General features: G+C 49.0%; 1 protein-coding gene across 1 annotated transcript; it reads right to left on the reverse strand.

Moving 5' to 3' along the window:
* Nucleotides 1-235: 235 nt before the first annotated feature.
* On the reverse strand, nucleotides 236-59,728 carry XDH (xanthine dehydrogenase). The gene is made up of 36 exons (XM_045870541.3): nucleotides 59,572-59,728; nucleotides 53,093-53,150; nucleotides 50,343-50,439; nucleotides 48,850-48,958; nucleotides 45,567-45,693; nucleotides 44,581-44,642; nucleotides 40,816-40,884; nucleotides 40,413-40,499; nucleotides 39,224-39,365; nucleotides 36,824-36,916; nucleotides 36,116-36,267; nucleotides 34,985-35,078; nucleotides 33,535-33,644; nucleotides 31,223-31,407; nucleotides 29,903-30,077; nucleotides 28,306-28,389; nucleotides 26,687-26,856; nucleotides 24,498-24,621; nucleotides 22,709-22,828; nucleotides 22,174-22,270; nucleotides 21,201-21,325; nucleotides 20,746-20,879; nucleotides 20,232-20,319; nucleotides 18,965-19,051; nucleotides 14,757-14,948; nucleotides 14,411-14,556; nucleotides 13,537-13,618; nucleotides 12,885-12,980; nucleotides 11,476-11,604; nucleotides 10,736-10,810; nucleotides 9,259-9,311; nucleotides 7,424-7,538; nucleotides 6,618-6,683; nucleotides 5,029-5,217; nucleotides 3,445-3,621; nucleotides 236-1,963 (listed from the first exon to the last, which is right to left on the reverse strand). Exons 1-36 carry the CDS (start codon nucleotides 59,611-59,613, stop codon nucleotides 1,913-1,915), a joined length of 4,002 nt encoding a protein of 1,333 aa, XP_045726497.2. The 5' UTR covers nucleotides 59,614-59,728; the 3' UTR covers nucleotides 236-1,912.
* Nucleotides 59,729-60,711: the final 983 nt, after the last annotated feature.

Raw genomic sequence — 60,711 nt, forward strand, 5'->3', positions numbered from 1 at the left:
TAAGTCCAGGTAGTGGAGAGGCCTTTGAAGACACTCGTCTACACGGAGAGCCTCGGTCAGTTTCCTGGTAACTAACACCAGATGCAGCGGGGCTGGGCCCGCTGAGGCTTTGGTTTCATGCCTGGTCTTCCACCGCCCTCTGCAGGTCGCAGTGGGATACTGCAGGCAGTGTTGGCCGCATTCCTTGTGCAATACCAGGAAGACCAAGCACCCTCCCCTTACAGACTTCAGACAGTTTTGTGTTTTTTTAAGATTTTATTTATTTTATTTTGACAGAGAGAGAGAGAAAGCACAAGCAGGGGGCAGAGGGAGAAGCAGGCTTCCCCGCGGAGCAAGGAGCCTGATGTGGGACTTGATCCCAGAACTCTGGGATCATGACCTGAGCCCAAGGCAGATGCTCAACTGACGGACTCCAGACAGTTCACAGATTAAGATGGCAGGGTGAGGCCAGGGGTCTGAGAGAACAGCCCCTCAGCATAACACAGTGATGTACAGCTCACAAAGCACCTGCTTGTTGGATTTTCACAACCATTCTGCCTTGCCTCTGTTCCTAAGCTCAGAAGAAAATTCAGTCATTGTTTAGTCCTTGCAGGCTCACTAATGACAGCACACATCTCAGTCTTAGGCTAGTGTCCTAATGTCCTAGAACATTCCAGAAAGTCAATGAAATGGACATGCATGGATCTCGATGTAAATATCAGTTCAATCTCTAATGTTCTTTACTCTTACTGTGCTGTAAAAGAGCTGGCTTATCCAGAATACTCTGAGGAAGGGAATTTTGTAAGAAAGTGTGTGGGGCACCTGGGTGGCTAAGTCGCGATGAATCACCTGTTGCAGCAACTAGACGGATATTTGCTCCTCTCCTGTTCTCTTTACCAACCTCAGGAACTTGGGAGAATCAAAGCAGGATTCATTAAGCCCAGAAAGCACATCACAGTAAGGAACCCAAGTCTCTGATAGCTGCAGATCCCTTATATAACTGGAGTTTTCAGGTCATATATTTATAGACTTTTGGAGCTGGAGAAGGCCTTAGAGATTATTCCAGTCTAATCCTTTCATTCTGCAGTAAAATGAAGCACAGAAAAAGAAATGACAGACCAAGGTCACACAGATACACAGCTGGGATGAGAACCCAGGCTCCTTGACTGTTATTCCTCTGGCTGATCTTGATTTTGGTAGCATGATTTCTAGATGGAAATTACTCTGGCTTCCATTGAAGATTTTTCAAACTGATTTTTTTTTTTTTAACATACAAAGGGGAAGAGAAAGAAACCTAGCATGATGTAGGTGCTCAATAACTGGGTTGGTTGGCTTTTGATGGTATAGAATAATTTACTTTCTGCCACTTAACAAGATCAGATTCAATTAACCTTGAATTTGTTTCATTGTTCATTTTCTTCAATGACCCAAAGGTGGTTAGGGGTTTGAATCTCACCCCACTGTCCCACTGCAAATTGGAGTATGGATCTGAGGTTATAATATGATGTTCATTGGTTTGAAGGGGAGGCTTTCTGAGGACGGCACGTGGATTTAGAATTTAAGCTTCCGGAGGTTTGTGGGCATCCTCCTTGACAGACACTGTCAGCACCTGAGGTTATACAGCCTGTGAGTTAGGATTATGGCACAAATACTTCTTAAACCTATTTTAAATGCATGATTAAAACAGACATAAAAAGATTCTAATTGCATATTAGTTACATTAGTTACAGTTCTGAATTGGCTTATCATTAAGTTTGCAAAGCAGATTTTTGATCAACATCTTCCAGTGCATTCAGTGTTCTTCCAAACACCATCCTGATGAATCAAGCATCATCATCCCATGACTTGTACAGGCTCATGTTCTGCAGGGAATGTCCCATGCTCCATGGAAGCTCCAATGTCGCATAAGAAGGCTCTGCTTGGGGCCTTCTCTTCAGACCCTCACAGACCAGGGCTTACAGTTTTCTGGTACACCAGTGACACACTAGGAAGGAATGGCAGAGAACTCATTGCCAGGGTCTTCCCATAGCACAGGACGTGTGACCCCCTCTGATGCACATGCCACCTCCGACCGCTGCCAACCCCCATTCCAAGACCAAACACCCCTCTGCAGTCCCAGCTGTTGGAAGTGCCCCCAGGGCAGGACCCCTTAATTTCCTAGTCATTCATTTATTTTTGCTAAGCACTTTCCATGTGGAAATCTTTGCTTTAGGTCTGGGGACCCAGAGGGGCTCATTAAATCAGTGAGTTCTGCATCGGACTGTTTGCAAGGAGCTAACTTGCAACCTGTGTAAGCTTACAGGGAACCACGCAGCACCTCACCTCCCAGGGAACGGAGTTTGGGGAACTGTCAGCATCGTGGCCATGGTGGGAAGGTTCTGGGCTGTGGGAAGGTTGCTGCAGAGCTGTGGGCATTCCTCACTGCCTGGAAGCTCCACACATAATCTGGTGGTTCTTACCCCATAGCTGAAGCTACTGGCAGAGGAGGGTGGCCTACCTGGGGTCCCGTCGGCCTCCCTCACCCTCAGTGCTGAGGCCTGGGATGGCAGGTCTGCCTGCTCTGGAGACTCTCCTGGACCCTCCCCATCCCTGGAACACTTTGGGTCCATGAGTACCCATTTCACATCTAAACCCAAACCCCAAAAGGCCTATCAAATCTGCTATCAAACGCCCGGGAGGAAATCCAACTTGGGTTGGCAGGAAGAGCCAGGTCCTGCTAAGTCAGCAGAGACAGCTGCGGCAAAGGCAGCCAGAGAGTCCTATGTGTGCAGCGCCCACTTCAGCTCAGCTCAGGGGCAACGGCGAGGAAACTGTCCTGCACGGTCTTCTTTTGCCAGGCATTGCCCACTACAAGTACCTTCTAGGGGCTTCCCAAAATGATTCCAGTGGCCACAGAACTCCTGCTACATTCTGCTACTTACACTGACATAGTAACCAATCGCCCTGTAACACGATCACCTGGCTTCCTGCAAGACCACCAAGTCTTCCCGGGCACCCACACGTGCCCGCCTCAGCCTGGCCCACAGCCAACCACAGAACAAATGTGCTGCCTCCAGTTCATTCATTAACTCCCCTTTTTGTCTCTGGCTCCATAGTACTCACACAGTGGCCTTCACAAAGAAGGGTCTCAAGAGTGCCAGGGATGGACACGAGAGATTAGGCTCTTGGGGACCTTTATCCATCACCCTCGTCTTCATGGGAAACAATGAAATCGTGGGTGATAGCTGTGTACCAAAGAGCCCTCTTCCCTTGGAGAAGGCCCAGCTGCAAGCGGCAGCTTTAAGGGGATTTCTTGCTGTTTTCCAGCAAGTTCGAGGGGGTGCCTCAATGGCAGAAGGAAGGCAACATGGACCCAAGACTGCCCAGTGGAGAGAGAGAGCCTGGCATCCCACTGTCCTCTCTGTAGTGCTCAGGCTTCTGCCCCAGCCTCCCCCAGACTGAGTGGGTGCTCCAGGGGCCTCATACCAGGGTGGTGAACCTGTCCACACAGGCGTTGCGGATCTTCTCCGGGGTGGCGGGGCTGTCGAGCCGGAAAAGCTTCTCCATCTTACAATCTGCGTTCTTAGTTCGAGCTGCACGGATGGCGTCTTTGATGGCAAAGAAGATAGAAGCTGCCAGGAAGAGGGGCGGCTCCCCGACGCCCTGGGCACACAGAGCGCAGGACAGGGAATCAGGCAACGGGACCCCAGCCTCCACACCCGGAGGGCTGGTGATGCCGGGAACCCCAGCTGGCACCAGCAGGCTGCACCCAGTAAGGCAGGGAGGATGGTCAAAATTCCTCAGGGGCAGAGAACAAGCAACCCTAGTAAATGATTCAACCTCATTGGCATATTTCTTTTAACTCTCACTATGTGATTTTCTCTGATGCCATCATGCAAACAAAATGCCATCATGCAAATAAAATGTACGATTAAAAGTTGTGTTAAATACTTATATTTTATGGACAAAAATGTCTGACAAGAATTTTGACCCTTTCCTCACAGTTAGGAGGCTAGGGGACTCATCTACCTGCGACTCTGCCCACATTTGCAGGCACCATCACCATATTTACAGGCAACAGCATCGTCCGGAATATAGGCATCATGACCAACAGGAATTAAACATCTCCTAGCAGAGGTTGTTTTGTCCCCGGAAGCTCAGAAACTTCCCACAGAGACACGGTCACTCTGCTTCCCCCACCCTCGAAGGACGGATAACTGCTTCCCACATCAGGCACCAAGCCTCAGAAACTGCCTGTATCAAAATCACTAGGGACACTTGTTAAAAACGCACATTCCACGGCCCTACTCCTTCTACTACTGAATCAAAATTTCTAGGGATGGGCCCCACAGAGCTGCATTTTTATCACGCGTCCACAGTGATCCTGATGCGTGCCACGGTGTGAAAGTCAACGGCAAGGATCAGAGTGTCCAGCCCCAAGCACAGTAAGTAAACCATGAGATGAGCAAATGGGTGTGTTTCACTGGTTACAAGTGATCATCTGTCTTCCTTCTTAGATCCAGGACTATATCAATCAGCTTATTTGATTTTCAACCATTTTTTCATCCTTACTGGGGACAGCAAGGAAATAGAGGATGGCTACAATCCTTCAGGCATGCAGATCAAGTTTAAGGTCAGATGCCAGCCACTGAAGGGGGCAACGGGTTTGCGCGGAGGTGTTGCCCGATCTGCAATGGACAGGCTATTCTTGTGGGATAACTGGGAAGGGTGTGTATCTGCGGGATCATCTTTAGGACCAAGCATCAAGATGCACACCTGAGACATGGGTGGAGGTCAGGCCTTGACCTACAGGACTGGATTAAGGAATCCCTCTGAGTGCACCCAAAGGAGCTAGCTTTGACCACACAGAGGTGGTGTCATTCCAGTTGTTTTCTCAGGCAGGGACTGCCCACCCCCCTGCCATCCTCACCAAAATTAGTGTCAAGCCCTCTTGTCCTTCCACACGAGCCGCCTGTAGACCCACAGGGTGGGTGGCTGGAGCCCCTCCTTCCCACCCAGAGCCTCCCACGGTGCAGACCAGAAGGCAGCACAGACCCGGGGCAACAGTACCTTGGACGCATAGATGGCCTTCTTGTTGGGGCAGTCACGGAGCAGGGACACCCTGAACTCAATGGGGATGCTGCCAAACGCGGGGATCTTATAGGTGCTGGGGCCACGGGTGTGCAGGATTCCCTCTGGGGAGTAGTGCAGCTCTTCCAGGGTGAAGAGGCCAAGGCCCTGCACAAAGGCCCCTTCCACCTGCAAGGCAGACAGAGACCACGGTCACTCTGCTTCCCCCCAAGGACAGATACTGCTTCCCACATCAGGCACCAAGCCTCACCTGGAGTGGGCCTGGAAAGAAGCTAAAAACAGCCCTCCACAGCCTAACTGGCTCCTGCCCATCTAGCTGGGCCTTTGTCAGGCATTGAGGTAGGCCGGGCAAAGGCATTAACACTGAAGGTTAGTTTTAGAATTGGGCAGCAATTCCAGAAGGGTCACACCGTGGAAGGCATAATTTTTCACTAAAATCTGCTGCATGAGAGCTGTTCCCTCCATGTCACTACTGGGGAAACGGCAACTTGGAGCTGAGAAGCAGGCTCCCAGGCTGACAGTTGCCCAACGTCCCTCAGAGGCCCACGCGCCTCCTGTGTGCCAAGTGGGACCATGCGCTTGCAGGCAGCCTCACAAGACAGGAGGAATTTCTGGGACTGTAGACTTAGGCTTTGTGAACTCCCAGCCCTGCCTGCCCTCTGGGAGAAGCAGTGCCCCTGCTGTGGGCTTACGGACCTCTCCGAGGGCACCTGCCACGCTCTGCGGGCCCACACGTCTGTTCCCCCAGCCTCCCTGCTCACCACGAAACTCGGGGGGCCCACCGCCAAACACGTGTGTTCTCCCGATCAGGTGCTCATCATCTCTGGGTCCGAGGCACCGGGCTCAGTGCCTGCCTCCAGGAGGGGCTCCCCCAATGGTTGTGGAGTGAATTAATGAACACCGCGACTAACGACTAAGTTTCTGTATACTCAGTAACTGTCCGTTTTTGAGAAATACAACTTATATTTTCTACCAGATCCTCAGTACTCCAGTTCTCGATGCCTCCCTCTGTCTCCTGTTCCACCTATCCTCCCCAACACTCTCATATTTTCCAAAAGTGATTTTCTTCGAGCCATCCCTTTGGTCCTCTTGATTGAACCCGTGTCTTTTGCCCCAGTGTTCTCTAGCATTCCATTGACGTTTACTTCCTAGAGGACAAAATGCATCCTGGGTGTAAGAGGTACGAGGAGGGAGAGGCTCCTCTGGCCTCAGACCCCACCGCCTGCACACCAATCCCAGACTCAATCTCCATTCCACAGTGTGCCCCTTCTCACACTGCATGTGTGTGCATGCATGTGTGCATGCGTGTGCACCCAGTGTTTGCACCATTCATCATCTTGTCCTCTGAGGTGTGAGTGCCCTTTCCAGAACCTACATTAATGTGTCTTCTACCTCAGAGGTGGGTGTGCTCTCATCAATCTAACTCCTGCTGAGGGAGACTCACATGGTACCCTGGTCAGACCTGCTTTACAATGATGTTGGACAAAATGCGGTTGGCTGGTGACCCTAGGAGAAGGGACACACCCGTGGCTGAGTCCATCACCACCCTGGTCCCCCATGTGCCTTACCTGTCCAATATCAATGGCAGGGTTCAGACTGGAGCCAACATCCATGACAATGTCAGTGCGGAGGTTCTGAAGTGGGGAGGAGAATGAAAAAGCAGGGTGAGAAGAAAGGAAGGTGTGGGATGATAATGGGGCTTGGTGACCCTTAAATTACTGTGTCAACCAAACAGCACTTTCAGAAGCGGAGTGCCCCGGGCATGCTCAGTTGGCATGGCATTGTTGATGCTCAAGTTTGAGTTGGGGCCAGCTGGGCAGGGCACGGCAGTGGCCACGGTCTCCTGGTGAGCATGAGTCACCGTGCACACACCTCCGCATGAGTGGGAAGGCCAGGTCCCAGGTCCCTGGGCTCTGAACCCGGGTCTGGGTTGATCGTGTCAGGAAGGGGACATGGGCTGATTCCAGCTTGAGCCCCATTTCTGTAGGACCTGTGAGCTAATAATGGTGTTTACCTTTTTAAATGACAAAAATAAGAGGAATATGGTGCAACACGTGAAAATTATATGAAATTCACAGACAGCGTGCACAAACCACTTCGTAGGGGAACATGGCCGTGCCTGTTCGTTTGCACTCGTCTGTGGCTATTCTCATGCTTCGGGGATGGGGCAGAGGATTGAGGCAGAGTCTTTGGGGCCTAGAAAGCTTCAAATATTTGCTCACCGGTCCTTTCTAGGAAGTTTGCCAGGCTGTGATGTCAAACTTATTATTTTCCAAGCCAGAAAGTGTGTCTCTATCAGTTCTTGGTGTTTGCAATTCACTTGTTTCTCCTCTCTTCCCCCTAACTTAGTGCAAAGGTTTTGCAAACTCCTTACTTTGTGATCCCCTGTTAAGCAGTCAATTTCCACTTCAGAGCAAGCCACCCCATAGGAGAAGTAGTGGAAGGGATTCCCTGAGTTTGTCTCAAAGCTGTAGCCGAGGTTGGGTGTCCTGGGGAAGAAAAGAGAAAACATTGCACATGTGTTAAGATGAGCATCCCCCCACACCATACGCACATACACACACACACACACACACACACACAAGCTTGACCCACAAAATCCTAAGACTCCAAAGGTTTTATTTTTTCATTCAGCTGTTCTTCATAAAAGTCCATGTGTTTTTAATACTTTGAACCTGTTAATGAAATCCAGGGTTGCAGAGCATTCTGCCTCCTGTCTGCTCAATTCTGCCCAAGGCCCTTATGTGAATCATTCTGTACAGCCAAGCGGCGGATAGCATCAGAGTGCTGCCCTCTATGTGGTAGAAATGGGATACATTTGCCCAAGCTCACGAAGGACATGAAGGCCACGCTCCAAAGGATCTGCTGAATTGGAATTCAAGGTCTCAGAACCAGAGATCCTGCCTGTACCGCCTCCTGGGCTGCCCACCTTTCTCCAGGTGAGAGCTGAGATCAGCATCTCATGCCTCTTTAACCACTTGCCTGCATTACTCCTTGGCTACAGGCCCCTTCTCAGTTGCAACAAATGATTTGAGGAAAGTGTTATTGATAAAAGCAGATGCTCTCTTATATTCTTTCTTCTTTAATCCTGAGTATCTTACACAATTCCAGGTTCACATGAGTCATACGTGTGTGTGTGTGCATCTTCTCACACCCGGAATTAATAGTCGCCCATACCCATGTTTTTCTATGCATGACACAGAAAACTGTGAGCTGATGGGATCAGAATCTCCATGAACACAAAACAAGCACAGAGCTGAGGGAAAAGACTTCTCCCAGGAGAACCTGCCACCTTCTCTGACCTCTGATTTCACCATCTTCACTTGGGTGTTCCTTTATATTACCCAGTTTTATCAACTCTGAAAATGAAGCAAGAACTTCTGAGAAAATCTGCACGTGTGCATGTTTGCACAGGTCAAGTATCACATAACCCAGGGAGCACTGGCAAAATGTAGCTTTGCCTAAAATACATATTGAACTATTTCTCTAAACCCATTGATGTGTGAAAGAAAAGGTCCTAGTTCAACTTCCCAGAGAAAGCTAGAACGTTATGGCTGGTAGGAAATATAATCGCATCTTTTTACAACCTCAGAATCAGATTGGCACTTTACAACCTCGGAATCAGATTGGCATGGTCTCTAGCTCTTCATGCTGCTACTGAATTTCAAAGTAGCTGAAGGTATGTGCTCTTTTCCAAATCTCACTTTCAGCTCCACTGAATTCTGCATTTTGTAACGAGGCCACGTGCTCTAAATCCTCCTGTGGTTCTTTCCAAGGAAAGCCTCCATGCAGAAATCCAATGCATGGTACAGAGGAACATACACGGGTAACTCCGTCCCTGGTTCTAGGAGAATGCCCAGGGAGGGGTGGCTGGGGATGGTCCCACTATGTCATCAATGAGGAAACAGGCTCAGAGAGATGCCTGATTTCTCCAAGTGCAACAATACACTTCCAGACCAGAACTAGAGCGCAAGTCTTTGGATACGGCAGCTCATGTTTTTGCCTCCTTGGCACATAGACTGGTGATGCCGGGTATCTTAGAGCACCTTCAGAGTGAAATTAGCAGCAGTCCATTGAAGAGATAGGAGTTTCAGGGGACCAAAACCTGAGAGCCTGACCAAAGGCTGAGAGCATTCGGTGCAAGAGGGGACTTCAGAGGTTAGGATGACAACACATGATGAGGAAAGCTGACATCAGCTCTGTACTTACTTATAAAACCCAGTTGCAGACAAGCTCACTGCATCAAGGTAGGCAGCTGAGACCTGAGGAGAGGAGATAGACAACAGGAAGGGCTGAGCATGGTTTCCAGAATCCCTGCCCCAGCACTAAGATTTCATGGGTTCACCCTCCTCATCTGGAAGCTGACCAACTCTGTGAACCATAGCTTGCCTCACACACTCACTGCATTGAGGAGACTGCACCGGAAGCCTGGGGGCTACAGCACCCTCTCAGCTGGTCTTCGGCCTTCGAGTAGCCTCCCCACCCCGCTGGGGAGCCCAGCCCAACCACAGTGAGCATCTTAAGGTACCACGCTGCCCACGTCACCCCCCTGCTCTAGAGCTTTGGATGACTCCCCATTGTCCTCTAGAGCACATGCTTGACATTCAGGACCCCAGTGTTCTCTCTGGTTTCAGGTCGCACACACATCATGGCTGCACCAGCCAAACTCAAGTGTCAGCTCTCTCCCAGCCCCTCTGTATCCCCACAGCTCTACACCTTCATTCACGCAGTTCCTCCACTGTATCTGCCCAAATCCTTTTCTCCCCTCAACGTCCAGCTCAAGCTTGCCTCTCCGTGTCTCTGTGCTGAAATCCAAACTACCAAAATCAACCGAGATTCATATGGTATTTACGTGTGTGGTATCTGTGGGTGTGGGAAGGGAAGTGGAGGTCAGTCACATGAGGCACAGTAAGGTGAGGGGATCTGAGAGAAATAGCTTATTTTCTTTGGGTCTGTTGAGGGAGACGTATACTATCTGACTGGGTCATGTGTGGGCTCATGCTATATGTTACCACTGTGCCCACTTTTCCCACCCCAACTCTGGGAGATGATAAAGACGGGCTGTCACTGAGGTGTCTGCTTGTTGGAAGAGATGCAGGCTCCCGCCAGAGAGAGACATCCTTGTGGCTTCCCTCTGAGGGTTCCCGACACAGAGCGTCCAAACCAGAAACCAGAGAACTGGGCTCCTTCTTCTTATGAGTGCTTGCCTGCCACTTCTAAAACCACAGGAATGACATAAACTCCTGGGTAAGGTCTTTTCCCCCCACTCCTTCACAGACGGAGCCTCAGTGGACCTAGACTACAGAGCTGCTGACAGCAGGAGGTTTGAAGAAAACCAGGCTCATCAAGACTGAGGATGAGCGGGGTGTGGAACCAGGGCCGAGTGAGGCACATTCAGCAGTCACCCCACCTTCTGAGGCTCAGGGCAGTCAATCCCCCAGTCCCCACAGGGTTGTCAAGATCCTGGATCAAAATTTTTCCTCAGGTGCCTTCCTTCAACTATGAAAACCACAGACCAGGGGGCCCAGCAAGGTGGAGCATTTCCTTGTCCTGTGAAACCATACACACCACTTCAGCTTCTCTGCCTGTGACTAGACCACGACCCTATTCCTGCAGCGGGAGGGACAGAGAGCCTGCCTTTAATGTCTCTCATTTTCAAAAGCAGCTTGGATCAGCTCAGACTTACCCATTCTTCCCAGGTGCCAGTAGGATTCTTTTTCTTGAAGGGTTCCAGCCTTTTCAGGATGGTCTGACAAGCTTCCTAAGAACACATCCACCACATACCAGACATATTAATCTTCTGCATTTCCTGGCCCAGGCAAGACCCCCAGGACCTCAGCGAGGCCACCTCCAAGTAATGCTGTGCCATTCAGATAGCCTTTCCACCTTCTCAGGAACGACTGAAACCCGGGATGGAAGCCACAAGACCCCGCCAAAGGAAACGGCATTGACCCTTGCTGGGAGAACACCCAGTTCTTAGGCTACAGAAGATGAAATATTTGAGGGTTCTCAAAGGAGATGACTTCTCCCATCAAACCATTTTCTTAATTACATCCCTCACGTGGAAAGAGAAGCAAGTGAGTCTGACCTGGCCAACGCCAAAATCCAATTCCAATCTCAGTCCATAGTCTTACAGCCAGTTCTAATGCTGGGGAGTATCTTTCCAGAACGCTCCCTGTGACCCTCCAAATCTCCTCCCCATCCTACACTCATCCTTCTTGGCTTTAATGGAAGCGATATGGCTCTTAGGTATCTCTTTCAGCTTGGTGTCAGGAGGAAGAGCATTCTCCTGGATAAGAGAGCCCAGGCATGGCCACAGCCCAAGAGCCTACGAGGACCATTCCAGCTCCCACCCCAGGGTTCTCTCTGGGCCCAAAGCCCTGGGCTGGCCCTCAGCTCTGGTGGCTGCCCAGGCCCCTTACTTACATAGATAGCCTGTCCATTGAGGTCAGAGCTGACAGAGGCGGCCGTGGGAGAGGTGTTCGGCACGGTGTTAGTGCTCGTCTCACTGATGTAAATCTTAGAGATGGGGATTTTCAGAGCTCTGCTGGCCACCTGGGAAAAAGAGACAATATCACCCTCTCAGGGAGGGGTTAGCACGGGGCTTGGATGCCTTCTTCCCAAGCCAGACTCAGGTTCGCTGTTGCAGGCAACAAAATAATTTTATAAACTATAATCCTATTGATACTGGGATGTTTTCATACCTGTCTCAGTTTGAAGCAGAACTTTATGGATTGATTTTTTTGGATAAAAAAATTCATAAACCCAATGGTGACTCACAGCACTTTTTAAAGCTAACCTTGGTTTTTAATTTTTTTAATTTTTTAAAAGATTTTATTTATCTATTTGACAGAGAGAGATACAGCGAGAGCAGGAACACAAGCAGCGGGAGTGGGAGAGGGAGAAGCAGGCTTCCCAAGGAGCAGGGAGCCCGATGCGGGGCTCGATCCCAGGACCCTGGCATCATGACCTGAGCTGAAGGCAGATGCTTAAAGACTGAGCCACCCAGGTGCCCCTAACCTTGGCTTTTTAAAAAAAAAAAAAAATTTGGCCAGTCCATGAGCCAAGCAGGTGTGCCAACTCTAACCCAGTTCCAATATCCGAGCTCCACTGTGTGGGGGAAACTGGCTACCTTTTTACCCACCAAACACCCACTTATACACTGTTAGGGAAGGGCATCCAAAAGATGTGACCCCCAGTTGACCCTTGAGCTAGACCTGGGGAATCGGAGGCTCCTCACCCCTTCCCCTGTCCTTGGAATATGGGTTCCGCTTGCCTTTCCTGCTCCCAAAGGCTACTCCAAGGACACGGCCTCCAAGGATGATGATGTGGGGTTGAGCACACCTGCACAGGACCTTAACTAAACCCAGTTAAGGCCTCTCTCTCTATGAACTTTTAAGACTCGGTGGGCAGGCGTGGGGATCATTCATCTTGCCACCACCCAAGGCAAGTCTCTTCTGTAAGTTCCTTTTGCTTATTAAAACTGTGACCTGCCAACCTGGGCCTCTTTCTTCTGTCTCTGAGTAAAGGGACCAGTGTCCGATCACACCCGGGAAGCTCCCCCAGGAGCTTGCAAACCAACACAATCACAGAGCCCTAGAATGTTGGCAACGGAAGTGACCTCAGGGGTCACCTGGTCAACCCCTTTGCACAGATGAGGAAACAGAGGCCAGGAGGGGAGAAGACTTGCCCATGACCTCATGTCGGCAGAGCCTGGGCCAGAGCTGGGGCCTGCTTCTCCTTCTGCTGTGTGTCGCGGCTCAGCATCTCACCACACCCTCCCTCCCCCGGAAGCCACAGGGCCAGAGAGGGCTCCCAGGCTCCAGGTTGCTCACCTGGATCATCTTGGTGTGCAGGCCTTGGCCCATCTCCATGCCCCCGTGGGCCAGCAGCACGGAGCCATCTGTATACACATGAATCAGGGCTCCTGCCTAAGGGAATACAAGGACACCAAACACAAAATTCGGTAAATCCTAACTCAACTTGAGGCTTGGGACCAACGGTGCTGGAGCCCAGGAGGAAGAAAACCAGGGGCAGCATTTTGGATAGAAATCTCAGATGAAAACTGAAGCGGTATAAATCTTGGGATTTAATGATGTAGCCATTCAACAGTTTGTGAACATTTTCCTATTTCTCTACGTGTATCTCCCATCCCCAGAAGGAAGGAGGTCAAATAAATGTCTTTGTGTTCACTCTACGGATGAAGCCATAGGATCAGAAAGGCAGAGTAGCTGTCCGTGGCCCTACAACCAGGAAGAGTAAGAACTAGAAGTTGACCCCAGATCTCTGAGTCCCATACTGCCCTCACTGACCTATGACATTCTGGACAAACAGGAATATGCAAGTTCAACTTCATTTAAACAGCAGAGAGCCCTTCCACTCAGCTCTGTTACCAGGGACAATGGCCCTTCCCTTGCAATACTGCAGACAGAGGGGAAATGGGGCCCCAGCCCAGTGGAGAGGGACAAAATTATAAAAAGTAATTACCTGGTTCAGAAAAGGAATACTGAAGCTTATTCCAAACTTGGTAGGAATGATGCACAATCCTCTCTTCTTCCAACAATTCTCCCTGGAGAAGAAGGGAGATTCTCATAGAACCTTCTCTATCATGTTTGTGTCAGCTCATAGTTTCAGACAACATCTTTGCAAAATTGGAACAAGGCAACCTTGAGCTGCCCACATAGTACTTCTCATAACTGAGTTATGCCCCACTTAGGTAAACCAAATGAGAAAAGTCGGATTTGGGTTCTGGGTCCTTCCGCACAGCTGAAGCAGGGCCCACCCCTGAGAACCTGGACTTCAGAGTATTGTCACTTCCCCCCAGAGTGGAGTTGAGATGGGGTCAGGGTGCCCTGGTGATCTCGGACTGTGACTGTCCCAGGATGAACTCTGCTCAGTGATGATACTGGTAACACCTCCTTGGCGCTTTCTACTTGGTTTTCTGGGTAAGTCAGTGAGGAAACAGAGCCAGTGTCATTATCCCCATTGCGCAGATGTTGAAACTGAGGCCCAAGCTGATGGCGTGACGGCAAGGTCATATTTATAGATTCATGTCAGAGGCAGACGTATAACTGTGGTGTTCTGAGTTCTGGGCCGGTGTGCCCCTAAGGTGGACAAATGCATAAAGACGAACCATACTGATGGGCTATGATGCTGAGGGCAGGCTGGAAGCCTATCTGCTCCCAGGCTCAACATCATTTCAGGATCTTAAAGAGATGGCTACAAAAGGGGCAGCACTCAGCACTCCCACAAGTTATCTGTTAAATTCTTAGCCTGGTATTCTGAGTTCAGCAAAGAGGCTGCAGAATAGGAGACCTGAGAGAGCACCAGAACACTGGACTCCTCCCCTCCCCGTGCTTACTCATTGAACTTGTCAATCTCACTCCTCCGGGCGTGATACTGAGAGCTTGCGAGGCACTCATCCCAGCACCTGGACAAGGTGAACGCCTCAAGCTTCTGGTTGAAGTGTGTCAGGTCCCCTTCCTTATACAGGTTTTTCCTCCGCACCTTTGCAAGGAGAGAGAGACACTGAGGGCTCGCTGGTGGCAAGGGATGAAGGGGTACAACCTCAAGTTAAGCTTCTGACCCCCTCCACAGCACCTGCCTCTCCTCTGCCCCCCTGGGAGATGCCCAAGACACAAAGCCACTGTCCCCTCAAAGTAGGTTAACCCCTCTGACCCGCGCCACCAAACTCCCGGCTGACTCACTTCCTCTGCAGGCAGCCCGCAGGTCAGAGCGACTTCACTCATCCAATACTCGGCAATGAGCATCCCCTGGGGCCCCCCAAAGCCCCGGAAGGCTGTGTTGGAGGGCAGGTTGGTCTTGCAGAGCCGCCCAGTGCCCAGGATGTTGGGGATTTTGTAACAATTGTCCATGTGGAATAGGGCTCGTTCCATTATCTGGAGCAGAAGAAACCAAAATGGGAGAGAAGAGTGCGCCAATGTCATTGGCTCCTCAAAAAAAGGACTTCAAGGGCTGCACCCTCTTTGTCTTCCCCAGCCCTGCTTGGCCCCTCAGGCCCAAGTTACTTCTTCCCTGGTATGCAACCCAGGACTCCTGACTGGGCTCCCAGCCTCTGTGTCTCTCCATCCTCTAACCTACTCCTCAAACGAAAATATAAGGTCATCTCAGCTCAACCACTTGCTTAAAAATGCCCCTTACTCTCTTTGGAATGAAGTCTGTATATCTTTCAGCATGGAATTCAAGACTCTTTATGACCTTCCCCCAGTGTATTCTTTATCCTCTGACTATACATATGTTCCTCTTACCTGGTATGCCTCTCCTCACCTTACCCACCTACTACCTAACATCCTCATTCAGCTCCTCCCTGGGGAAGCCCTTCCCAAACTCTCCAGTTAGGATTGATCACTTGCCTCTTCCAAAAAAAAATAGGTGATCTTATGAATTAATTTTAAAGTAGTTCGTATTCCCATTAGAGTTGTATGGCAAACAGTTTCAAGAGTCAAATATTTCTGTAAGTTTGTGTTATGCAAAACAGCAACCCCCACTTTCCTTCTTTCTACTCCACTTACAGTTCTCCTAGCTCATTCTTTAGCAGCTCTTTACATTAACTTCCACATCTCTAAATAATGCCTTACACTGAAACTTCTTGATGTTTTCAGCTGTAGATGCTTAGACTGTTTTCTTGTTACAGAAAAGGGGGATTTCATTCCCGCCTAATCCCCTTCCCCTGAAAATACATCACCTTCCTGTCCCCCGTCCTCCCCATATAGTTCTATTTGGATCTGATCAATAGTCAGTTTGATATCATCCGTAAACATTACTGACAGCTGAACCACATAGTTATACTATGATTACTTCTCTCTTTCTTGATAACATTTCTCCCCCCCTGGAGTTAACAATTATCTTTACTTTTTAATTTTCTTAGTTTTCTATGCAATTATTACTAATCAACTTAAAGTTTTCCCCAGTGCTAGAAATCTGCTCTCAAGATGTTTGAACACTTTAGACTTTCTAGCAGCCTTATCTTTTTAAAGAAATTGTTCCTGGAGCCTTCTGGTCGACTCCAATTTCAACGGGCAGCCCATTAGACCCACTGTTCAGCTGTTACCTTGGGATCTTCCTCTCACATTCATCCCAGATTGTCTTTGCCTCTCTCCATATTGAATCTCCCCTTCCTGGAACCCATATCTTCCCCTTTCCTAGTCATACACCCTTATTTTGTTGGAGTACATCTTTGAATATCTTCTCAAAAAAAAAAAAAAGTGTGTAGAGAGGAACATTTGAGACTTGCATGCCTGAAATGTCTTTCTGAAACTCTCATCCTTAATGATTCGGCCATATATAGGATTCTAGGTTGGAAATAGGTCTTCCAGTTTCCCTCAGCATTCTGAAGGCATTTTACTGGCACATCCTAGCTCTCCAGTATTGACAAATCCAATCAATGTCCTTCCAATTCTTGGAAACAGTTCTGCTTTTCTCCTTCCTGAAAATTGTAAAATCTTCTTTATCCCCAGGTTTCTCAAAGTTACCAATGATGTAACTTAGCATAGGTCTATTTTCCTTCATTGTGCTGGTTACTGGACAGGCTCTTTTAATCTCAAAATGTATGCGCATCAGTTTGGGGGGATTTCCTGAGTCACTTCCTGACAATTTCCTCCTCTTTCTTGTTTCCATTCTTTCTCTCTGAAACTTTGATTATTTGGATCTCCTGGACGAGTCCTTGAATTTTGTAGTGTCTTCTCTCCTATTTTTCCATATTTTTTGTCTTTACTTGGGGAGATTTGCTCAAGTTTCTTCCAACCCTTCTGCTTTCAGAGTTTTAATTCACCAGAGTTCATTTTTATTCTCTGACTGTTCCATTTTTATGGCATCCTATTCTTTCTTGAAGGTATAATAATTCATCTCTCTGATGAGACCAATGGCAGCTTTTATTTGTTTGTTTCATTTGGGGTTTGGTTTACTTCCCTGTGTATAGACTCTCTTTCCCACAGGTTGCTTTTTGTGTCTTTGGTTATTTCAGTCTTAGGCATCCTAGATGCTTTTAGTATGTCTCAATTAATTCCACTTTTGCTTTCCCTTAGCACTCTATCAACTTGTACTTCTATTTCATTTTGTCTTTTATTATCTGTCTCCCCCACCACACTGTGAACTTCCTGAGGGCAGAAACAATGCCGTATATTCTTTATGTTGCCACCCTAGGCACTCAATAAATGTTTGCTGGATTGAATTTAAAAGCTTCTAAGGTCTTTGGGGACAAGCACTGTATCTTTTTCAACCTGATTTTTCCTACAACACCAAGAGGCATGTGTCGCAAATGGTGAGAATGCTAAATGTGTTTCTTTTTTTTGAGACGTTTTCACACTAGATCTGAAGTGTGAAGTTTTCTAATTGAGCCAGTTAGCCCCTAGCAAAGAAGAGAGGCACAGGGGGTGTGGATTCATGGGAACTTCTGTTTTTCCTGAAATGTGACTTATTTTTACAAGAAGAATCTATGCATATATAACTAATATGGTTATAAAATTAAGATTTTTAAAAAATTATAAAAAGTAGTATCACAAAGGTAACCATTAACTTTCAAAATCAACAAAAATACATGTCTACATAAGACTCAAAGGAGGGGGGCGCCCGGGTGGCTCAGTAGTTAAGCAACTGCCTTCGGCTCAGGTCATGATCCTAGAGTCCCTGGATCGAGTCCCGCATCGGGCTCCCTGCTCGGCAGGGAGTCTGCTTCTCCCTCTGACTCTCCCCCCTCTCATGTGCTCTCTCTCATTCTCTCTCTCTCAAATAAATAAAATCTTTAAAAAAAAAAAAAAAGACTCAAAGGAGGGGCGCCTGGGTGGCTCAGTTGGTTGAGCATCTGCCTTCTGCTCGGGTCATGGTCCCAGGGTCCTGGGATCGAGCCCCACATCAGGCTCCCAGCTCAGCAGGGAGCCTGCTTCTCTCTCTCCCCCCTGCTTGTGCTTTCTCTCTCACACTCTCAAATGAATAAAATCTTTAAAAAATAAATAAATAAATAGCCTTTATCCATAAAGGCTAAACACTGGAAACTCAAATGCTCATCAAGTGGTGAATGGAAAACAAAATATGGTCTATCCATATGATGAAATATTATCAACAGAAAAGAATGAAGGACTAATGCATACTATAACATGGATGAACCTAAAAACTTTAATCTGAGATAAAAAGCCAGACACAAAAAATTACATAGTATATGAGTCTGTTTATATGAATCAACTACAAGAGGAAAATCTATAAAGACAGAAAGTAGACTGGTGGGTGTCTAGGCCTGGGGTTGGGTGGGGGTGAGAACAGGAGCAACTGCAAGAGATCACTTTGAAGTGATGAAAATGTTTGAAAACTAGATCATGATAATGGTTGCATGACTCTTTAAATTTACTAAAAACCATTAAATTATATACTTCAAATGGGTGAATTTTATGGTGTATAAACTATACTTCAATGAAACTGTTACTAAAAAAAGAAATTCAATTCATTACTTAAAATTCAAACATTACAAAAATGTGTTATATAGGAAATGACAGTGAGTGCCCCCCCCCTTGTCCCACCCAATCATTGTTTAGTGTATGTTCTTTTGGAATCTTCCATGCATATCATTATATATATATATATATATAATAGAGGCATATGTTAATTTTACATACACATACATGCAATATCACCAGACTATGCATCAAGTTTTGTAACTAACTTTGCTTGTTTGGCAAAGTATCTTGAAAAAGCAGGAAGGGTTTCCAATCAGGAAGGTAATATGATTATCTTTGTGCTTTAGAGATGAGCCAAGGGTGGAGAACCTGAGGATGGGGACCAATGGGGAGGCTACTACCACAGTAACAGGCAGGAACTGAGGAGGCCCATGCCAGGATGGCTGTGGGGCCCACCCTTGACCTCCCAGTCACCCCCCCGCCGGGATGCAGGGGTGCCTTGTACTTACACTCTGGGAGAGATCCAAGGTGTTCCCCGCATTGCTGTAGTGCTCCACCTTCAAAGCCACCACCTTCCCATCCTTCATGAAGCCAACCTGTTGAGGAGAGGGGTTTCTCACCAGTGCCCTTCCTCTGCTAACCCGAGTCATCCCCTCCCACCTATGCTACCTGGAGGAAGCAGAAAGAATAAGACATCACACTGTGAAAACGAGGTCACCAGAGCTTAACAGGTGAAGCAGAGAGGAACTAACATCTCTCCAGTGACGTTCCATGGCTCCTCAACCCTGGACACACCTTCTCCCCACACTCCTCCTTCCTCCTACCTACTCCTGGCTTCTGGTTGTGTGAGAGGGAGTGAGGAGGCAGAGAGGGGAGGGCTGGGCAGAAAAACTGAGAAAGATACTGGAGACATCCCGTACAGCATTTGGCCAGCAGACACCAAGTCACCCCCCAAACAAGCATGAATGTGCTTTCATATCCCTGACCTTATGTGGCCATCAGAACAAACTTTACAGGCCATTCCATAAGTGAGGAACTGGGACTCAGGAGACCGAGTTCCTTTCTTTGGGCCCACATGAATTTGGGAATAAGGGAAATATGATCCCTTTGGGGGAGTTCAATCATGAAACAAAATCAGAAGAGGTCAAAGGAGAGATGTTCAACGCCGGCTCATGGAGAGAAGGACTCCCAGACTGGGATCTGGCAGGGTATGCTGGTGTTTAGAGGGACAGGATGCATGGTGATCCAAAGGGACCCAGAAAAGGGACCATCCCACAGAGGAACTGGCAGTGACCAGCCATATACGGTCTGATGGGGCAGGTGCCCACCCTAACAACTTGGGCCTGTCCAGGCCCTGGGCAGTTTCATTTCTCATTGTAAATTACTAAGCACTAAGCAGTCGTTCTGGTTTTTATATCAGGCAGTGAACACATGAACATTAGAACATTCTGCAGGATGGATTTACCCCCGGGCTGCTGAAAAGTCATGCTTCTCAGTCTGAGTGGACAAAGACCAGATATGGACCAGAGCAAATTCACAAAAGGCATAGATACCACGCTGGGACATCACTTGGGAGGTGGCCAGCCAGCATCACCCCTCTATGTTGCTGTTGGCCAATTTGAATTTTTCTCGTGGCTATTTCTTCTTTGAACTTCTACAAGTAGTCATGAAAAATGTTAAGAGTATGTCCCAGGATCCCTAGACCTTCATCCCCAGCTTTCCCAGTGAGATGGCACTGTCCCTCCCATCCCCTGCATAGCTGCCGACATCTGGAACCTTGTATTTGGCCAAGAAGGGATGTCTGCCGCCAGTTATCAGCATGTCCTCATCACGATCCAGCATGCAGCGCACAGGGCGGCCAGTCCTGAGGGAGGCATCAGAGGGTTAGAACCCCGGGAGCCTCTGCAATGGCCCATTCTTGTCAGTCCCAGGGATGAAAACAGCACAGGACAATTCTCTTTCCACCTGGCACACGCAGACCTGTGCTTGGCTGCCTCGCTGTCTAGCTGTGTAGGCACTGTGCTGGACAAGGCAGGGAATAGAAGGATGTGAGGTATGTCCTGGCCCCGCAGGGCCCTCACAGCCAGATAGGGAAGACAAGACACAGATCCATGCGTGGAACACAAAGAAACAGGGTATTACCCTCATCCCAATGCCCAAGAGCTCTAAAAACAGAAGGCTGGGAAAATTCAAAGCAAGGGGAATCTACTTCTTAAAGGGGGAAATCCAGAAAGCCTTCCTGGCAGAGGCAGCCTATTCTCCTTCCCAGGAACTGGCAGGGAGGACTCACTTGTGTGCAGCCAGGGCCACTGCTGTGGATACCACAGTGCTCCGGGTCTCTTTCCCTCCAAAACCTCCTCCGATTCTCTTCACTCGGACCAAAATCCGGTTTGCTGGAACCCCCAACATGTTTGCAACAAAGCTCTGTGGACAAAAGAAAAATTACTTGCACTGAAGGTATCATCTGGACTTACTTCAGGCCTGAGCTGGAGCCTGTCCGACATCCATGAGCCTAATTACTGCTGTGAATATGGAGACTTTCCTTGATTCCAGAAGCTCCCCCTCCCCCTACGTACCCAGGCAGCCATTGAGCTGCTGGTGTTGGGATCCAGCACTCCAGACCCTCAAATCCCCTTCTGGCCCAGCCCAGATCTCCCTTTCCCCATGTCCCACACTGCCATGCCCAGTCTGCCACACTCCCCAGTGTCCTCCCCGGGCCCCGGAGCTGACCCACAGGACGCCTACCTGGGTCTTCATGGTGTTCTGTGTAGACACAAAGAGCTCCATCTCCCCCTGCTCGCCTTTCGGGACAGCGATGGTGCAGTGAGTCTCCAGGTAGAAGTGCTCTTGGCCACCAATGTGCACCTCGCCTGGGGGAGCAACAAGACCCCCACAGTGATCCTGAGTTTGCTCAAGGAGATCATGCTCGCCCTGGGCCCTGGGCAGGAACCAACCGCTCACAGGTCACCTCCAGGTTCCCAACATGGGTGGAAAGGGTCTCAAAGCCTTAGCCATCTGGGAGCCGAATCCCCCACCCCAACAAAGAAACCAGAATGATACCAAAATGCAGCACGCATGACGCTTTCTTTCACTGCAAACATTAAAGACTTTTAAACTATTATTGTAAAATTTTGGGAAAGGTAAAGAAGGAATTAACAGATGTGACTGAAAAGCTGAAAATGAGATCATCTTCTGAAACTGAAGGTATTCGGCCAACTGGAAAGCTGGCTCAGCAGAGACTTAGCAGTGCACGAGGGACCGTGTAGGTGACAATTCCAGAAGGGGTCTGGTCGGCAGCCCTGCGCTGTGTGGGAGCTAGAGGCCTAACTCCATGGTGTGGGGGTGGGGAAGGAGGGGGGGAGGGCAAAGGAGGGGGAGAGGGGGAGAGCCCTGGCTGCAGATGTGTGAGGACTGCCTGCGGGCCCACAGTGGGGGGCCAGGATCTGTGGCTGCTACTTTCCCTGGACAGTCTTCCAAATCGACATACTACCAGTTCCCAAGAATCCCTTAGGTCTAATCTAGCCTAGAGACTGGAGGGCAGAGATGAAGATGACAGAGGGTCGTTCCCTGCCAACTGTCTACTATTTGGTTACAAATGTCAGGAGGACTCTTCTGGTAAAAATTCACTCCCCTGCTCTAGGACTCAAGGTCCAGCCCTTGAATTTAATTCATAAACCAGGGCCAACTCGTGCCTGGGACCCCATGGTACCGGCTGTACCTGAAACAATATTGTCTGCTTCCGAAAATCCCTTCATGAGGTCTCCTTTCCCAATCTTCAGCTCAGACCCATAAAAGGAGTTGTTTTTTATAGCATCCTGAGGACCAGAAAGAGGCTTCAGTGAGTGGACTTTCAGAGGAGAAGGAAGGTCGTTTTCGACCTGGGAAGAGAAGCTGCTGGAACTCCCTCTCTCTTCTCACACAGACATCTCTACAAATGTCTTACACAGACTTAAAGTAAGCTTGTGTGTGGCCCAGGGGGTCGCATTCCTCCATTTCCTCAGAGATAGGTGGACAACCTTGAATCTTGAGGAAAAGTGGGGTCCCTCAGGGAACCAATGGGAGCTGGCATTGGGAAGGAGGAACCTAATTTGGCCACTAGTGGACTGAGTCTGGGACCATGATGGGGAAGGTTTCGGAAGACCACACAATCCTGGGACTGGAAGAGATTTAAAAATCCTCCCTAAAGGATCCCAGTAAAGGTGCCTCCAGGCACAGGGAGCTCACCCATTTCCATGTGGCCCTTTCTCAATTACCTCAATTGTGATAATGGCGGGAAGTTCTTCATAGGTGATTTTCACCCCTTGAGCAGCTCTCTGTGCATGTTCTGGGGTGTCGGTGACCACAGCACCAATGATGTGCCCAACACAGGTCACCTGGGAACAGAGCCAGACTGTTAAAGAATATCACGTGTTCTTCACGAAGCAAATTATTTTGGATTGTTCAAAAGGCAAAGGAAGTCTTTGCCCCCACAGTTTCCTTAAGGTACCTTTCAGGAATGCCCTGGAGTCTTTTCATGTCTTTGTCCTACTATTTGGGACTATGTGCTTCTTCATAAGTGTTTAGAATCAGTGGAATTGGAATAGGACTTGGAGATCACTAGTATCAGGATGGTAAACTCACTTCATCTCAAAGACCAATTCTGATGATTTACTACTGGCAGCTTGTTGAGAAGTTGCCCAGGATAAAATGTGGCAATTGATTAGTCATGTCGTGAGCAGGAGAACGGGAGGTATGGCAGCACGAAGTCTCTCTGTTGACTCAGATCCACTCCAGCACCCTTGTTCTTAGGGGAAAGAGATGCAGACCCAGAAGGCAAGATGACAGTCTTGCCTTGGCACATTGCTAGACCGCGACTAAATCTTAGCGCCAACTTCCAGTTTCATTCTCTTCTGCCACCCCACTCTCTTTTATCTTGTTTCCAGATTTACACCAAAAGCTTCTCAAAGGCAGTACTCGTGTCTTATACTTCATCTAGATGCCGAGAAGCAGTAGTTTCCAAATGCTGGTTCTTAGACTGGATGACCCATAAACCAGTTTTTTGTTAGATTTATAGAATAAGGATTGTCATTTTCTCATTACTTAATGATTCAATTCCTTCACAGGCAATTTTCTTCCAATATTCCCCAAAATATATACCAAAAAAAAAAAAAAATGTCCAATTCATCACTTTGGAATATGAGGTTTCTGACACTAGAAACCCATACTGTCTCTGATTGTTATCTCTTGAGGACCCAGTTAAGTTGTTGACTTAATTGATTAGGGCTGTGGTGGTTATACTTGGCTGATTCTCACTACCCATAATGCTAGCAGTGGTCTTAGAGGCTCTTGAAGTTTGTAAAAGTAATTTGTTCTTCTGTCAGATGGAGTTCTTGTGTCTCATGGTTGTAGTTTTTGATTGCTCTCCTTCACTTGCACATTAATAAGAAAGTGAATTTGCCCTTCAGCAACACCTGCTCATCTCCAAATTGCATTTGATCTGTACTGGAATCGTAAAGTGACTGAGAACTATCCTAGAAGTATATGGTTTTTCGTAGCCGCCATTTTGAATGTTTGGAAAGTGTGTGTGTGTGTGTGTGTGTGTGTGAGAACTCTGTATATCAATAGGTGAACTTTCATATAAGTGAATTATCAATACACATAGTGATGGTATTGTGATTTCTATTCTGGTTAGTTTGTTTGCCACATTTTTATTTTCTTTAATAAAGGAACTTAACATCAAACCCCTAAGAACATAACTGGTAGTTCAAAAACAATCACCAGTCTTGTTTTAATGTCACTTTGGCTGGGACTCATCCTACTATGTGCAATTAGCAACCATCAGTTAAATAAACAAGTAAACACTAAGTGAAAGTTTAAAGTGCCACCAGACAGACTCCATCCCTTTACCGATTGTCCTGCACCCTGGCCAATCGGATGATGGCCACAGTATGTGCAAATATGGAATCTTTTCAAGATTAGGGATTTGGAGGCATGAGCATAAATTAAAACTCAAGCAAGCGTTCATTCCACTAACTTCATATCTGAAAAAAATCCAAGACCTACCTCATCCTTTGCAAAGACTGTTTCATCATTAAAAATTCCTGTTTTATTACTTCCAGGAACATCCTCAGCAGAGATAAAGCAAACAAACCCTGGCACCTTCTGAGCTTCTGAAATATCTATGCACCTGCAAGAATGAGCACAGTGAGGGGCCCAGGCAGGAAACCAGAGCAAAAGACCCACCACCCCACTGGATACCTCTGTCCTCACACTGATGGTTTTTCCTCCACTTGAATTCCTCCTTTCTCCACTTCTAGTCTGTTCTATTCTATCCCATCCTATATTCTATATCCTATCTTATCCTATCCTATCCTACCCTATCCTATTCTGCAAATGCTGATTGAATGCTTCCCCTGTGAAGGCCACCATGCTGAGTGCTGTGGGGGATGGAAGATGAACAGGACAGCCCGCCCCCATGGACCCTCTGTGAGGGAACTGAATCACAGTGAGTAGCATTGACTCTTGAAAGCTCCAGCTCAAACCCACATCACAGCTAATTCCCACACTGAAACAGCATGTTGGGGCCCTTGCTGCACCACTGATCACATGGCCCTGAACATCGTCACACAGCCAAATTTCTCTCCTCACCTTCATGGAGCTATCCCAGAACGGCAGGGCCCCCCGGCCCTCAGCAGTCCTGAGAGGGAGAATGCCTGGAGACTGCATCACTTATAACAGTCACAAATATGTACTGCTCACTCTGGCCCGGGCCCCCATGGGGAAATAGCACAGAGGCACCTCAGAGAAAAGTATGGAAACTATTCTGAGTACCAACCAACTTCCAAATGGGCAAGCCACATCACAGCCCCCAGAAAGTCATTGTCATTATTCCCAGGTTACATTTGGGGAACCTCAGCTCAGGGAAATTAAGTGGCTTATCCAAAGTCACCCAGCCAGAGAGCAGCATTGCTGGGGTTAGGCACGAGATTAGGTTATAAAAAAGCCCAAGCCAGGTCCACTTCCGCTATACCTTACTGCCCTCCACGTACACACAGCCGGGAAAGCCCGGATCTTTGCAGTTGCTACAGAGTCCCCCGTCCTCCTACTATATTCATTCACACACCGCTCTGGTGGAGCAAAGTTCTCTGAATGTAGACAATGTGGATCGTGGTCAGTGAGGTCAGTATGAGCTCAAGACAAGGACAAAGGCAAATGAATTTACCCTAAAGCAGGCAACCGTATCTTCTTAAACTTTTTTTTTTTCTTTTTTTTTCTCAGAGAGCTGGAGGGGTTTACTTATCTGTTAGGTTTTATCTGTGTCCATGTTACTATTCCCAGAGCCTGTCTCCAGGTGGCTCTGAAGAGACTGGGTTGCTAATCCCTGCAGGGGCGGGACCCAAGAAGGGTTTCTCCGTTCAGCAGGCTCTGCGTCTAATGCCCACGCACAAATCACAGTCAGCTTCTGGCCTGAGCATCCAGCGGCCAGTGCTGCCTGCTTTCAAACTCTGGCTTTGCCGCCGACTCTGGGATGCGGGGCAGGTAACTGACCGTGTTTGTGCCTGTCTCCTTATCTGGAACATGGGGATAACAGGACCTGCCGATAGGGTTGCTGAGAGTAGTAAATGTGCCAATCTGTGGAAAATGCTTTAAACCAAGCTGCAGCAAATATTAAGTGCCCTATGAGCGTTGGGTATTATTGTTATTATCATAGAGGTGGCCATTCTTGTCATTTGGGTTCTCCAAGTTCAACAAACAGGTACAAGTGATTATTCTCTGCTAGGTCCTTTGTGGACTCCATCACTGATCCTCATGAAAACATCCTATTGTGAATGGGGAAACTGAGAGCTGAAGCATGCAGGCCAACGTCTCGGTGGCAAAGCGCCGGAGCAGGGACACAATCTCTAAGGCCATGCACTTCCCCTTAATACTGACTCAAGTCCTCCTGAAATTCGGCATTGACGTTTAGCCCAACATCAAAGTGCAGATCTAAGCTGTTCCTGTTAAAAGCTCCTCACTGCTTTTCAGGCCACGTGTAATCTCCCGGTTCAGCATCCAAGGCTTCCCTCATCGGGCCCCTATCTATACCTCCAATGTCATCCCCTCACCCTCCCAGGCACTACTGAGCCCCCGAAGCCTCCGGCTCCTCCCCGGGCTGGTTTCAAGACGAGTCCCCATGTTCCTCTCCAGACCGGAAGGCCCTGGATGAGCCTCCCAGGGCCCTTCCCCACGACGAGAATATTTCCTATACTCACGTGATCTTGGCATGGGCCTTGGTGCTGGTGACCAGCCGGAGGGACAGCTCATTCTCGTAGCGAGGGATGTCATCACAGTACACAGCCTCCCCAGAAGCCTGCATGGCCGCGGCCAGGTGGGGCAGGGGCCGGCCCACCATGTCCTCCTCTGACTGACCCTCGGGCACCTCCTGGAACAACATGGTCACCAGTCAAGCTGAGCTGCGGAGGACAATGTTTCCCTACAGGCGCAGGGAAAGTATGGAGAGCTTCAAGCCAAAGCACACCTGAGGAGTGAGGACGAAGGCGGCAGGAGGGGCACAGGAACAGAAAGCAGATAAGAAGTCATTAGAAAGGAACTCAAAGTATCACTCTACAAGGAACAAAAAATAAATAACTAAAGAGGAACCTCTATGTCCATTCATTGAGGATGGAGTAAAAAGATTCTGCTATATGCATACAACGCAATAGTATGCAACTGTTAAGACATACTTTTGAAGAATTTTAATGAGAAGAATGCTCATGTGAGGTGTAGAAACAGGCTATAAAACATTGTGTGTGTGTGTGTGTGTGTGTGTGATCATTTGAATTCTGTAGGACAAAAATATACATGTTATAAATGTAGTATATACACGTCTACGTATGCACAGGAAAAAATGGAGAGAAGTAAACAAAAATGGAATGATTTTCTCTTGGAGGTAAGATCTTGGGTGATCTTTGTTTTCTTCTTCATATCTTTCTGTACTTGCCAAAATGTTCTAAAATGTATTTATAATAAAATTCTGGTTTTGTGTTTTTCAAAGTAATAATAATAATGGCCAATATTTTATTGAATGTTTAATACATGCCAGGAGCTATCTAAGCTATTCACTTGTACTGATACATTTAATCCTCAGAGCCATCTTATGAAAGAGATGCCATCATTATGCACATTTGCAGGTAGGCATACGTAACTTGTCCAAAAGGTACAGAGTCGAAGTGACCTGTCCTAAGTTATAGTTATGACATGGCAGAGTTTGGATTTAAATCCTGGCAGTCAGGCCCCAGAGTTCACACTTTGGACCACCATACTCTAGTGCAGGGGTCCACAAATCGTGGCCTGTGGGTCAAATCTGGCCCACTGGCTGCTTTTATAAATAAAGCTTTATTGGTACACACACGTTCTTTTATGTATTACCTCTGGCTGCTTTTAGGCTACAATGACAAAGTTGAGGAGTTGCAACAGAGACTGTATGGCCCACAAAATCCAAAATGTTTATAGGAAAAGCTAATCCTTTATCTAGTACTTCTCAAAAAGTTGCTGTTTTGTTTTGTATCCATGTTCAGGAGAACGCCTGGCTTTGCACACTAGCCCCACGGAGGTACCAGAAAAGACAAAATGGAAAAAAAAAAAGTTTTTTCTTTTTCTTTAAAGAGCAGGTGAAGATGAGAGTAATCCCAAGAGAGAAATTTAAGTAGGGAAAGGGGAAGCTTCATCAACATGAATATGATTCCCATTTGCTTCACTGGATATCTATGCAAAGCAGTAAGGAGTTTTGAGCACCTATATCCAACTCGAGTCGGTCATTCACCAATGGTTAGCGTCATCTGATATGCCCTGCAAGGGCCCGTGATATTAGGCAGCCATCATGTATACTCACTTGGAAGAACTGGACATTGGCTGGAGGGTCTTTCTGAAAGAGTGACGTAGCACTGGCATCAGTGGGGTCCAGCTTCGTACAATTCTGTGGAGGCAAGATAACCATGGTGATCATGACTCTATCATTGATCCCACCCTTGGTTGTCCCCAGGGGGTAAAAGTTACAACTGTTCCCCTCATCTCCTCATTTCACATGCCGTCTAGTTCTGGCTGGATCTAGCTCAACATCAGCTCGGGGGCTCGAGAACTCAGTATTTAATATCAGCCTCAGCTACTCTCCCACCCCTGCAGCCTGCACGGTGCATGGTCTGTACTTCTCCAACACATCAAATGGTTTCCCTCCCTACTGCATTTATGCACGCTGCTCTTTCTCCCCCAGCCTTGCTGGGAAAGGCTTCTTCCTCCTCATTTCTGTGGGAAATATTTAATGATATGGGAAATGTGCACAGTATCATCTCAACAGAATCAAGGGGGGCATAAAATTCTATATGCAGCATGCCTCCGAATCTGTTTAGAAAAATTATATGTTCCAGATCAAAAGCTAGGAAGATGGCAGGTCTATAGGTAGGTGGGTGGAAGGAGAGATAGAGAGAGAGGGAGAGGAAACATAATGACAGAGAGATGGACAGATAAATGTAGGAAAAAAATCAGAGAAATAAGCACTGGTTTTCTATAGGATCTGAGAGAAAAGAAATTTCAATTTCAAAAACAGTTAATTTAAATTTTTTTTAATTTAATATTTTTCATTCAAAAAATGTTTAATTTTTTTATTTTCAATTTTAACTTTTAACACATTTCTGTGTTTTCAAAGTTTTCCACAATAAGTGTATTGCTTTTATAATCAGAAGAAAATAAGTATTACAAATGTTTTTCAAAGGGGGATTTCAGTCAGCTGTCCCCACATCTGTGGAGCCTTCTCTCCTTTGTGCTCCCCATACCATCTTCTCAGTTGTTACTCTAGGCTGGCCTTTATTGACCAGGTTCTCTCCCACACGAGGCTGCCCCTTTAGCGCCTAGTGCAATGTTATACATAAAAGGTACAAAATAAACACTTGATGAACCAATGTGGGGAGACGGGCTCCCGTTCAGCCGCACCCCCTCCAGAACACACACCACCGCAGTGACCACTGGCCCCTGGCTGTAGCAGCCCCACCTCATATCCCCATTCCACAAACTACCTTCTCGTCTCACTCCACATTCCCATTCTAACTACAAAACCACAGCTGTATCAGCTATCCTCTGGAAGGATCATCTGGTCTACCCACCCCCTTTTGCAGCTTTTCCAGGGGAGAGTTCGAGAGAGTTGTGACCTATTCAGTTCTCAGGTGAGGTAATGACTCAGCCAGGAACCAGAACCCATGTCACTGATGCCCAGACCAGTGCTCTGCCTCTCAGCCACCCTGCTGGCTCCCATCTCCATGCGGCTCCCTGGGCTATGCGTCCTTCGTCCTTCGTACTTTCTCCTCTGCGCTTAGACGTCAGAAGGGAGAAGCAAATTTACCACCTGGTCCACAGTACTCCCTCACTCAGACTGGCTTCTTAAATCCCCAAACGCATCCTGCAGAGCGTCTCTATCTTGCCCCCACCCCCACACTCACCTTTTCCAAGTTTCCTTTGCCCAGTTTCTGAAGCACCGTCAGGTAGAACTTGAAGAAGAAGCTGAGGGTGAGGGTCCGCCGGAACTCCACCATGCCACCAGGGGCATCAGGGGACAGGTACAGCTCCTCCACCAGGCCTGCACACACGTCCTGCAGCAGCTCCTTGTTCCAGAAACTGCCAGAGAGCAGATGGTGGGAGAGCGCTCCTATCCGGCCCTCAGAATCATTTGTATGGCATGGGATGCTCAGGGTGACAGGCATATGAACCTTGTTTCCAAATTTGGCTCAGATACTTATAGTTTTGTAACTTTAGGCAAGTTCCTTGCCTGAGCCTCAGTGTCCTCATCTTTAGAGACACAGTAAGGAAAACACCACAAAAATAATAATACAATCTACTGAGTCCTCATTATAGGCACTAGGCAACGTCCTACGTCCCTTATATGAAACATCACTTTTCATTTCAATTTAAAAGTGCACCAGGGAAGGGCGCCTGGGTGGCTCAGTTGGTTAAGCAACTGCCTTCGGCTCAGGTCATGATCCTGGAGTCCCGGGATCCAGTCCCGCATCGGGCTCCCTGCTCGGCACGGAGTCTGCTTCTCCCTTTCCCACTCCCCGTTTGTGTTCTCTCTCTCGCTGTGTCTTTCTCTGCCAAATAAATAAATAAAATCTTAAAAAAAAAAAAAGTGCACCAGGGAAGATTTGTATACTCATTTCAGCAGCGAGACAACTGAGGCATGGGAAGGTTACGTAACTGGACTTATATAACCCAGCTGGTAAGTGCCGGAACCAGGAACTGGAACCGAGGAGCCGAACTCCAAAGGGAGGCTTTATGTATCCATGCGGTCATCGTGCGGACTACAGCGGACGGTGCCGGTGAAGGGCGCGGTCACCTGCTGCCCTAGCCTAGCCGCAGCAATAGCAGTAGAAGTCATACTGGCTGTGGTACCAACAGCAAGAGCAGCGGCTAGCCCCGGGGGGCTCCTGGTCAGGGTAGTGGCGGCGGCAGGAAGAGCAGGAGCAACAGCGGCGGGAGCGGTGGGAGGAGCAGGCGCGGTAACAAGAGGAGTAGCCCTGGCCGTAGTAATTGTAGTAGAAGCGGCGGCTGTGGCTGCAGCAGCGGCGGGACCAGCCGTAGCCACGCGGGCAGCAGCCGTAACGCTAGCGCCGCTAGGGGGCAGCAGTAGCCGGAGCAGCGCGGTAACCATGGTGATAGCGGTAGGCAGGAGTACGCTACGCTACGCTACGCTACGCTACGCTAGCAGTACTAGCAGTCGCAGCGGCCGCGGTGGCTTCTGGCTTCGCTTTGCTAGGAGCTCTCACCTTCCGGTCTGCTTCCGCGCGGTCTTGAGGGCGGAGATGGTTCTGTCGGCCATTCCGCCATAGCAAAGGGCCAGCTCCTTTACCTGCGCCGTTTCCGGCTGGAACAGGACTCTCATGCCGCAGGTCACCTTGGCTATGTCATCTTCCCTCCGGGAGGCCTGCTTGAATGCTGAGAAATACTCACCCTAAAAAAGAACAGAAGGGCTCTTGGTCCCACCTTGTCTGGCGAGGACCACAGAGGGCGAAGCTGGAGCATGGGGACACAGGGCAGGCTGAAGGGACAACGCCATCGCAAACCCGCAAGGGGCCGGTGGGGGGATTCAAAGATCCAGGCGGAACCGACTAGCACATTCTCAGAAGTTCCAGGTAACGTGCCCGGAAGCTGAGAAGGGCTGGGATTTCTCCCTGGTAGTCAGGAAAGTTGAAAGTCAAGGACAAAGGAGAACGGGGTGCTCTCGGCCAACAGCTGGGAAGAGGAAAGACGGTTTCACAGAGGCTCCTCAGAGGGCCCCAGTCCCTCACCTTCCCATCCTGCTGCCCGGCATCTGAGCCCACCCAGCCTCTCAGGGGCTGTGCCAAAACCTCTGCTGGCCTGACCGTCTCTCAAGCAGGTGCAACGAGAGCCAGGGGGTGTTGGAAGCACACCTTCAGCTGGCCGCCCGCGCACCTGCTCCCTCTAGCTTGTGCCCCCCACGGGTCTACTGGCCATGGTTAGAAACCTCGCTTCCCGAAAGACTGAGTCACACCAGGAAACAATAGCCACCTTGGTGCTTTGAACATCCCTTTCCCCCTGGATTCAAGCCAGGCCCTCTCTTGCAGGATGGGAGGGGGATGTGAGTTACTTTCCAGGTAAGAACCGTCTGATATCAAGCCCTTCCTGGGCCAAGCTCTGCTCGAGGTCTGAACTCACCCCAAATTCTGATTAACATCAAAGGTAGAAGTTTACGGGAAGGCTTATTGGAGAAAGCACAAGGAGGCCCATTGTGGAGGCCCAAAATGGCTACAGGCTTCTTCTGTTCCAAGAAGCCACAGGGACTCCTCCCCCACCCCCCCAAATCATAAAGCTAGTCCAGATTCCTGATGTCAAACATGGCCTTGGGACAGTGAGCCCAGAGCTCGAGTTTGGTTGTGGAACAGAGGTTCTAGCTGCTCACTTCCGGGACCATGCTGGTCCGAGGGGACGTTTCCGCTGGGCTGGCACGAAATGCCAGTAGCAGATTGGCTGCTGTTCTTTCTTGAGAAATCCTTCCTAATTCTGGGTATGGAAATCTCCTTTCTTTTATGAGGTGGTTTTTTGTCAGTGTCCCTATCTGGCAAAATAAAAACTGGGCAGTGCTATGCCTGTTTCCTCCTCCTTCCCCAACTCACAATTAAACAAAAGAAAAATGTACTGATCCGTGAAATACAAAAATTCTGGGAATCACTGCTCAAAAGGGTCCATAAGGACAAGCTAGGAAATCATGAAGAAGCCACCTCAGGGATGAAACAGCTCTAATTTCATTAGCATTCTCATTAAGGAGGCCAAAATCAGCCAGGGCAAACATGCCTTGTAACACTCGCTCGAGCACTAGCTGGGGTGAGACCCATAATACTCTCCATTACGGCTGGGTTCCCGGCCTCGTACAGATCACTTTCCTACAAGGCCCATTACAGAATGTGTGGCTGCTGAGGGAGGAGAGAACCGAACCAGGTGAAGACACCATAGCCCCCAAGGAACAATAGCAAGACAGCCAGAAATGCCCAGACCTGCCTGAACAGGGCAGAGAAACTGCCCATGAAGCAGAAATCCAACCGAGCCAACCCAGAGCAAGGTCAGGAAATAAACACCTCATCAGCATGTGAGGGCCTGACACAGGCAGCTTCTCCACTCAGCATGGAAACCCATCTCCTCTGACCTCCACAGCTGGATGTGTTTTTGAAACTGTGTTGCTAGCTATCAGCTGTGGATCCCCGCTGGCTCCCAGACATCTGCCTAGAACCTTATGAATTCTTGATTTCAATTTGCACAGTAACCTGCACAGTGGGTAACACTGTGCCCACTTTACAGAAGAGGAAATTGAGGCTCAGAAAGCGGACCCAATTTGCTCAGGATCACCTGTCTAGCTGTCGGTTTCACAGTCCATGGCACACCCCGTGCCCCCTACCCTGAAACTCCTCATTGTCCAGAAAGAAATAGGGTTGGTCAAAGGCAAAGTTCAGAAACAATGTTAAAGTTGAGAGATGCTAAGGTTGGTGCCCAAGGCCGACTCTGGTCTCCTCGCCTGGAGCCTAGCCTGGGTAAGAGTGATTCGGGATGCACCTGAGCACCTCACCTCCCTGCTGTAGGGGATCTCGATGGAAAGCAGGATCTCCTCCGGAGCCAGCAGGGTCTTTCTGTAGCCAGGGAAGAAGGTGTGGTCCATCTGAACCATTCTCTTTGTGCCTGTACGGAGGCCAGAGCAGAGCGGCCAATGTGAGAAAGCAGAGAACAATCCACTAGTGAATTCCCCATCCTGGTCTCTGGTGCCCACAAGTCAGAGGGAGTTTCTGGCACAGCTGGGGACAAGATCTTCCATCTGAAATCCTAACTCAAGTATGTGCTGGTGCATGTTTAACAATTGTGTGTGGGCAGGGGGCAGCCCTGACTTGTAGGATTTGCTAGTTTCTACAGTATCAATACTCCTGCTACTAATTTCAAGCTATCAGGGTGACATCAGTGAACATGACGTTGGAAAGAGGGTAGGAAGGAGTTGACACAGCAGGCCTGCTATCCTCTGAAAATCCTGCTCACAAGGTTGGCCGGGGGCTGTCCTCTGCAAACTTGGATTTCAGCAGAGTTCCCACATTCCCTGGGGAGAATGACTCACTCTGTCTAAACTGTTCATACAAACAGCATGGTGTATGCTGAACAGCTGCTTTCCTTCTGGGTGTCTGGACTTTGGTTCATGCCCGGCAGAGCTCCATGATCACCCCCAATAAGAGCCCTACGTGCTCAGTCTCCAAAGAACTTCCCGGGCAGACGGTACTTCACATGCATTATCATGATGCAACTTGTTGCTGAGGGAATGAAGTGTGTCCCGTGTGACTCCACCGGGAGTAGGCTCTGGAAGTCTGTGCCTGGTTTCCTCCAGACGGTGCCCCATGTCCTTCTCCACTTAGCTGACTTTGCTTTGTATTCTCCCACTTATAAGTCATAGTCATGAGTACAATATACTGAGTCCAGGGAGTCCTCTCTGACCTCCTATGAGTCATCAAACCTGGGGGTGGTCTCGGGGACCCTCAAACAAGGAAGATGCACTGTTATATAGCATTTCCACTCCACAGGTAGAACAGATGGGAAAAACCATAAGAGCATGGGTAATAGTAAAATAGATTCAAATAATTAGAAAGTGATGAATTTTGAGTATTTACTACCTTGCTTTTTGATATAATTTATTCTATTGTAAGTTTATATAATTCAATTTTTAATAGTGGCCATTTTAACAAACACACAGACTCCCTAAAAATCCAGCAGTTTACAGCGGCGAGACTGTGCATCCCAGCTCTAGCACACCGCAGGTAAGGATCTGCATGATAGACCCTGTTGTGAATTCTTCATAAAGACATGGTCCAGCTCTCCTGACCCCCAACCTGGGTCCATCTCCCTTGCAGTTTCCAGGGATCTGAACCTTAGGACAGACGGGTCATTGAGCTTTGGGCTCTATCTCTCTAGAAAGTGACCTATCTTGTGAGACTTCTCCCCCACCTGGCCCTCTGTCCCGACTTCTGCATGACGTAGCTCACCTGTGGACACGATGGTCAGCTTGGCCCCACTGGCCATGAACACAGGGTTGAGGTCAGAGATGGGGCTGGCGGTGATGATGTTCCCTCCAATGGACTAGAACAAGCGGAGAGTGTGTGAGAGCCCAGCCCACCCAGGAAAAGGTTGCTCTCACAACTGTCTCCCAACCACAGGGCACATGGGTGACACCTGCTGAAGGCACAAGGCCAGCCACACTCAGGCATCCAGAACAAGGTGCAAAACTTGGGATCCGAACACTTGGGATTGGATCCCTGCTCTGAAATTTACCAGTCAGTAATCTGGGTCAGCTCCTTTAAATTTGTTCGATTTCACCCAAACTTTTTCTGAAAGAGCTGAGGTGGTTTATTACACAATGAAAGCAAATGTTTCCTGGAGGTAGAGTCCAGCCGAGCTGGGGAACTCAGTGGAGCTTTCTGAGTTTCTGCCTCCTGATCCACAGAGGTGGCAGATGCTTGGGGTAGGGTGAGGGAATGGGAGTGGGCTGTTAGCTTTTTGGTTTTGTTCTAATTGAAAACAACAACCAAACCGAATGGAAGGGGTGGCTTCCCACCCAGCACTATCAGCTGTCGTGAGCCTCCAATGGCCCCGGGTGTGTGAACACCGTTAGCAAACGGGGAACTTGGGACTAGTCTGAAGTTTGGCTGTGAACAGGCAATGGCTGGACCTCTCCTTCCTCTCGGGATTGGGGGGGGGGGGTCCGCCTCTGGTTCTCCCCCAACTCTGAAAGGCAGTCCCCCTCCCGATTTGGCTTCTCCCTAACTTATCTCATCCACTTGCTGATAGCCTCGCCGAGTCCGGGAACAGGGTGGGCATGCCAACCTCAGGGGTAAAGACTGAGTCACACCGTGCATGCTTCCCAGAGCAACCCACGGGCCACCTTCATCAGAAGCATTTTCGGGCTCCATCCCAGCCCTCCTGAGTCAGAATCTCTGAGAGCGGGCCCAGGAATCTGCATTTTTAACAATCTCAGGCATTTCGAAGCACTAAAGTTTGAGGCCTGCTGGGTCTTCAGCAGAGGCCAGATGAGTCCCCTCCGCAATCTCCCCCCCCCCCCCGCTTTTGACAAAAGGCCTCGAGCCCTGAGCCTCGAGGGCCCCCGAACAAGGACTCACCGCCACAGACTTGACCTGCATCCCAGCAAACCAACGCAGCTGCTCCAGGACACCTTGGAACACCTCTGTTTTGTAGGCAGGAAGGTTGTCAACTGCTTCATGCAGTGTTTTTTCCACAGAGCTCAAGGGGCAAGAGGCTCCAAAGGAGATACCTGGAAACACAAGCTTAGAATCACAGCTCAGAAAACACTTTCATACACAGCTCCTAGGACACTCTACTGGTCCCTGAGTGAGGCTGGACCAGATCTCACGTCCTTATATGGGTGAGGAAATTAAGGCCCAGAGAGGTTAAGTGACTTGCCCAGTGCCACACAGCTAATGTAAGAGCCAGGACTCAACCACATGTCTCTTGATCCTACAACCAGAATGCACTGCTCTCTAAACCAGTGGTTCTTAACTCAATAAAATCAGATCCCTGAGGGTGAAGTCCTGGCTTTTTTTTTTTAAAAAGCCCCCAAGACCTCCCCGCACTGACCCCCTGCCCCAGGAGTGATTCTAATGTGTAGGTAGGATTGAGAATGACTACTGAAAACCTCACAGCCCCCCTTTGCCCCCGGCACCCTACCATGGATGCTCAGTGGACGAAGGCTATGAAGGGGTCCCCTTCTCCCCATGCAGGGAGGCTTCCCTGGCACCCACCACCCCATGTGACCCATCCCCAGTACCCCAGCCCCTTCCTCCAGGGGCTCCAGGCACACCTCTCCTTACCCTCCGGTCCATGCTCCACTGCATTCAGCTCAGGGATCCAGGCTGGGCAGACGATCATAGGAAACAGTTTATTCTTGAACTTCATCTCGATGCCTTGAGAGAAACAAGAAACCTGAAGTTAGAGGCTCCTACCAGCACAGGCCTCAGCACTTTTCCCGCCACTCATGCAGGATCTATGTTCACAACTGCATCATATTCTGTGGGGGTCTCAGGATTAGCAGGCATGGGGGACAAGATATGGGGGCTCAGTGTGGTTTCCGCACTATCAGACTGAACACTGTGTCTTTCTCTCCCTCCCAAGAAAAAACCCTATCAGAATTCAAATGAGATGAACTTTTGGTGTTTTTGGTCTTTTGATGTTTTTATTACTCAAAAAAGCTTCATTTTTTTTTTCATTTAGCTCTCTCTGCTTGTGTCTTCAATACCTTCCCAACAATTTCTGCTCTTCAATAAGGAAAGCACACCCAATTCTGTCATGAACCCACTCAGCACACGTGGAACCACCATAGGCCCCGCTGACATGATTCTTCGTTTCAAATGAGATGAACTTGAATGTGTGTGTGTGTGTGTGTGTGTGTGCGGCAGGGGCGGAGGGGATAATATACAAAGGCACAGCATGCTAAAATATGTCAGGAACCCATCGAAACACTTTACATATTTTAACTCATTACATCCTCACAGTAGCCCTTGTGAGATACTGATTTTCTGTTTATGGATGAAGAAGCTGAGGCACAGGAAGGTTAGGTTCTTGCCCAAATTACACAGCTAAGAACAGGCATGTTTCAGTCCGTGAGCAATTCTTAAGGGTTGGGGTATCATAGTAATAATAACATGAAAGTCTAGCATTCAGACAAAAAGGAAAACTGAGAGAGAAAACATCAAATCTGCCTCCTCGGTCCCCAGCGTCTGCCTCAATTCTTCCAGGCTCATGGCTCTGCGGGACCACACATCTGTATCCGGTTTCTGTTCTCGGCTAGTCAAGGTAGAGAGCTCTGTGAACAGACTCACCTCTGGTCCTCAGACCCTGTTAGCTCTGCACCTCTCCCAGCCCCTCCCACAGAGCTACAGATGGGAAGGTTCACAAAGAGAAGTCTGTGTCCTCCCCACCCTCTCATGTGCTGTGTAGAGTCTCCAATGGGTGGTCCAGGCTTTGAGGAGTCTGGCCTGTTTGAATATGGGCTCCCAGGACAAAGAATGCAGGTTGCCCGTCCTGACAAGGCTCTCTCTAGGCCTGCTTCCCCCAGCCCCCTGCCTGGTTGTCAGTGGTTAGTTACACTCTTGGGTGTACATATAAGGGAGAAGGGGTGAGACAGATGGAGTGGTCTTCAGAAGCTATTGCTAACTTGAAGCTTACAAAATGTTTGTGGATTCATTCCCTTCCATTAGAATCTAATTGGGTCCAGGATGTTATGTGACCCATGGCAAAGAACATGTCATGGGTCAAAGGAGCTCGAAAATTCTTCCAGCCAGTCATTCTCTACTTTAACTCATGCCACCCTGGACCCCAGGGCCACGGCCACACAGGCTATCAGGGTCACATCACTGGAGGCACATCTCCATCCTGCCACCGTGCCATCCCAGTGTGTCACGTTTCTGCAGCTGGGGTCTCGGTCCTGCACCTGTGCTCACCAGGGCGGGGCCTACTCTGTCCTCCACCAGCGTGGAACCAAGCCAGGCCCTCCTCTCTGTGTCTACAGATCTAACAAGAATCCAGGGCCCAGGGGGCTCCTTCCAGAACCAGAGCCAAGAGTCTCCCAAAGGACTGCCTGTGGTTGCTTAAAAGCGTGTCAAGTCCCCCCACACCAGAGGTCCTCTAAGGCAGAGCTTGGCTCCACCACAATCCTTTCCTCGGAGCCTCACTGGACTCGGGACCCAGCAAAGTGGAAATGGGCCAAGCCAGCTCCAGAAATGGATGGATTTCCGTCCCTTTGAGCACCGGGGAGGACAGCAACACAACCTGAGTCTCCCTGCCCATTTGCATATGGTGAGCCTCATGTCCCAGGTGGTGGCACCAACAGGCAGGTGGCCACATCACCCCTAGAAAAAGGGAGGGGCAAGAGAATGACATTGGTGGAACCCCTAATGTCTGTCAGGCACCAGCCTAGACATGTGACCCCCATCACTCCTTCCTCTCTTAGACCCCGAGATACTCGGGGAAGGAATGATGACAAGTGATCTTGTTGCCCCAGCTCCTCCCATAGTACCCGACACAGAGCAGGTGCTCTATGTGCTCATGGAGAGTCAGCAAGGGTCTCCTCGGGCCTGAGAACAGCCCCGATATGTGAAATGGGAAATGAGGGCAGGGGCGGAGAAGCAAGATTTTTGAGGACACATGGCCAGCGAGGGGTTGCCCCCCGCCCACTGGCCCCGGGCAGGCTGCAGGGCTGCCCCAGCTCTCACCGATCTCCGTGTTCCCCACCACCAGCTTGGCCTCGGGGTACTGGGCTTTGAGGTCCAGCAGCTCCTTCAGGGTGGAGGCCTGGATCCAGGTCACGCGCTCGCCTTCAAAACGCAGCTGCTTCCGAGGAACATCTTTCAGCCTCTGGAAAATGTAGCTTTTTACCGCACTGTCTCCTTTCCGCCGCCATTTCCTGATACACTGAAGTCTGCAATGGGATCAACTCTCCTACCGATTTGTTGAATACCGAATTCAGAATGAAGAGACAGGTCCAGGGAGAACGGAGGGCAACGTCCTCGTGTTGAGGCAGGGGATGTGTTGTGGCTCTTACATTATCTCGCTTACTCTTTAGGAGGTGATGGGACCTTCACCTGCCACAAGGCAACCTGAACTGTCCTGACCGAAAGCCTGGGTTCTGGAGCAGTGCCCCCTCATCCCAATATCACCCAGAAGTGCAGTGGACAAGGTGTGGGACAGGGCAGAGGTGGCAAAGGAAGGTGTCAGGAGAGAATGCAACAGAGGCCAGTTCTAGTGTGTGAGGGGTGCTGTGGGGCTGGGAGAGAAAACCTCCAGATCAAACTGACAGTTTTTCCAAGGTTGCACCATCCAGAGAAAATATGCTGGTGGCCTGCTGCCAAGCCCTTCTTTCTGGCCCACTGGACTCACTAGGCTGTCTTCATGTGCTCAACACCCCCCGGAATCTGCACTTGAGAACTCGGAGAGAGGCTTGATTCTTTCCTTGCCATAAATGTCAGAGTGAAGGAGCAGCATCGTCCCAGTGAGAGGGTGCGTGTGAGGGTGTCCTTAAAACAGAGCAGCAAGCCATGGATTGTGCCCTTTGAGCACAGCTTTGTTTCTTTGATTGTCTTAAATAAATGGACTGCTTACAGAGAGGAGAATGGGTTGCTTGGGGGCTTCTATGTTCAATTTAGCCAGGAGACCAGCAGATGCTTCTGGAGCACCTGTTACACTACATGGAGTAGAGTCCAGAGAGATCCACTCTCTGTGCTCAGAGCAACATGTGTGAGAGAAGTGGGGGTCCCTTTGGGAGTATGTGACAGAGGGACTTGACCTCTGGGTGTCAGAGGAAGGACAAAGACACAAAGGTCCCAGCTGGTATGAAATAAAGCGGGTCTCCAGAGGCTCCTGGCACAGAGACTGAGTTGGGCCTCTCCCTGGGGCATCACCTACCAGCAACTCTGGGGGGAAGATGGGCTCCTGGGTGGGATCCAGGGGCATGAACTCCTCTGGGTTGAATAAAGATGGCAAGAGAGTGACCTGTTAGAAAAGGGAACAGTTGGGTGATACCGTATCTCCTCCTTTAAAATGTCCTGTAGGACCTCCCCAGCCCCTTGTCCAAGCGAACTTGTTTGCAGCCCCCATCCGGCTTGGTGGAGGGCCAGGAAGCTCCTGGAAGGCAGGATAAGGAGGTCTTGCCAGAGGACCCAGGGCTAACTTGCACATTCATCACCCTCACGGTCTGGGCATAACCATTCCCTCTTCCGGCTGCACTGTCCAGAGTGTGAAAAGAATCCATTGCCTTGTTGATCTGAGACTGGCCCCCAGGTTTCCCAGGAGAGGAGGACCCACTTACTTTGGAGTCTTTCTTCTGGTTCATGCAACAGTTTGGGTTGTCCCCACTTCCTCCGCAGCACCCACCATCCTAGAGAGATGACAAATATTCACACAAAAAATATTTGCAACGAGTTTTCACAGAAGCTAAAGAACCTGGGTCACTACTATCCAGTGAAATCTAGCTCTGCTCCTACCCCAGCATCAGTGGGAACAGCAGATGGCCACTCCCCATCCCACTCACGTCTGCATGGACGTAAGACCTCTGCTTTAACCACTTTCCCTTTCTTGGTTGATGGAAACTATGCAACTCATGAATAAACAAATAGGATCTCTCCTGGAAGCAGCAGGAAAATTTAATTTTAAGAAAATTTCTCTGTAGGGGTGCCTGCGTGGCTCAGTCAGTTAAGCATTGGACTCTTGATTTCAGCTGAGGTCATGATCTCAGGGTGTGAGATGAAGCCCCAAGTCGGGCTCTGTGCTAGGTGTGAAGCCTCTTCAGGACTTTTTCTCTCTCTCTCTGCCCCTCCCAGCGCCATTCATGGTCTTGCTCTCTCTCTAAGACTTCTCTATAAAAGCTAAGTCCTACTTTATCAAAACATATCTTTATGCCATTTCCCCCCCCCCCCTCAGGGCTTCCTCCTTAGGAGACTTCTCTGAAAGGAATCCCCACGGGTGCTCTCGGCATGTGCCTCAGTCAAGTTCTAGGGGCTTGGTTGGGCTCCTTCCAGGCTCCAGTCTTTGTGGGGCTCCTTCCAAGCAGGTCCAAGACCAGTGCTGACTTCAGAGAGGCTTCCAGCCAGTGTGCCAGATGACCTCATCACTACCTATTAGATGCTTCTTGCCAGAAGACTAAACACTCCTCCCTCCTCACTGTGACCCTGTGCTAAAGGAAGCATACAGGTCCAATGACCACCACTCCTGGGAAAGAACTGGTTCAGGACCTCTCAGGGTGCCAGAGGCAGAGCATGGAGTAAGTTCAGATCGCTGCCTCCCAGAACCGAGGCGCTGACGGTGGGGAAGTGGTGTGTCACCTGACTGATTTGTGCCAAGAAGGCAGGAGTCTCAGCTCAGGATCTGGGAGACACTCCAGAATCCTGAAGTTATGCCAAGAGGCAAAGGTGGGAGAAACTCCCCAGCACGGCTCCAAGCCCATGTCCAAGGCGGCCAGTTCCTGCAGAAGCAGGTCTGGGGCAGCCCTTTTGCCCGTGAATCACAGGAGACACATTTCCCAAGGGATGAGTCACACCCCCGACTAATGTGCCCAGGAAAGCCCTCAAAGGGCCATGGAGGCGGAAAGGGTGGCCTTTGAGAATCTGAAAGCACTGTCAGACCTGTCATGGGGAGAGGAGCCTCCCGTGCCTCGGCCTCCATGCGCATGCCACCTTGCGTGCAGACCCCAGGTCCCTCCTGCACTCACAGCCTTGCCGCTGGGTCTCAGAGCGCTGTCCGTTTTGGACCTTCCCACCACTGCCTTGCCCTTACCCTCTGTGTTTAGGCAAAAAGGAAGAGAGAAATCAAGTTCCTCTAGTGTCTCTTCTCACTTTTCTTCTTGGAGACAGGTGATGCAGGGGACTCACCAGACCCCACCTGACTTGAGGGAACCCACGTACAGCAAGCCATCAGCCTCACTCACCCAGTCCTTGTGGGGAAGGACATATTTCACAGAAGTACATTTTCCAGATAAAGTGTCAGCACATTCTTCCTTAGATCTTTTTTCTTGATAATTCATGGACACGTCCATGACATAAATTACTGTGACGTACAATAATGGGTCACTGCCCTCATTATCCACCGATGTTGGATAAGGCTGGTTTTTTTCCCCTGGAGAGATTTCTCCTTTTCTCAGCAGCCTGGACTACTAGGCTTGTGACAATTTTTACAGTTCCTCCATGCCATTCTTTGCTGCTAGATGGACATTGTCATTTCTTGCTGTGAACAGCGTACCTCCTTCTAGCAAACCCTCCTCACCTTCCTAATGTGTGCTATGGGCTTGAGAATGAGCTAAGCAGGTTTGTTAGAACTGTGTGTAAAGTCAGAGTGCAGAGGCTCCGGATAAGGCCTTGGGGGGTCTCCAGTGAGCTTCTGAGCACACTCTGTGTACCAGTCACTTTGGGAGCTCTGCTCTGTCCTCACCGCCCTGCAGCTGGATCCAGGGAGGCACTGCCAACACAGTGGAGTCGGGAAACACTTCAATGATAATAAAACTCCAACCCTGGGAAGGAACATACCATGGACTACACTCACAAGCCCTTCTCTTTTCAGAAAGTAGGAGGGCTGGTAAAATTGTATCTCTTTGAGAAGCCTCTTCAGAAATAAATACATGGACAAGATTAACAATCCTCAATTCTCAGGGAAGCCTGAACAATTTACGAAGATCAAATAGTGAGTAATGGGAGAAATGTACCAGCATCATAATTTATAGTTGCCATGTATGTAAAACTTAAGATGTGCCAGCCAGTGTTCTAAGGGCTTTACAAGAAGTACTTTCCACAAACACCGTAAGAATTATTATAGGTATTATTATAATTTTGTGGTATTATTGTAATTACATATGTCTTATTACAATTTTAGATGTATTATTATAACACTATAATATTGTAGGTATTATTATAATCCCATTTTAGAAATATGCCTGAGGTCATGCATCGGTTCAGTGAAAGGATGGGATTTGAACGCAGGTCTGCAGACTCCCAAGTCTGTGCTTTCAATCATTTCCCCTTAAATCCACACCTCCTCATTCTTGGTCATCCAGTGCATTCAGCGGGATGTGCTGCCTTCCCTCCCTGTAGACCCCATCCCTATCTCCACCCTCTGTGGTCATCTGGATACAACACTCCTTTTCAGAAGGTAGCAGCCCTAAAGGTCCGTGAAATTTCAGGCACAGGTGTCTGTGACTCTCCCCTCAACCCAGAGTCAAACTGAGAAGAGACAGTTTGATTGGAGTCGGGGTCAACTTGCCGCAGTTGGAGAATCAGGTGAAATCTGGGGAGATAAGCCAGGAAGGGAGAGGCCAGCCCTCTGTCCTCCCTGCCGGATGGCGTGTGTGTGTGTGTGTGTGCACGTGCACGTGTGCGCGTGCGCGTGTGTATGTGCGCGTGCGCATGCATGTGTATGTGTGCGCATGCTTGTGCATGTGCGCGTGCGCATGCGTGTGTGCGCACGTGTGCATGTGTGTGTGCGTGTGCACACGTGTGTGTGCGCGTGTAGGTGTGCGCGCGTGTGCGTGTGTGCATGCGTGTGTATGTGTGCGCGCGTGTGCATGTGCGCGTGTGCGTGTGTGTGTGTGTGTGTGTGTAAGCAACCCCTGCAGAGCCGGGCTGTGGCTTCTCCCTTGGAGGTATACGAACACTGCAGGGATGCACAAACTGGAGATCTAATTAGCAGTTTCACAAGCCCCACAGAGTGCCAAGTGCAGACAGCAGCTCGGGGAGGAACAGAGAAGCTCAGGTGCTGAGGGCTGGGTTGTTATTTAACACCAGGCTCAACACCTGGCCCACTGGAGCGCTTCAGACCCGAATGCCTGGAGGAAGTTAGCTCTTGGACCGCACGCCTCTTCTGGGAGCCAGCCTTCCTGGGAAGGACAGTCCTCGTGCTATTGCCGAGAACCCTCCGCCTAAGAATGGCAGAGTCCGATGCCTGACGCCAGGTACCCACAGCAGGACAACCTACAGGCTGGGTTTCTTCTCTTTCTTCCAGAGGCCGGGGGCCTCCCTCCCAACTGGGATTCCCAAGCGCTACTTCTTTAGGAGCAGGGCTGCAGCCCCCCAGGGGGGCCCCCACTTACCCTGGCGAAGGTTCGGAAGCCCTGGAGGATGGCTCTGTAGCCTGTGCAGCGACACAGGTTTCCTGGGCGGGGGGACAAAAAGCTGTTGTGAGTGCAGGCCCCAGGGCAGGGGACGGGTTTGTGACTTTGCTTCTGACTCAGGAAGACGCTTGGTTTCCTTATTCTGTTTTCTCTGCCTGGAACACCCTGTCCTCCTCCTTGTGTTCCTGTATCACTTCTCCCAGGAAGCCTCCCTGGACTGCCAAGACTGAATCAGGTGCCTCTTCTGAGCGCCCCCATGATGCCTGGTCATAGACTTAGCAGTGAGCTCATCCAACCACATTCTAAGCTCTCTTCCCCTTCAGAGCGCAAACTCCTTGAGGGTAGAGACTGTCTTTCATTCCCTGGGGCATCCCTGTGTCCCTTGTACCTTGCATAATGCCTAACATGGTAGGACTCAATACAACTAACTGAATAAATGATGAATTGAAATGCTGAATGGATGCGGAGTCTGTTCAATCCAGAGGAACAGACACCTTGTCCAGGCTCCTGGGCCCATTCACAGAAGGCAAAGTGGGAAGCTCGTTCCTACCCAAGGCTCAGAATCATGGCCACCTTCCTCATTATGTGGCCTGTGCAGAATCCTGCTCCAGCACAAGCTGAGGAGAAAGGGAGCCATGTGACTAACCTCTGTGGAATTTCCCAAATGATCTCCTCCTGCGCCAACCTCCCAGTGCCACCCCATCCCAGTGCAGGACACCTCAGGAAGATGAACACTAAGGCAGGAGACCCCAGAGGTCTCCAAACCACACAGGTGTTCCTCAGACCAAGAGAGGGCTCAGCTCCAGCAGACCTGAGCCACCACATTGGGGTAGCCTGAGCCTTTCCTCCAGAGGGCAGTGCCTCGACCTCCTAGCCCATTCCTGGCTTCCACTCTGGCCCTGCCCTAACCTCCACAAAGCCCCATTTGCTATTCCCCCTTCTAGGCGGTGCCTCAAGGCCTCTACCTTGGAAGGCATTCTCAATCTCCTCAATGGTGGGCTCGGGCTGGTTCCGAAGCAGCGTGTACATGCTCATGACGATGCCAGGGGTGCAGAACCCACACTGGGAGCCATGGCTTTTGGAAATTCTCTCCTAAAAGGGACAGATGACAGAGACCCACGTGTTGGCAGAAGCTCTGTCAGGCTCTCTAGGTGACACAGCAGAAGCCCGTCCATGTCAACCAGCAGGGTGGAGGAGCAGCCCCTGCATGAAGTCAGTCCTGGTGCCCACGGTGGCCTTGGCCAGTCACCAAGCCTCTCTGGAGCCCTAGGTTCCTCACTTGTATGGTGACGACCACCCTAGGACTTATCTCTGGAGCTGTGGTGAGGATTTAATGAGATCATTCATGTTAAACTCTTAACATTATTATACTTGGCACATAGTAAATGGTCAACCAATGTTGGTTATTCATAAGAAAGTCTCTTCAAAGAATAGTGACCAGAAGGAACCAGAAGGGCTTCTCACCCTCCATTCTCTGCATTGGACAGAGGAGGAAGTGGGCCCAGAGATTTGAGAGATTTAGCCAAGAACACACATGGTGAATGGAAGAGCGGTCTCATGTTCTTTTAATACACTAGCCTGCAATCCAGCACAACCAACATTTATTAAGAACCAAATGAATGCATTTTTTTTCCAAACTAGAATATCACTACATTCTTAAATGAAGGCAATACTTGGAGTCCATGGGGACATAAGAATTTGGAAATGTGCCATATGCATTGAATGTCACAGAATTGTCATTCAAACTCTGCAAGATTTTTAGTACAAGAGATTCTCCAGGTCCATATTTATTATTATTATTATTTTGTCTCTTGGGAGTCTCTCTTGGTACTTAAGTAAAATTGCTAAAGTACTATATTTCCAGTGCCTCACATATATGTTCATCCATTTTATAAATATTTACTGAGAACTTATTCCGTGCCAGGCATGGTAAAGGCACTGGAGACAGAACAATGAAGAAGAAAAATGAGATCACCAGTCTCGTAAAGCTAGTAGGGGAAATACTGACAAAAGAAACAGGAAAATTCCAGGTGGAGGTCAATGCTATGTAGGGATTTAGTAGAGGCTGATGGGACCCAGAGTGACCAGTGGTCACTTAGGAGTGCTCAGAAACAGCCACTCTGAAGAGGTGACTTTTAAGTTGAATTTAATAACATGACTTGGATCAGGGAAGAGTGTATATGATCTAATTATGTTTGTTAAGAATCACCCTAGGGGGACCTGGGTGGCTGAGTGCGTTAAGTGTCCAACTCTTGGTTTTGACTTAGGTCATGATCTCAGGGTCATGAGATCGAGCCCCATGTCAGGCTCCGCGCTGAGCACGGAGCCTACCTAAGATTCTCTCTCTCCCTCTGCTCCTGCCCTGTTCTCTCTCCCTCTCCCTCTCCCCCTGCCCTGCTCTGTCTTTCTCTCCTAAAAAAAAAAAAAAAAAAAGAAGAATTACTCTAGCTGTGGGTAGGGAATGAGTAGGTTACAGGGGACAAGAGTAGAAATGGGGACCAGGACACAGTGGTCCAGGCAAGAGGGGATGGTGGCTCAGACCAAGCAGTAACAGAGGAAAGAAAAGGAAGGCTTCATCGTAGGGTTTGGAAGTAAAGTAGACACCACGTCTGAATGGATTGGGTATGGTGCAGGAGAGAAAGAATCAAAGGTGACTCCTAGGTTTTTATCTTGAGCAATTGGGTGGATGCTTTCGCCATTGACTCAGATGGAGGAAGACTGGGGAAGAAAGGGGAAAAAATAGGGTTTGGGAAGTTTGAGACAGACATCCATATAGGATGTCAAGTAGGCAGTTAGAAATATGAATCTAACCTCTGAAGAGAGGTCAAAGCTGAAGATACAAATAGGAGTGCTGTTCGCCCGTAGATGGTACTGAACTTGCCGGGTGGGGGGGGCGGGGGCGGGGGGTGTGCAGAGGGAGAGGGGAAGGGACCCGGCCTGAGCCCCAGGAGCGCTGCAGCAATTAGGAACTCAGCAGGCCCAGAGCCAGCACCGGGCACCAGCCTGGAGGTGGGAGGAACACGAGCAAAGCGTCATGTCCTAGGAACCACAAGGAAAAAAACCAGTGGACGAGGAGAAGCAGGATCTGGCTCTGCAAGTTACTTGAGGCCAGAACAAGTGTGTGCAGAGTAAGAATCTGTACCATTGGAAAGAGAGGGGTTTAGTGGATTATTCAGATACGGTCCCTGTGTTTAAACTATTCTGTCTTTTCATCTGCTTGTTTCAAATTCCAAGCCCGAATTAACCCTTTCACATCTCCTGCAGGTTGGACAAGTTTAGTAATCTCCCCTTCTGCTGCCTAAGGAATGAAGCTGTAGAGGTGACACATTACGTGCTGTGACCCTCACAGGACTCGTTCAAGCTGCCCCTCCCCTCCCCTGGCTCAGCCCGAGGCCCTGGCCCGGCACCCACATAAGGTGCCCAAGGAAGGCACGGTCTGAGCAACAGGTCTCCTCAAGTGACCAACAGGCCTGCCTCAGGCACCTTCTGTGACTGTCATGCCTGGAAGACCCCCTGCCTCAGTTTCCCCATACGAAAAGCACTGGAAACAATGGTCTTTCCTTCCCACGGTATTCTGTTTCCATGTGTTGCCATGCTGCCTAAGAGTATCCTGATTCTCTCCACAAAACCTCCCAGATTACTGTCCACTCTTGGTTCCTAATTTCAATCCATTGACAGGCAGCCTGATAACATCAGAAAAAAAGCCTTGGTCAGACACTCCGACACCTCTATCCTCTTATTAAGCCCTTACTAACCTCCATGTTAATGGGGTGGAGGCCTACATCCATATTACCTGCAGGTGACACTCCGGAGGAGCAATGGGGTTACCATTTGAGGGAGCAGGGAGTAGGGGGGCTTTTTAATCAAGGGCACAGAGCATTTGGAATCTTGAACCTGAGATGGTGGGGGTTTCCTAAGCACACCTGGGGGCCGGGGGGGGCGGGGAGGAGCTGCGTGAGGCAGTCCCTTGCCCCTCCTTCCTCCAGGTCTGGCATAGCCGGCCAGCCCTGGCCACCAGATCTGGCTGACCTCGTGGTTCCCTCAGGGTCATGCAATGTCATGCTCCCACAGGAGGGAGCTTCAGGCTCAGGGCCTCATCTTTCTGCCTCACAGCCTCCACCACCCCACCCCAGGTGGAGGTGAGGGAGGTGGCTGGACCACAGTGCCTCCTGTCCAGGCAGTGACACTCAGCCTCACAGCCCAAAAAAGCCTGCAGCCCTGGCATGACCCCCCCTTGCCTCCAGTTACCTGCACAGGATGCAGCCTCGACTTGGTGCTTCCTATGCCTTCCACTGTCGTCACGGCAACATGATGCAAAGAGCAGATGGGGGCCAGGCAGGCATTGGCGGAAAAGTGGCTGAAGCCCCAGATTAAGGTCATTCCGTTGTTGACTCGGGCCATCGGAGACTTTGAGATGCTTTGTCACGACCCCCCACTCTACATTACATTCTGGGCTCTTCCATGGGTGTCCTCGCCTGTCTACCCAGGCCGCTGGGCTAGCAACAAAGGAAGCTCCGCCCACCCCAATGAGGCACAAGCCCCTGCAGAGTTCTGTGGGGCATTGGGCCTCCGAGCTGGAACACGGGGCCAGGGTCACCCTCAGCCACCGCAATACTCAGCCCGACCCTGGAGGCTGAGTCAAGAGGAAATTTCTGGCAGGTTCCAGGCCCAGTGCTTGCTCCTCTCTCTGCAGGGCCCTTCCTTAGCCTCTTCAATTTCAGAACCTCCAGTCACTTTTGCTCCTCTGCTCTCACCCTTTGTCTCCCATCCTCTGTGGGGGAAAAACAAGGGGGTGATCCCCAGGAAACATGAAACAGCAACCCCTTAAACAGAGCTTCTTGATGTCCATTTTTCTATTCACGCTTTATCCACTTATACAAGCAATATCAGTTCCTGAGGGCCAATCACATGCCAGGCACTCTGCTGAGGGCTGAGAAAATAAAGGTGAGTAAGATGTTCTTCAATAGCCTATGGTCAACCTGGGAAAATGTGTGAAGCCAGTGTGAAAATGCAATTTAAACAGCTTATGGTGACTGTTTCAGGAGGGCTGAGCACAGAGTACCGTGGGATCAGCACAGACCCCAATCTTGGGGGTCAAGGAAGGCTTCCCGGAGGAGGTGATATTTTACCCAGTCCTAAAGAGCTAGCAAGAGTTAGCCAGGTGGAGAAGTCCTAGAAGAAAGGACATTCAAGACCTGGGCAACAGCTTATACAAAGACCAGGAGGGTGCCTGGGTGGCTCAGTTGGTTAAGCGACTGCCTTTGGCTCAGGTCATGATCCCAGAGTCCAGGGATCGAGTCCTGCCTGCATCGGGCTCCCTGCTCAGCAGGGAGTCTGCTTCTTCCTCTGACCCTACCCCGTCTTGTGCTCTCTCTTGCTCAAAAAAATAAATAAATAAAATAAAATCTTAAAAAAAAACAAAGACCGGGAAATGAGTAGGCAGAGAGTGTCAGTAGTTCACAATTGTCCCTACAAGGATGGAGTGCTGGGCCCACTGAGAGAGACAGCTGGAGAGGAAAGATGGGGCATGCCATGAGGGGCTCCGAGCACTAAGCACAGAAATTGGACTTTCTCCTGAAGGCAGTGGAGACTGACTGAAGGATTTCATGGGATTGGAAATGAGTCTGGATCTTAGAAAGGTCACACGTGGCGTGCACACACACACATGCACACACTCACTCACACCCTGACCCCTGCCTCACAGTCCTCGCATGGACAATCAGCCAGTGGGCAAAGGATACACAATCTTGTTCTGGAAACGATCGTACTTGGAAAGCATCACGGTGCAAGCCCCACAGCCCCCTTCTCCACAGCCCAGCTTGGTCCCGCTCAGCTGCACTGGACGGTCGAGGGTTAAGGAACATGAATTCACAGAAGAGTCTTTGCTGGGCTGCTGGGAAGCGCATGGGCAGAGCTGGAAGTACAGAACCATCCACTGCCACACACAGGATCGGGCCCCTCAACACAGGGAGGCAGCAGACCCACATGGCCCCATCATCCAGAAAGTCTGCACTGCGCCCCAGAAGGCAGAGAATGGGATCATCTCCACTGCACAGATGACGAAAAGCATCAGGGTCCCATTGGACAGCACCCAAGTATCTTCCAGGACTCCCAACCCCATGGTCTCACTGGGCAGGTGAATCAGGCACCTCCAAGGCCTGCACAAGGGGCAGCCCTCATGTCACCGCAGCTGGGTGCACAATGAAGCCACTTGGGCCAGACAGAGACATTGATCTGTTCTGGGACCTACTGAGTCCCGACTTGTCACCTTGGACCTTTTGGGTTGATGAAGTCCAGGAACCAAAATTAGGGTTGGACCAGGGGTTTTGAATACCCACCCATAGGATATGTGACCAGAAATGAAAATGAAGATAATCTTTGAGGTCGGTGGGGGGCAGGATTGGAGCTATCTCTTACATGTACTTGCAGAAATAATCTGATAACTTTGAGTCTATTAACGTGCCTCAGTACTAGACTATTCTAGAGAGCAGCATTGCACTTTCCCTGAGATACACGGGCTCTGTTGCTGCTCTTCCCACAGGCTGCAGGCCTCTGAGCCATCGGGCTCTCTACTGAAGATGGAGGTCATTATTGCTGGTCGCTTCCCACATTTGCAAAATGAAATGAAAATTCATCACAAATTCTAGATAGCCATGAATGGTTTGATTCTTCAGTCATTTCAGAAATACTTACTTATGACCTCTAATATGCTGGACATTAGTCTTTAAACAATGACATAGCACCTTATACTTGAAAAATACTTATACCCATGGACCCATTTGATCTTCACAATAATTTCAGGAGCGGGTAGGGCAGGAGCTCCTATTTCCCCACAGATTAAAACAAAACAAAGCAAACTGAGGCCCAGGAGGTAAGGTGAGCCCAGCAAGACAACACGGTCACTCAGCTCACCTGGTGGGAGGGCCCAGACACAATCATCTGACTCCAGATTTGGGGGCTCCTCCTTCACCCTGTGGCTCCCTCTTCTAAAACACATCTGGGAAGAGCTCCCTATATTCTAAGCAATTCTTCTGACTCATCAGAAGATCTGCAGTTAGCAGTAGTTCAGACAACTTAAGAGCCCAAAGTCTAGCAACATCTTCTAGCCGGGGGATTTTTTTGGAAGCCGGTGTAGAAGTCAAGCCTGGGGTTTTTCCTCTTTTCCAGAACTCTCAGAAATGAACTCTCACCACAGTCCACAAAAAGCCACCTGACCTTCATTTCCGTGAAAACTTTCAGTTTTCATTTGAGATTTGACCTTTAAACTAGCAATTGCTATGATTGGGATTATCTGAGGCTTTCGGGCCTTCAAAACTGCATCAGAAAACTAACACTGGTGTCCACAATCTCTGAGAATGTGCCTCTCTTCTCAGACCCCCTAGCAGTGGAGTTCTGTGCAGTCTCCCAATCCTACTGACTGATTCCACCTCTGCAAAAGAGCCACTGGGTTCATGGGCCGTGAAACTCTGGACTTGCCCTCTCCATGGAAAATCCAGGACAAAGTATGCTGGAGCCAGACACCATCTGGTAAGAGGTGAGTGAACCAGAGGGAAGGCTGTGGACTTCAGGCTTGTTTCTGTGCGTACTGAAACAATACTCTGCTGTCCTCAAATAGGGGACCTTCATGAGCCGCAGACCATCCCTAACTCCGGGAGTGAGAGGGATTTGTTAACAGAAGTCAGGATGAGCATCATCCCAATGACCAACCCTGAAGAGTTTCCAGTATGACTGGAAGATTAAGAGCATGGCTCTAGGCTTTAGTCCAGGCTCTGCCAGGATTGGCCCAGAATACAAGCAAGAAGCAGGTCCCTTCTCATGAGTCAACCTCACTTCCTCCTCTGTCAAAGGAATTGCTGTGGGGATCAGTGAGATCACCCATGAAAATCACTTTGAACTCCACCTATGTACAATAAGTGCTCAGGAGTCCCCTGTCCCTTGCCTCCCAGTGCCTGCCATCTCTACAATGGAAGGTACCTCTACACATTTCCCCACTCAGGCGTCCTTTCCCAACAAACATGCCTTCTTCTGACATTCCTTCCACCTTCACAGAACTGGAAAGATTCCCTAGGAAGCCCTTTATGGATGAGCAAAGATCTCCTGAGGAAGGCCCACTCCTCCTGACAGCAATGGCCACAGAGTTTACCAGGGCTAATGAGGGCCTTTCACAGCTATTCATTTTACAGGCCCGGGATAACCCTTGGCATCACTAGAGTCTTACCTGGAAGAGATCTTAAGAAACATCAAAAATAATCCTCTCAATAGACGGTCGATAATTTTATACCTGGAGAGCTCAAAAGACTTCCCAGGGTCACACAGCTGCTGAGTGACAGAGCTACAACTAAGATGCAGGGGTCTTAGCAGGGGTCTATAGCCCTACTCCAGGGCTTTGTCCTCCACATTGCACAGCCTCCCACAGTCACTAGAAAATGACATAAGGCCTAGAGAATGAGTCCTCACTGCCCCCCCCACCCCCACTCCAAAGTCAGGATACATTTTCTTCTCAGGTAGGCCAAAAGGGTTGTTTCTGGATCTGCATTTTTCTCCACCACCTATAAGAACAAAAAGAAAAGAAACATGTATCCTGGGTATACTTAGCCATTGTCTCGCCCAAGAATTTGTGGAGTTAATAGGGATGTGCTCAATGTATCATGAAAATGAAGGTCTTTTTCTTGACAATTCCATAAGAATGAACATACTAACTATGAGCTGAACTGTGTACATGCTGATATTCCCCAATTCTGACCTTCCACTTCAGTGCTCAGCTCTGGACCCACCCCAGAGGGCTCGGGTGTTGCACCCTGCACATTGGGCTGACCCAGACAGAGCCCCCTTCAAATCAAACATGTCGTCTCATTTCCAGCTGCTGGATCACACCAGGGACAGCTAAAAATGGCAGCATGCAGATATCTGGCTGTGCCCCCTGGCATGTACATTCTCAGAGAATAGAGGGGTGGTTGTTGGCCTGTGCTCACAGTGGAGTATTCCAAGTGTTGGGTTACCAGAGCCAACAACATGACACATGTCAGACATGGAGGAGAAATCACAACCCATTTGGTTAAGAGTCCACAAAGGGTTTATTTAATAAGATGGAAAGCTTGTCTACAAAGTCAGGTGCCAGTTTCCAATGCAAAGAGTCAAAGGAAATCCACAAAAACCTGTGTCACCACGAATACTCATCATATGTTATGAAGGGTACTAGGGTTTGGGTGACTGGGATGGTTAAGGAGAGAGAATATGTGACAAGAGTTTCTTTAGAGAGAGCGGCACTATGAGTCTTCCATCTTCCTAAGGTTGAGGAAAGGAGGTATCTGCCTCACCCCTCAACCTTCGTGAGGGGGCTTCCATAGCCCTACAGGTGAAGCTAACACACAGCCTTAGTAGGACAGGGCATATGGTGGTCTGGCATATCTAAAAGCTAGAGATAGGCTTACCAGAGAAGCCGAAGAAGAAATGGCAGTGTTAGGATTGGTGTGCACTCCCCGAGTCCGGGAGGGCAGAGGATGTGAAGTGTTGGCTATGGACCTGTTGTAGGCCATGCAAGAGAGAGAGAGACAGCTGACATGGAGGTGTTTCAATCATCCCCCAAACACTGACTACAGAAGGCTTGGGACCTCCAACAGAGTCTGTGTGGAGCAGACCTCCCAGAACTGGAGGCTGAGGAAGGACCATTGGCCAGAGAAAAGCACATCCCACGTGTAATGAGACTTGCAACTGAATGTTCCCGGTGGTGGGAAGGTATCTTCCACCAGCACTGATTAATTGAGAACTTTTTTGCTAACCCCACCTCTCTATCCTGACCTGAGGCTGTGTATGGAAACTCAGAAGCGACCATAGGACTTTTTTTATTGAATCCAGAAAGTCATAAAACTGCCAGAATTTGCCCCCTGAAAAAAGCTTAAAGGAAAGTAGAAAATCAAATTAGTTTCCCTTCAAGATTACACCCCACAAGTCCGGTTTGTTCAAAGTCCTGGGTACAAAGTTCACACAGGAAGCTATTTCTTTTCTCTTAGAGATAAATGCACAAATAAAGATCCCTATCACATTGCTTGGAAATGGCAGGAAGAGCCTCTTGGCTTACTGCCTTCCCCCTGAGCTGTTGTTTGCTCGTCTTCCAGCTCAGCTTTCATCACATCAGTCCCCTGCTCTGTGCCTTCCTTGACTTCCCACATATGCCAGGAATATCAAGTTCCCTAGGCTGCCTTCCAAGGTCCTTTTCCATATGGTCCCCAATCTTCATTTTCAGCCTTTTCCCCTCCTACCTCCCTGCGAACCTGGTCCTCACACTCCAGAGAAAATACAATGTATACCTCTGACTCTGTGCCTTTGACCATTCCATTCCTCTTCCACCTGCGTCTTGACTTAGAAGACCCCAAACGCTTCCCTGGCAAAGGCTTTTTATATCACCCCAGCCATGAATGGTCCAACCTTCCTTGCATTCATACAAAGAATGGCTGTGCTCAATGTATCATGAAAATGAAGGTCTTTTTCTTGACAATTCCATAAGAATGAACATACTAACTATGAGCTGAACTGTGTACATGCTGATATTCCCCAATTCTGACCTTCCTCTGGGAAGGGTTGGGCCGGCAAACGCCATGGAACCTTCTCTGAACAGGATGTCAATGGGTATTCCAAAGGACAAATACTTTGTGGGGATATGAGCTTAGGAGATGCTGGGTTCAGCAGATTTTTCTGATAAGATTTAAGCATCAAAACAAATAATAGCTCTAATGGATTATAACCCATTCAATAAGATTAAAACTTGTAAGTCCAAAAGTGATACCTAATACATAAACAAATTGGAGAGAAGAGTAAAGTCTGCCTGACAGAGGAATGCCAACTAATGAATACGGTTGGCCATCTTGCAATCAGCCCAATAACTGAGCCAGTCTAGAATCATCAATGGGTGCTAAAACTAGTGGGTAAAAGTTTAATGATCAAGATACATAGACTCAAAGTATCTTCTCACAGATTATAAAGAGTAAAGAAGTTATCTTACAGTAGAGAAAACTGATGGATACCACCTTAACCAAGCAGTCAAAGTTCACATTCCAAATAATGGGGGAAACTGACATCCTGTGCCTCCCGATGTAATGCACCGAGAAACACTTACCGCTTCTCTAGCATTTCTGCCCAAAACACAGACTCTGAATCTAATTATAAGAAAGCATAGCACAGGGCGCCTGGGTGGCTCAGATGGTTAAGCGTCTGCCTTCGGCTCAGGTCATGATCCCAGGGTCCTGGGATCGAGTCCCACATCGGGCTCCCGGCTCAGCGGGGAGCCTGCTTCTCCCTCTGACCCTCTCCCCTCTTATGCTGTTTCTCTCTCGCTCACTCTCTAAAAAATAAATAAAATCTAAAAAAAGGAAAGCATAGCACACACTCAAAATGAGAGATGTTCTACAAAATAATGGCCTATTCTCTTCATAAACATCAATGTCACAAAAGACAAGGAAAGGTAAAGAGCTGTTCCAGCTTAAAGGAAACTTAAGAGACATGGCAACTGACTGCATAGTATGACCCTGTGTCCCGGGCTTGGGGGAAAAGTTATAAATGACATTATTGGGAAAATTGGAATATATTGCAGAAGGGCTATAGATTAGATAATGGTATTATACCAACACTGGATTTCCTGATTTTTATAGAGACTGGGTCTATAAGAATATTCTTACTCTTAGTTTAGGGGTAAAAAGGGCATGATATTGGAAATTTACCCTCAAATGGTTCAGAAAGAAAATTTTATATTTTATGTACTTATTTCTATTGATTATATACATAACTAAATATATAAAATTATTTACGTACTTACATACATCTACATATCTACATATATATCTATAAACATATCCGTACATATCTAATACATGTGTGTATCACATAAACACCTATTCATGTGTGTGTGTATGTACAGGGAGAGAGAGCATGAAGGAGATAATGATAAAGCAAATGTGGCAAAATGTGAACAGTTGGTGAATGTCAGTAGTCTATATTTCTTGGTATTCTTCGTGCAACTTTTTTGTACATTTAAAATAATTTCAAAATGCAAAAAAAAGTTTAAAAAATAAATCTCCTCAGTAGAGGATTTCTAAGGGCTTTTAATACTCATGCATTCATTCTGTCCTCATTAACTGGGCACCTAGGTGTCAACGTTGTGCTAAGTGGTTTAAGAATATCTGAAAAGAGGGGCCGCCTGGGTGGCTCTGCCGGTTAAGACTCGTGATTTCAGCTCAGGTCATGATCTCATGGGTTGTGGGATGGAGCCCTGTGTCAGGCTCCGCACAGGAGTCTGCTGGAGATTCTCTCCCTCTGCCCCTCCCCCCTCACTCTCATGTGCGCACATTCTCTCTCTCTCCCTCTCCCTCTAAAATAAATAAATTTTTAGAAAGGATATCTGAAAAGAGCATTTCATGGGAATAGTTTTCTGTAAAATACATTTTGTAATATATTACTTCGCCTAATTATAATCCATCTCTTTAACTGGTCCATAAGGTCCCGAGGGGCAGGTGCCTGGCCTCTTCTTAGAGAGCATATTCATCCAGTGCCTACATACCCCACAGGCGCAGGCTTGGGGGGAGCTTGTAAATGTGAGTGAGTGAGTCAAAGCCACCATGAAGCTCTCTGTAGCTACCACCTGCTTTTTGGGGATCCCTCCTGGATGCCTTTAGCTGCGCCCTGAACGCCAAGTCTGCCAGACTACTCCGTGCGCCACAATCTCCCCTAAACAGAGAGCGACTGCTCAGAAATTCTAGAATCCCACCCACTAGAATGTCACTACAATACCACCAAAATCCTGGGCAGCTCCTTCTTTCCCTCCAACTCTGACTCTAGAACAGAAGACATGGAATGATGGTTATCAAGGCCCATCACCCCCAGAGAAGGCCCCTGAGATATTTGATTGTTGGCATCAGGACCCTCTCCAGGACCCTCTCCAGGACCCCAGTCAGTAGAGACAGAGTCCTGGACAGCCTGAAATGGGGAGAATAAGAGGCTTACATTTAAGAGTGAGTCACCCATTCCAACAGCTTCTTTGGTAACTTCCCTGCATAATATCCAGTACCAAAAGATCTAGATCTAGCAAGATCTTGGAAATAGAAACGGGAACACACTCACAGCTGCCTTGATCTGACTGGGAATTCCTTCTTGGTCTTGTTTGCAAAGCTCTGCTTTCACCTCATCACTCCTTCGCACCTTTCTAGCAGTTTCTCAAGAGGCCACAGGCTTATAAATTACAAACATGAGTATGCATCACAGAAACTGACACTAGTAAAAGCTTCCAGAGATAGTAGGGTCTGATATGACAATACCACCTAAAAATGTTAAATTGCCTTCCTAAAGTGGATCTAAGACACAGGGGTAAACAACTTCACCAAGCCAGATTTACTTTGAAACGCTTCTTTTCATGTCCCAGGCATCATAGCACACCCTCCCTAAGGAAGAGCAGAACCTTGTCCTGTCATACACGAATTGATAGCATGATAAATAAGATAATCTTAGAGTAAGATGTGGCCTTGGAAGTCATTGAATCCAGCTGCTCACTTAACGTAAAAAATGCTTAGAAAAATTTCACCGAAGATGCTTTGTGTAAATAACACTTCTAGAAAGTCAACTCAGCTATTAGTTGAATCTCTCCAAGCAATCGCTGAATGCAACAAAGTTGTTGGAAATGCTGGGTGCAAGTTTCACAACCATCAACACAGAAGCTGTACCCTACCTCTTGGTTTGCTGCCAGATGCCAGTCCTGAAAAGAGATTGGCATGGAGAGACACACGGAACCTGGAAGAACATGGCTGACCACACCCTCAGAGCCTCCCGTTGGTACCCCTCACAATGAACCCAAAGGTCTTCAGAGCACCAATGTCGCCATGGCTCATGGAACTCCCCTGCTAGTCACCAGACACATCCTGACAATTTAAGCACGAGATGCCCCACGAAGTGCATTTTAGTTCTTGAAAATTACCTCAAACGTCACCCAATTTCTCAATGCAAAAGTGCCAATAGAACAAAACAAATAAAACGACCCTTCTTTGGGGGCCCCTTGGGCACAATCATTGCTCACGCTGTCCATATGGCCATTTACAAGGTACAACTATGACTATCCTTCTCCTGTCCCTTTCATTCCTGACCGGGGAGCTAGAGCTGACTGGGGCACCTCAGCAGTGGTGGAGGGAGGGGTATGGGGACAATGCAATGTGCTTGCATCCTCCCTCCCTGCACCTGCAGTGAAATTTGCAAAGATTCACACCCTTGCAGGGCCTGGAGTACTGGTACCCATGTCTGAAGTCCCCCTCTGCCCCCCCACCCCCCCATGTCCCTGCACACCAATAAAGTTCATCCAAGTGGACAATTTTTATCAAAGTAAAAGACTTGAAATATTTACATGCAGTACTAAGTGAGAGGAAGGGGAGAAACATGCCCCTTATGAAAAAAAAATTGTGGCTTGCCACAAGATGTTAGTAAATGTCCTCACACAAGTTAGCTGTCACATTAAGCATGAAATACCAGAATCAAATGCTATGTCTATCTTATACCCTGGTATTAGCAAGAAAACAAGTTCCTGTTCCTTCTCTCAGCAAAGAAAACAACAAAAGCCGGAGGACATACTGGATTAAACACAGAGATGGAGGCGTGGTGGGTGACCTCCGGTCTCACCGAGGACCCTGTGCCCCGTTCTCGCTTTGGGCCAGTGTCTCAGCTGCTGTACACTGGGTGGGGACTCAAGCCTCTCTTCTCGCTCGCCTCTCCTGCACTCCCTTGCCCCTGGAGCGTCTTGCCTGTCTTCCAGCTCTGAAAAGGTTTTCTCGTCCTAGTGTTACCCAAAACGCAGCAACACTTTGGTGGGAGAGGGGGTGCGGAATAAGTGAGAGAGGAGATGAAAGAGAAAGACTAGAACCGCCTTTTCCAAAGGACAAACATCTGCCCCCCCGGGGGGGGGGGGCAGAGAAGTCAGATGGAAGGCCGGGTCCTTCTTACCTTTTTGCCATTCACAAAGAAAACCAACTCATCTGCTGTCATTGTTACCGGTTGGGTCCCTGAACTCCAGGTACCTCACTCCCAAAAGACACTGACATGTATCGATGCTCAGCAGCTTGAAAAAATACACCTCCCAAGAAAATGAAACTTGGCCGGCCAATAGGAAAAAAGCCGCCCAGAGCTCCAGGGCACAGGGAGTTCCTGGCAAAAGCCACCAGTTTACATAACCGAGGAAAACGCAAACAATTTTAGCCAGGAAACCACACCCTCAAGAGCTGTGTCAAAGAGCACAGAGGAAGGCACATGCAGATATCAGCCAGGGGAGGGCCCTGTGGCCAGGTGTCTGAAGCACCACCTCCCAGAACTTTCCTCAGGCCCCCCTGTGGCCAGCAGAGAAGGAGGAAGGGCCGCGGTCAGAGCCACGGCGACAGAAATGAGTCACACCTTCCCCCTCTACACTGGTCATTTTACCACTCAGGTTTACAGCAGCCTGGACTCAGCACTTACAAGAGGACTCATTCTTGCACAGCCTGGAGGAAGACAGTGGTCACGAGCCATGGAGCCCAGTGACCCAGAACCCAAACCTGGCATCTGACCTCGGCCGTGTCGTCTTCAGAACTCAGTCGTTTTCTTCCTGTGAATGGGCCTACGAATGGCACCAAGAGCAGAAGGCAGAGAGACGAATGATGTGTTTTAGGAGTACGTTGTGAGGTTGCCAAGAACCCAAATCTTCATTACTGTTGCAAGTGTATTCTCAGCAGCACAACAAAAATTATCCTGTTAACAAACCATTTCTGAGGTTCTTCTTTTGCTCGTTTCTCCCAGGAAAAGGCCCCTGATAAGTGATCAGAGTAACTCATTAAGGATATTTCAAAATATCAAATAAATTAAAAAACCCACCCCTTACAGGACCTGGGCCAAGTTGACACAGAGCTGCAAACCTTCCCCCTCCGGTATCCATTACCTTCTGGCGAGCACAAGCACGTGGCCCACCTGGGCAGTGCCAATGAGCTCTCTGTGGTCAGCACCCAACTGTGCCTCCCTGCTCGCACACACATGCACACCCTCACCAGCATTCCCTCCGGTCTCCTGTAGTCCTGGAATAGCCAGCCTCTCTGTAGTGGGTCACTCCCCTGTGCC

The sequence above is a fragment of the Mirounga angustirostris genome, unplaced genomic scaffold (assembly GCF_029215605.1).
Source record: "Mirounga angustirostris isolate CCGP_5_RB_7025 unplaced genomic scaffold, mMirAng1.0.hap1 SCAF_10, whole genome shotgun sequence".
NCBI lineage: Eukaryota > Metazoa > Chordata > Mammalia > Carnivora > Phocidae > Mirounga > Mirounga angustirostris.

Coding starts and splice junctions, on each gene's coding strand:
- XDH (XM_045870541.3), bottom strand. CDS start 59,613: ATGACAGCAGATGAGTTGGTTTTCTTTGTGAATGGCAAAAAG. Junction 36,268..36,823: donor AGTGGAGCATGGACCGGAGG/GTAAGGAGAGGT, acceptor TTGTGTTTCCAG/GTATCTCCTTTGGAGCCTCT. Junction 10,811..11,475: donor TCAATGGACAGGCTATCTAT/GTAAGTAAGGGG, acceptor ATGTGTTCTTAG/GAAGCTTGTCAGACCATCCT.